A 54,772-nucleotide genomic window follows, 5' to 3' on the forward strand; every position below is an offset into this window, starting at 1 on the left:
CCTTGCCTATGTTTAGTTGAGGGAGGTTGGACTCCAGGCTTTGGGTCAAGTCTGCTTTCCATGTCTTCATCATTCTGGGACAAACTGCCTGCCTGAGACATATTCTTCCCATGGTGGATGTCAGAAGCACAAGAGAGGTGAGAAAGCCCTCTCTTGTTAAGGCCTCAACTCAGGATTGTTATGGTCACTTCTTCTTACATTCCATTTGCCAAAGCTTACCATACTACACCCAGCAGAGAAGTATATACACCAACTGTAGTGGTAGGTTTTGCAGAGTCACATGGTAAAGGACCTGGATGTATAATTTTAATATTTTGATGGAGGCAGTAAACAATAGAGAACAAAGATCTAATATACCATAAAGAAGTGTTGAAGATAGAAAAGTAAGTTAATATATACCAAATATAAAAGCAAAGTTAAGAGCATAGAGAATGAAGAGATGGAGTAAACTTTTAGATAGGGTGGTCAGGGAAGGCTTTTATGAAAAGGTAGCATTTGAGCAAAGTCTGAGAAAAGTGAGGAAGCAAGATTAGTAGATTTCTGGAGTAAGAAGATTCTAAGAAGACACAGAAGTGAATGAAAAGGCCCCAAGATGGTATTATTTGAAGGGATCAAGGAATCGCAAGGATGCCAGATAGTGGAAACAAATGAGCAAGAGGGAAAACAGTAGGAAATGAAACCCATTCTTTTGTTGATGGATATTTGTTTCTCTTTTCACTGTAACATAATGCTATACTGACACTTCTTATCTATGCCTCTTTCGTTATATGATAAAAATTTCTACAGTTATAAATATTAATATCTAGAGTTGTAATTATTAAAACAGAATATATGTTTCATATTACTAATTAATAGCAAGTTATTTTCCAAAGTGCTTTTTAACCAGTTTACACTCCTACCAGCAGTGCATAAAAATTTTATAGTCATTATTTTAGTTAATGATGTCAGACTTTTTTATACAATAGCAATTTATGATAAATTATATTAATATTTTTACCACAGTATGTATTATAACATTTTATTATTACTGTTTTATTTTATATTTCCCTGATTATTAGTAAAGTTGAACATCTTTCTCATGTTATTAGCCACTTGAGTTTCCTTTTTTTTTTTTCCTATGCTAGGGCTCAAATCCAGGAACTCTTTTTTTGCTAGGCAAGTGTTCTACCACAGAGCTACACCCCCAGCCCACTTATGTATTTCCTTTGTTTTCACCTATGGGTTTTTTTTTTTTTTCTTTTTTTGGCTGATGCTGGGGATTGAACCCAGGTCCAAGGCAAGCACTCTACCAACTGAACTATATCCCCAGCCCCGTCATTTAGTTCTAAATCCTTGTTTTAGGACTCATTTTTCCAATGCCAAAAATATAGGGTACCAGGGCTGGGGTTGTGGCTCAGTGTTAGAGCACTTGCCTAACACAAGTGAGACTCTGGGTTCAATCCTCAGCAGCACATAAAAAGTCAATAAATAAAGGTATTTAAAAATATATAGGGTACTTTTTAAAAATCATTCTTGTAATTAAATTGTAACTTAATTTTATTATGTCAGGATACAAAGACTGATTGATAACCTTTAACTTTTAATGCAACTTTATTCCATATAGAATATCTGGTCAATTTTTAGGAATGTTCTAGGAATATCTGAAAATAAACTATTTTCTCTCTCTTTTTTTTTTTGAGTGTGCTATCTAGATTGTATCTTATCCTTTAAACCTTTTATTCTAATGCCTAGTTCTTCATTTCCATGATTTCTAATTGTCCCTTTTTCACATAGTTATTCTTGTCTTATTTCTACCTATTTTTCACATAGTATTTTTTTTAAATCTGTGATTATCATATATCTGTTGGTGTATTCTGATAATACTTAAAATCTTTATTTAGTTTACTATCTCCTCAAATTACTTTAATCAGAAATGAGTATTCTGAATTGTTGAGTCTTAGGGTTTTTTTCTAAACTTTTTTTGTTTTACATGTTTGGAATTCTTATTTACAGACAGAAACATTTTTTGTTTTTCTTTCTTATTTTATGCCCATTCTTTCATACCTGGCTATTTTAGCATTTCCTTACTTACACTGGCCAAAGGTCACACTCTAGAGTCAGATCTTATATTGTGGTACTTTAGATTTCTTCTTCTGTTATACTATCAAGGAATGTCACACATAACAGTTAATGAACCATCAAGCTATTTGGTTTAGCAAAGTTGTACTTGTGTCTTTCTGCTTCTTTAGGTCCACAGTTCCAAATAAATTATAATCCCAATCAGTACTTAGCAACAGCTTGTTCAATCTCTTTACTAGAGTTCCTTTTTTAGTTAGAACTGTGAACCTGGCTCTAATCTGTTTTAAGAACACTTTTGGTCCCTTTCACCCCCCAGCAGCTATCTTCCTGTTCATCTCTACTTATTTTTGGACTTAAGCCAATCAGATCTAGGCCTTGGCTCAAACTGTAGCTTCATGCTTTTTTTTTTTCTGGTGCGTGAAATTGTTCACCTGTTTTGACTGGACTCTGTCTCTCTCCCACTTCATCAAATACATTATGAAATGTATTTGGAGCACAGGGAGTGTATCAAAGGGTAATTTATTGAGCAACCTAACTAGAAATCCACTTGGACTTCTTTAGGAATTCTCTATAAGCAAAGAAAAGAGAGAAGAAAAATAGAGAATACATTCAGTTTTTAAAGGAGGAATGAAAAGTCATCTCAGTTTATAACTCTTAGCTGGAAAAGTGGAAAAGTTATTTATAGGGCCCTGTTGTTCCTTTCTTAGTGTCTAGTTTTTACTATCACTCAGTCCTGCATCCTTTTCCTTACCCATTTAAAACCTCTGTTTCCTCAGGAGTCATCAGTGTTTACCATCCTGTCAATTTAGTCATGTAATTAAATTATTCAAATTAAATTATAAATAAGGATTGTGAACACAATGGATACTTAAGTAGTCAATCTACAGTATAAAGTTTGCATGTGATTGGTAATAAGAAGAGGTCTGCATGTCTACATGTCTTCTTACCACCAAAGGCTCAGGAAGAGACTAAAGAGCCTCTGAAATAAGGTCACTTGAATTAAGGAGGTATCAATAATTCTGCCAAGGGAGAAGTACTGGTTTTATATAATAGACTGTAAGGGTTTAAGTATCAACCCTCAAGGAAGTGGAATCTGTGGATTCTGAGGAATCCACCTAGCACCTTTCAACTCCTTTGGGTAGTTAATATCTCCTTTGGTGTTCACTTTATTTATGGTTGTGATCTTCAGTTCATATTCAGTATTACACTCCACGTGCCTTTCATCCTGAGCATACCCAAAGTCATGTATAATAAAGGAAATTCCCAACAGAATGAGTTGACATTCTTCATCAAGGGCCACTCTGGTTCATGAGATCACTGATGCCCAAAGAGAACTCTGATCCACAGACTGCATCTATCTCTAGTTTCTTTTATTTATAACCTTAAACATTGATTTCTTCTTTTCAAAATTTTCTTAAGTGCATTTTCATTACTTCATTTATGAATATCATTCATATTTTTGATTCAGAGCACACAAAAGACATTTAATTAGCTTTAATGCTATCTCCTTCAATAACATGGACATGATATAAGGGAGGTTTCCTAGAATTTTCACAATCATTCCCAACTTAACTTCTCCCTGTTTTTAGGACGTCATTCCAGTCCTGCATTTGGTAGTTTTCTCTCAGTTAGAGATTTCATGTTAGATCTTGTCATTTCATCTTCAGCAGGCCAAAATGTTGTTGACAGTGGACCAATCCCCAGTCTTGACCTCTCTTTCGGAGTCACAGTGGAACTTATACCAGGGGGAACATATTTGAAAGTTACATAGTTGAGAAAAGAGAGGATCCCTAGGGGAAGAGAAAAATTTGAGGTGAGATTCAATAGACAAATGCTCTTTTACCTTTTAAAATTCTTACTCATTTTTAAATACCTGGTTCAATAGGTTTCTTTTCAGTGAATCCTTCTCTCTTCCCAGCAGGGTTACTTTACCTTCTATGCTCCATTGCATAGTATTTCTCAGACTTGTTAGAGTAAGCTTTGAACCTCTTGGATTCAAGTAATTGTTCTATTCTTTTCTGTGTGATCTTCTAATGTTTTCTGTGTAATCTTATTCAACCTGTCCATTTCTCACTTAGTGAAAGAAGAGGTTATTAATTCTAGGTTTTCACACTTCAAAATCTATTCTTTCTCCACCATCCCACAATGCCCTCTCCCTCTATTTTTCTTAGATTATACCTCCCTTTCTATCATTGATTTCCTTCTCCATCCTTCTAGCACAGAGCAGTGGCTAACTCACCAGCACACACATATAAGAAGTCACACCACCAATTCATATGATAGGTCCACAGGAAAGCTGACTCCATGATATTCCTAGTATGCCAGCGAACCTGTGCCAGAAACAGGTTGAGGCAGAGGAGCAAGAAGACAGCTGTGACCAGAAGAAAAGATGTCACAACCCATCAGCATCTTTAATCTACCTTGACTGCCACCCCCATCTATTCTTCTGCCTCCAGAAGCAAGGATCAAAAGATAAAAACTTGGGGCTTGCCCAAGACGAGAGAGAGAAAGAAGCCTCCACCTGGGCTAATAAGATAGGGCAGTAACTGGCAACTTCATATGTTACCAGGAACAAAGGGACAAGAAAAAGAGTATGAAAGTCCCACAGAGAAACTTTGCCACCTTGACTATTTTACCATGGTATTAACTGCCAGTCTAGGTCTGTACCTGAGATGAAGCTGAGCATGGATACCTTCGGATCCAAGTTGCTGATCATGCTTGCTCTTCCAGGAAGGCAAGAGTTGAAAAGCAAGCCAAGGTTAATAAGCATGATGAGGATAGAGATGATGAAGAATGCCCTGGAATACTGAAGATAATCTGCAAGAAGAAAAGGAAAGGAAAGGCTTGGTTAGTCCAGTGAGAGAAAAGTCTTAGAGTATTTTTTAATACTTGTTTTAGTTGTTGATGGACCTAGTGCCTCCCACATGCTAGGCAAGTGCTCTACCACTGAGCCACAACCGTAGCCCCAGAGAGTCTTGGGGAAGGGGAGTAAGGACAAAGGAGACTGAAGAGGAGCTTGCAGTGTGTCATCTGGGGCACTAATAAGGATCTTCTTTCCTAGTTCTTCATTGTCACTTGGAATTTCTTTACTGTGAAGTTTAACAAAGCCTTCATTGTTAACCTAAGAATAATAAACAAATACTTCTGGGCACATTCACTTAGATGTAAACTAGCTCAAAAGAAGTGTAATATCACAAAACCAATGAAAACTTTTCCTTTTTTCCCCTAATTCTAATTCTAAAAGCAATGCATGTTCAGTCAGGCATGGTGGCACATGCCTTTAATCCCAGTGAGGATCCCAAGTTCAAGGCCAGCCTGGACCTCTTAGTGAGACTCTGTCTCAATATAAAAACTAGAAAGGGCTAAGGATGTAGCTTAGTGGTAGAGCATCCCTGAGTTCAGTTCCAAGTACTGCAAAAATAAATCAGTAAATAAAATAGAAGTAATACATGTTCAATGTGAATATTGGAATGAAAATAAAAGTTCAAAGAAGCAGGAAGAAAATCAGCCACAATTATACTAATTCAAAGCAGTCCTTGTTAACATTTTATTTCTTTCTGTTATTTTTCTACCCTCTTCACATAGTGGATAGGATACTAGATACCATGTGGAGTTTTTGTGGAAGATTATAGAATAGGATTTCCCCCAGGTACCTGTTATAAGCATCATTTTGTAATGGCTGCAAAATAGCTTGTCATATTCACTTCAGTGTTTAATGATTTATCCATTGTTGGATTTGGAGTTTGATTCTATTTGTTTTTTCTTTTCTGATGTATCTGGCATGCACAGGCCTTGTCAGCCTGTGACTACAAAATGAAATCATATTTACTTTAACTCCTATATTGTAATGATTTTAAGCCCCAAGTTACCAGGTTATAGTTTTTAAACACTGCAAAAAGTCTCTTATTTTTTTCTGAGAGTCCCCCAAGTTCTTATCTCACATTTGTTCAAGAAGAGGTCTGCTAGAGTTCTTTTGCTCTGATGCCCTTATCCAAGTGCCACGCCATTTCTTCTACACTTTTTTCTTGACTCCAGGCCTCTGCCCTGTCATTATAGATTAGATGTTGGTAAGTGGCAGGGGTGGGGGGCATCCTAAACCTTACTTTTTACTATTACATCTCCAACATAGAATGGATCTTTCCCTTTGGCTTCCCCATCAATAGTTTACTGAAGATTAAGAAATACGTGGTAATTTACAATTGCAAGTAGTTGTAGCTTTTCTGAGATACCACAGATCCAGTAATCTCTTCAATATCCTTTATAGGGTACCTCCCTATTTAGCTTCTTTTCCTATCTCGTTGTAGCTCATCCCCACCACTGAAAGTTCTCTAAGCACTTCTATGCGCAAGAATCCGAGTAGCCCAGAAAAAAGAAGTTATGAATCAAGTCAATTCCAGTCTAAGATTTATCATAAATTTTCTTTTATCCTCTAGAATATGCTGCTTATGATCAATAACAGTCATTTCCATTGAAAGAAACCATATCCCTATCCATGGAGGCAAGTTGCTCTGAAACCCCCAACAAGTTAGCCAAATTAAAATAATTCAAAAGCGGCACATTTTCACTGAATCAGCACTATATGTAGCCAGTCACAAACATCAGCCTAGATTGAGCACATAAAGCCCAGTGCAATCAGCTTCTTTTGTAATATTTAGCCTACAATCCCCCAGGGGTCCCAGCAAGTCTCTACTATAGCCCTGGACCCTTGCTTATAGTCCCAACTGTAGCTAACTGGACCAAGAAAGGGAACCTGATGCAGGTGGGATCAACGTGATTATTATGCATGGAAATTTATACTTCCTCTTTTGCTTGCTTTAAGAAAATGTAAGGGTAGACTAGTATAACACTTTGGGGGCACTTACTAATAAACAGGAAAAACTGAGCATAAACTAAGGTGAGTGACAGAGTGACTTTTTTTTTTTAATATATTTTTTAGTTGTCAATGGACCTTTACTTTATTTGTTTATATGTGGTGCTGAGGATCGAACCCAGTGCTTCACACATGCTAGGCAAGTGTTCTTCCACTGAGTCACAACCCCAGCCTGACAGAGTGACTTTAAAGAGACTGAGTAACTGGTTGGCTTAGTTTTCTTTGAGATCCCAGTCTGGAATCCCTTCAGGCCCAGAAAATTTCCTGCCATTGTGAATCTATGAGATTCTTCTGAATTCTTTTTTTTTTTTTTTGCGGTGCTGGGGATGGAACCCTGGTTTCTGTGCTTGCAAGGCGAACACTTTACCGACTGAGCTATCTCCCCAGCCCCTGAATTCTTAAATGAATTCTCTCTTTAGCTAGTTCAAATGATTCTGACATTCACTCTTTTGGTGTGGTACTAGGAATCAAACCCAGGGCCTCACATGTGCCAGGCAAGCACTCTACCACTGAGCCACATCCCCCACTGGATTCTGATATTCAAAAAATGAAGGAGTATTGTTTAAGAGTATCTCTTCTCCAATTCTTGCCTAAGATATAAAGTCCAGTTCCTCTTCCACTATGGAGGAACTTCATATGTAACTTCATATCCATTTTAAAATCTTCTCTGGCTTCACTCCTCATCTTCTGGAAAACTACATAAACAAGATCCTCATGGCTTCATAGGAACAACTACAGACTGACAGCATAAAAGAGTCTAATCTCAAAATAACCAAGTCTACTAGTAACCATCATATATAACATTGATAACCAATCAAAACATTTAGCTTAGTCTAAAATATATGCATTTGGTTAATTTTATTTTTTTTAATTCACATAACTCTCTCTCTCTCTCTCTCTCTCTCTCTCTCTCTCTCTCTCTCAGAGAATATTCCAAAGCTGAACTCAAGTCTCCATTTCCTGTAAGACGAAAATTGATTTCAGCATTTAAATGGCAGTTTTTATAGCAACTTACCCATCAAAGTTTCAGAACTCTTAGGATCTAAATTACAAAAGATCCTACTTATGTTTCAATAAGAAACCTTGGTCCAGAAAGAGAAGTGCCCTAAATTAAAGGAGCACCCATGTGGATCACTTGTATCCAAACATTTCTGAAGTTTGCATAGGAACACCTTTTAAATGACTAAAAAGTTCTTTCCAGGGAGTATCAACTCATTATCTGGGACAAGAAACAACCTGGAATAGGAAGAGAGGGTATGCTGAGGACACCAACAGAAAGGGTGACTCTATTCACAATTTGGCTGAGATCCATGTTGGAATGGAGAGGTGAAGGCCAAAAGATCTTGGAGGAAGAAAAATGAAAGGCTAAAATGTAGAACACAGATCTGGAACTGTGGAGACCGTGGCATTTAATTTCATGGCACTCACAGGGTGGCTTGGGTGTGTGGTTCCAGCACAGCTCATGGTTGCATAAGGTCCAGAGTCCTGCGTAGAGTTCAAGGCCACTCTTGGTCACCAGAAACTGCACCCAGTTCAATGGGGACGAAGAAATCAGCATCAGGAAGCTAAAGGTACAGAGGCTGCCACAGAACATTCGAATGTAGGACCGGGTCTGATTCATATGCAGCTGCCGCTTCTGGGAGGAACTCAGATGTTTGTCCGTAGGGAGGGTGGGCTACAAGGATGAGGGAAATATTGCCTACCTGAAAAGATAACTCCTGGTCCCCAAGATCTCCTACTCTTTTCTACCTTGAGTATCCCCATGTGGGTTTGATTTTTGGATATTTTTCACTACCCTTTCTATTAAAAAAAATTATTTCTGTCTTGAGGATGCTCTCCCTAACCCCCGAGTAAGTCTTCTTCCTCTCTCTGATCTGTGATTAGTGTCTCCTCACCCTTTGGTATTGCCGGTCCCCCTTCACTTTGGGGACATTAGGAATGTAGAAGTTCAAGGTTGACTGTTCCCTCCTATCCATCTTGGCAGCCAGTTCATTTTCTAACTGCCACGGAATTTATCTCAACACCTCCTCACACGTGCTGGCAGAACCAAGGGTATAGGACCCATGGCACAGATCCCATTCCTATTTCGTATTTTCCATCTGGTTAAACCAGGAAAAAATCATAACGTTTTATGATGGTCCCCACCCTCCTTCTCCAACTTATTTATTTATTTATTTATTTATTTTGGTGCTGGGGATTGAACCCAGGGCCTTGTGCCTGTGAGACAAGCACTCTACTGAGTTATATCTCCAGCCCCTCCAACTAATTTATTAAATAAATCTGCAAATACCTTTTCAGTTGCCATGAGTCAGGCTTCGTGTTAGGTCCTACCCTCAGACACGAAAGATAAAGAAGACAGTTCCCTTGGAGCAAATAAAGTGTAATTCAAATTTCTCCAGGACTAAATTTCTTGGGGTTATAATTCAAGACTATAAATGTATCAGTAGCCTGTAACCTGGAGTTCAAGGTCTTGCCCCACCTCTAAGGGGAAGGTCCATGTATGTGTCAATAGGCACATGAACCAGTCTGTCAGTCCATTTTTTGTTGTGTGTGTGAGTTTTTTGGGAAAGGGGGGTGGGTCCTGGGGATTGAACCCAGGGGCACTCTACCACTAAGCTACATTGCTAGCCTTTTTTAATTTTTATTTTGAGACAGGGTCTTGCTAAATTTCTGAGATTGGCCTTGAACTTGTGATTCTCCTGCCTCAGCCTCCCAAGTTGCTGGGCTTATAGGCATGTGCCTCTGCACCTGGCTTGTCAGTCAGTTTATTAGGTGGCATTTACCCACTTCTCCCTTTCTTGCTCTAGTTCCCTCTTTTCAATGCCCTCTACTTTCTGTAAGGGTGCTCTACTACTGCCATTGCCACTGCTGCTTGGGCCCACTCTGACAATGCTGGTCTCCATAGCCCTATTCACTGAAAGCTACCACTCCTCAAGCTACTGCTGCTGTGCTGGGTTCTATATGAAATGAGGACAGTGGCCTTTCCCAACTACCCTGACATGTTGGAACCTGTTCTTTATTTCCAGCTGGTGAGAACTACTGGCAGTACCTAGTATATGTCCATGCTTAACTCTGTCTCCCAGGATTTAGCTCAATGCCTGGAAGCATAGTATTTAAGGTTGAATGAGTGAGTAAAGGATATGTTTTATTTATGTATTTAATTTTTATTTATTTATTTATTTATTTATTTATTTATTTATTTATTTATTTAATGCTGGGAGAACCAGGAATGCTTTACCACTGAGCAATATCCCTAGCCCTTTTTATTTTTCATTTGGATACAGGTTCTTGCTAAGTTGCTTAGGGCCTCACTAAGTTGCCCAGTCTAGTCTTGAACGTGTGATCCTTCTGCCTCAGCCTTTTCAGTTGCTGGGATTACAGTCGTGGGCCACCGTGCCTGGATAACAATACATTTGGGGGGGCGGTGCCAGAAATTGAACTCAGGGGTACTAGACCACTGAGATACATCCCCAATCCTATTCTGTATTTTATTTAGAGACAGGGTCCCACTGAGCTGCTTAGCGCTTTGCTTTTCTGAGGCTGGCTTTGAATTCATGATCCTTGATTACAGGCGTGCACCACCGTGCCCAGCAGCAATACATTTTTAAACAAAGTACAGAGGTTGATGCAGAAGACAGAATGGTTAACAATATTAGAAGAAAATTAAGGTAGGTTCACTGTAGAGGTATCTTAGCTGAATTTTAAAATAATTACCCAGGTATCCAGGTAAGGACATTTGAGGCAAAAAGAATAGCATATCCCAATGTAGGAAGTTATGAATGGCATGAGATTCTCAGGACACTAGAAACAGTGTGATTTTGCAAGGTATAAAATAAAAGGTAAGGGTTGAGGGTTGCTGATAAATGCAAGGAATAGTTCACAAGGAGTCTTTTATGCCATGCCATGCAACTATAGTGTGGAATCTCAGTTGCTGGAGTACTCTAGCCTTACTGGCATGACTATAAGGCTCTTCCATCTGCAGCAAACTGGTTTGGACAGCATAACTGTTTGATATACATGTATGGTTAGAGAGCTAGATATAGGATTTGAACAGACAGGTTTGCATTTCAATCTTGGTTCCTACACTTACTTAATTCCCATATTTTCTGATCAGATTCCTTTGTTAAATGTCCTTACCCTCACTGAAGCTTAACTTACTAATCTCTAAAACTGGGGTAATAGTGATTCCTGCTTCATAGAATTATTATAATATTATTACTATTTGTGTATGTATTTCTGTGGTGCTGGGGATCAAATCTGGGGACTTGAACATGATGGGCAAGTGCTCTACCACTGAGTTACACCCCAAACCCTATTATTATTATTATTATTATTATTATTATTATTTCGAAAGAGTTTTGCTATATACACCAGGCTAATCTCCAATTAATTGAATCAAGCATTCCTCTCACCTCATCTTCCCACATAAACGGAACTATAGGCAACTGCTGCTGCATTGACTTTTCATAGAATTATTATGAATATAAAATGAGTTAATACATTAGCACAATGCCTTAATAAATGCTCAATAAATGCCATCTATTATTGATAAATATATTATCTATGATGAGCACTTAATAAGGGTTCAATAAATCATTTATATTAGTTTTCAAGCTGATTATCTCTTCAAGCTGGCTTGAATATGGTCTTGGCACAGGCTACTCTAAGACAGATGAAATAGTAATACTAATGGAAAGGACATGTCACCCCTCATCACTTCTCTACTGGTACTAAACCTGCACATCAACAGATGATAATTTGTGTAAGGTGGAGATAATATTATGTTATCTGGCCATTTGTGAACAGTGTCTAATTTGGTAAACAATGTAACCCTCTAACCATTAAAGGAACAGGTTGGCACCATTCAACTCTCAGGCCTGCTTCAAGGACTGCTTCAGGCCTCCTAAAGGGTAGGATGTTTTGACCAGGTAGGAACTTGCTACAGCCTGTGATGCACATGACAAAACAAGCATATATTATATTGGGTGACTGTGTATATTCTCATTTACCTACTTTAAAAAGCAATTTGGGGGCTGGGGTTGTAGCTCAATGGTAGAGAGCTTGCCTATCATGTGTGAGGCACTGGGTTTGATCCTCAGCACCACATAAAAATAAATAAAAAATAAAATAAAAGTATTGTGAAAAAAAGAAACAATTTTGTTGGAAGAAAAACAGAGTAACATCTTTGTGACTTTGAAGTAAGCGGAGATTTTTATTTAAAGCAGGCAAAAAAAAAAAAAAGAAAGAAGGAAAGGAAGGGAAAAAAGAAAGAAAACAGGTGTGGTGGCATGTGCTTATAATCCAAATTACTTGGGAGATTGAGGCAGGAGGTTCACAAGTTCAAAGCCAGCCTGGCCAACATAGACTCTATCTCAAAATAAAAAATAAAGAGCTGAGGACGAGGCTCAGTGGTAGAATACCCTTAAGTTCAATCCCCAATATTGCAAAAATTTCTGTATTTTTTATTTTAAAATAAAATAAAATAAATTTGTTTAAATTTAAAAAGTAGATTATGAGTTTTAAGGACACCTTTTTAATTTCAAATATACACCAAATTCTCTAGTTTGTTTCCATGGCTGCAAAATATCCACTATATATACACCACTTAAAAATACTTTTTATTTTTGGCCAGGCAATGTGGTGTTTGTCTGTAATTCTAGCTACACAGGAGGCTGAGGCAAGAGGATCTTGAGTTTGAAGCCAGCCTGGGCAACTTAACTAGACCCTGTCTTAAAATGAAAAATAAGAAGTGGTGGGGCTGGGCTCCATGGCATATACCTGTAATCCCAGCAGCTCAGGAGGGTAAGGCAGGAGGACTGCAAGGTCAAAATCAGCCTCAGCAATGGTGAGGTGCTAAGCAGACCTGTCTCCAAATAAAATGCAAAAAAAGGCTGGGGATGTGGCCTAAATGGTTCCCCTAAATTCAATCCCTGGTATATATATAAAAAAAAAAGAACAAAGTGCTTAATTGATACTTCACAAAAGAGGAGACCCAAGTGGCCAACAAATATAGTGAAAGATGTCTAATCTAGTTAGGGTAATGGAAATTAAAATTATAATGAACTTTCACTATACACCCACCAGAATGGCTCAAATGAAAAGAGGTTGGCAAGTATGTGAAACAATTGGAAACCTCATGTACTTCTGTTGAACACGTAAACTGGTATAACTACTTAAAAAGTTGCCTAAAAGTATCTACAGACGTTGAATAAGCACATGCCCTTTTCACTCTAGGTAGATATACAACAGAGAAGGGTTCCATGTGTCCACCAAAAGACATGTGTTAGTATCCTCACGGCAGAACTCTTCATAGTAGTCTCAAACTGGAAATGACCCAAATGCCCAACAGAAGAATGGAAAATTGTAGTACATTCATATAATGAAATACTATACAGCAGTGTGTTCAATCAACAGTCTCATAAGCAAGATGGTGAATATTGTAAACCTAATGCTATGTGAAAGAAGCCAGACACAAAAGAGTCCATGGAAATGATTCTATTCTTATGAAGTATAAAATAGGCAAAACCCATCTGTGTCGTTAGAAGTCAGAAATACTGTTTAGAGGAAAGTGCCTAGGAACTAGAAAGGGATGTGTAAGGGCTTTTTTCCAGTACTGGGGATTGAACTCAGAGTCTCATGCATATTAAGCAAATCCTCTGCCACTGAGTTACATCCCCAGCAAGGGGTTCTTGAGGAGCTGGACATGTTCTATTTCTCTATCTGGGATTGATACTGTGTGTGTGTACACACACATACACACAAATATACTTCAGTGAAAAGTTAAAAGGATAATTTGAATATATGAATCAAGAATTTTACCCAGGCACAGTGGTGCATGACTAATCCCAGCAACTTGGGAAGCTGAGGCAGGAGGATAGCAAGTCAAAGCCAAACTGGACATCTTAGCAAGACCCTATCCTGTTTCAAAACAAAATAAAAAGGGCTGGGGATGTAGCACAGTGGTAGAGTGTCCCTGGTTTCAATCCCCAAAACTGAAAAAAAAAAAACTTAAAAAAATATTTGTCTCTTGTTTCAGTATTTTTATCCCTAGGAATCTATAAAATCATAACTAGTGTTATTACAGATTATTTAAATATCCTCCTCTTTACCTATCCTACCTATCTTTGGTTCTGTCATGTTAATAACACCTTCTTTGTTCTCTTTTTGTTTGCTCTCCTTAAATCATCAATCATTCTTTTACTGTCAACATTTTGGTATTGTTTTAAATCTCTCTCTCTCTCTTTTTTTTTTTTTTTTTTTTTTTTTTGCAGTGCTGGGGATTGAACCCAGGGCCTTGTGCTTGACAGGCAAGCACTCTAGCAACTGAGCTAAATCCCCAGCTCCTTTAAATCTCTCTTGAAAGAACATTTAGACTTTGTTCTTTGCTCAATCCGAAGGTCAAATTTTTAATGGGGAATTTTGACCAATGTGATAGTTTGGATATATTAGTCTTATTTCTGTCATCTTGTCTTTTGTGTTTGCAGTCCCCAGTACTTCCTTCTACTTTCTTATTTTAAATGAATGATCCAGTTTTCTTTGATCTTTTTCTTTATTTGGTACTGGGGATTGAACCCAGGGATGCTTTACCACTGAGTTCTATCTCCAGCTCTTTTTATTTTGAGACAGGGCCTTGCTAAGTTGCTGAGGCTGACCTTGAACTTGGGATCTTCTTACCTTGGCCTCCCCAGTTCCTGGGATGACAGGTGTTTGCCTCCTTACTTGATTGGGCCTTTTCTTTTTTCTTTTTTTGTAATTATGTAGAAGTCATGTATCCTGTTTCTGTCTTGATAGAGTGTATCTAAGAATTTTTTGGATGCGCCTTTTTTTTTTTTATAACGAAAGAGGTATATTTTGGCTCACAGCTCTGGAAGTCTAAAAGCATGGTGCGGGCATTTGCTTGGCATCTGGTGAGGGCCTTCCTGCTGAATTAGAACATGATGTGGATGCATCTTCTAAAAAATGAATTCTAAGACTTCAACAGTAGCAATGAAAAGACAATACCTAATGTTGGAAGATGGCAATAAATGGGCATTTTTATTCATTATTGTTGGGAATGTAAAATTCCACCCCACATTTCCAAGTGTTTATAGCAAGGAGGTGAGAAAAGCAGCTCTGATTACAAGGCTTAACTTAGGGTAGGCCTATAGCTATGGTCAATCCCATTCAAACCACAAAACTCAAAGAGGAATTTCCAAGTGAAAAGTAAGGGATTAATGGTGAGAAAGGATGAATACAGATTCTGGCAATCAATATCCTCTTTAATGGTCATTTTTGTATTATGTATAACTTAAAAAACATGGAAGCAATCTAAATATTTATAATAGGGACTTGGTAAATAAATTATGGAACATCTTCACTATTCTCACTTTCAATGTAATTTTTTTTTTTGGTACCAGGGATTGAACCCAAGGGAGCTTAAGCACTGAGCCACATCCCCAGCCCTTTTTATTTTTTATTTTGAGACGGTCTTGCTAGGTTGCTTAGGGCTTCGCTAAGTTGCAAGGCCCTGTCTCAAAAAAAAAAGAGAGAGAAATGTTGACAGTAAAAGAATGATTGATCCTCTTGCCTCAGCCTCCTAAGCTGCTGGGATTTCAAGTATGCACACTATGTCTGGCTCTATGTAATCCTGACCAAGTTATTTAACCCCTCAGTTCTAAGTTTCTTGTTTCTAAAATGGGAATATGAAGAACACCTACAACAATCATAAAGTTGTTGTGAGGCTTAAACAAGTTGACACATGGATTGACCTTAGATAGTGCCTGGTACATAAGAAGTACACAATAACTTCTAGCTAACATTTTGTTATTATTCATATTATTCAGCTTTTAAAAACAGATTTTTAGCTCTATACTATGCACATGAAGTGTGCCTATAACATATTGTCAACTAAAAAATTTCCAAAATAGGGGTTATAGCATGCTATGATTTTTTATTTTGAAGATTATGAATATGTCTATAGAAAATGACATCATACATACACACACAGAGAAGTAGGTGCTAAAATGCCATTAGTCTCTTTCTTTCTGGGTGTTATGTGACCACCTGGCACTGTAAAAGGCTCAAGGGGTGAAAAAAGCTTAGGGAAGGATATGAACATCAGGAAGGACTATGGTGACGTTATGGAGCAAGAGCTTAGCCAATGCCATGTCACTGGTTTGTGCAAAAAGATAAAGCATTATCATAAGGCTGACCAACAATGAACAGGAGCTATAAGCTCAAATCTCTCTACCTGATTGGTTGATAATGGGGGAATTTATAGGAAGGAGAGGGGAGAAGTTGCTTACTATTGGATAGCATACTTCTTTACAGGTTGCATATTTATTTTTAAGGGGAGTTATTCTCTGTGCAGGGGATTTTGAGTTTGTGACCCATTGACAGATCACCTAGCTGCTGTTGCTTGTGTCCATTCTTGAAATGCAGGTTCCATCCAGGTCCCATGGCACACACCTGTAATCCCAATGACTTGGGAGGCAGGACTGCAAGCTCAAGGTCAGATACAGCAATTTATCAAGAACTTGCCTCAAAATAAAAAGGGTCGGGGATGTAGCTCAGGGATAGAGGGCTCCTGGGTTCAATTCCCAGTACCCCCCCTGAAATGACCTCTCTTCCTAGTGGGGCCAATCAGGAATCATGTTCTTTCTCTTGGAACACTAACACTGGAACACTGAGGAAATGATTAGGAAGAGCAAAAGGATAAAGCAGATGTGAAGTCAGGGCTGAGAGAGAATGGGTCCTGAGACACCAAGGAATAGCCTATGTTCCTAGTAGGCATTCTGGACCATTTGACCATGGCTGTACTTAGTTTTTTAAAAATCTGTAAATGATTAGAAGATAATTCCCCACTGCTGAGCTAGTTGGAGTTCTCTTTCTTGCAACTAAAAGATCTATGACATGAATATCAAATATTTAACCTTCCACCAACCAGAATACAAAGAATATTTTTCATTTATGGGCCATCCTTATATTACATATCATCACTTACAGTAATGGGAAGACTAAGTTTCTTTGACATTGTTTCCATGTTTAGAGTTATAATTACTTCAACACTGCCTGGATGTTTACTTGTTGGCTCAATAATGCTTTATCCTTGCTGGCCTCCTGCCACTGTCTGGCTTATATAGTCTCAAGGAAGTTTAATAGATTTGAATAATTTCCAAAGTAAACTAACTTTGTCTCTTGGCCTCTGTGTGTGTGTGTGTGTGTGTGTGTGTGTGTGTGTGCATGTGCGCGTTAGTTATCGATCCCAGAGGCACTCTACCACTGAGTTATACCTGAGCCCTTTTTATTTTTTTGACAGGATCTTAATACATTGCCTAGGCTGACCTGGAACTTGTGATCCTCCTTTCTTAGTCTCCCAAATAGCTGGGATTACAGTGCCTACCTATCCTCTTCGATGGCAGTAGACTTTCTTTAAAAAAGATAAATCAGGGCTAGGGGTGTAGCTCAGTGATAGAGTGCTTGCCTTGCAAGAGTGGGGCACTGGGCTCAAAGCTCAACACCACATAAAAATAAATAAAGATATTGTGTCCATCTACAACTAAAATTTTTTTTGAAAAGATAAATCAACTACTACACAAAGGGGAAACAGTACTGAACAAACACAGTGGTTCCTAGATTATTTGTATCATTGCTTCTTTCTAGTTCTAGGGTTTATTGAAAGTTGGTTGTGCATATTCAAATTCAGTTATCACTCCTTTCTAGAATAAAGCAGTGGACTAACAGTAGGATGCAGGCACAGTGGACTCCACAGTCAAACTGCACTCAATACCAAGGAGACTAGATATTTGTAGGCATTTCCAGATGCATACTTCCAGGGTGGGTAGAAAGAGTTCCTGTTAGGGAGGCCACACAGTTATGGCCTAATTCCAGCCCTGCCACCATCAGGATGTATGTGACCTTAGTAGAATAATTTCAGTTAAAAAATGTACTGGCCTGTCTACTTCTGGCTAAGCACTGTGCTATGTGCAGCAAGGGATGAATTTACTAATCTGACAAACATTTACTGAGCACAAACATTTACCTGGTACTGTGCTAAGGAATGGAATTATCCCTATGAATAAGATCCTTGTCTTGCTCTTGAGAAATGGCACTTCACCTCTCTTCAAAGAGAGATGTAAATTAGGTATTTTCAAAGATCACATCTAGTTCTAAACATTTAAGTTTTTTTCAAAATTATTCCCTAGACCTCTGTACTTCTTTTGAAAGGGAAGGAGTTTTTTTATTTATACAAGCAGACATATACAACAGGGGATTAAATAAATCCCTTATTTTCAACATATATTGCAAAGAGTATATACTGAGTAGCATAATGATTTTACCTAAATCTTTGTTAGGGCTCAATTCTTTTTCTATGGAATTTTTTGGAGGCATGATCTTCATTCAGGATAGCATGAGGTCAGGAATAGAACCTTCAAACCATGAATTTTGACCAGTTGCCCCATGAGACTATGACTCTACCAGGTTCCTGAGGAAGAGACTCATTAAGGACACTCCAGGCCAAGGAAAACTATAGCTGGGCTCTTGACCCAAATCTCTAATGAATACTCTATACCATTGAACCACCTTATCGCGCTCCCTCTGCCCGCAGAGAGAGACACGACAAATGTCTGAAGCTTTGGAAGTTTATTATGCACAGTCCCTCTCCTACACTTCTCTTACTCCCGGCTTCCGCGCACTTCCAGCTTCTCTTCTCTCGGCTTCTTCTTACTCCCAGCTTCCGCGCACTCCCAGCTTCCCGCTCAGCTTCAGCCTTCGCCTCCGCCGCTTCTTCTGCTTCTGCCTCTCTACTCTCCCACCCACCAGGCTTATATACACTTCAACCAATCAGGGGAGAGTACACGAGGTAAACGCGGACAGCTGCAAGCATAGGATAGGTACACGCTGGGGGCATGCTCTAGTCACATCGTTAACTAGCCAATCATTGGAATTCGCTGGTTGTTTACTGTATAGTTGGCCGCTTTTGGCTCAGCGTCAGGCGCCATCTTGACCATGCCCAAGGCTGGGGGGTCCTGGAAACCCCGACACCACCTATCACTATCAGGGTCTCCTTTGGCCTGCTCAAGGGTTTTCTCCTTAGACACTGTTTGAGTCAGCTTTTTTGCCTCTATGATCAAAAGACCTGACAAGAACAAGTCTAGAGGAGGAAAAGTTTATTTGGAGCTAATGCTTTCAGAGGTCTCAGTCCATACATGGTTGACTCTGTTGCTCTGGACCTGAAGTGAGACAGAAAATCATGATGGAGAGGTGTGGAGGAGGAAAGCAGCTCAGGATGTGGCAATTAGGAAGCAGAGAAAGTCTGCTTAAGTCACACACATTATCTGTTCAAACTATATAAAATTGACTATTTTTTTTTTTGTCTAAAAACCCCAACATCAGACATCCTGGAAAGTTGGTCTAACCCTATATGGAATTTCTGGCATTCTTCCATGAGTTTATCTGACCTACATATAAGGTTACAGGGAGCAAGAGCCTTAATCAAATAGTTTCGGTGGTGTAAGAGATACTAACAATATCTTCCTCTTGGCATTACTGTGAGGATGAGAGGAAATGACAGTTCAATAACAACAATAAAGCCCGAAAACTAAAAAAAATTTATAGGTGGTGCACATTTACATGGGATACACAAAAGATACGAAAGGATATAGAGGGGAAAGTCTCCTCCCATCCTATGCCTTAGCCACCCTATGTCTCTTTTTGGCAACAACCAGTATACATGCTTCAAGACACATTCTATGCATATACTGATAAATAAACACACCATAGTTTCCACCCCCCTTTAGCATTTTCTTTCTTTTAAAGCCTGATAGGAATTTTGTAATTTATTACTGTTAAATTGCCTTGCTCAGCACCATGCCCAATTAGATGCCTACTCAATGCATCCTCATAAAGATGCTGAGGACATCACCCAGTGTGGTCTGATGGCACTTGTAAGGTTTCCAAGCCTTGAATTACTTGTTATTATTTTTCTTCAAAGTGGAGGTTTTTCAAAGGCCAAATGCTCTCTCTGATATATGGATGCTAACACACAGTAAAGGGGAAATAATAGGTCATTGGATTAGACGAAGAGGAATGAAGGGAAGGGAGGAAGGATGGGAATGGGAAAGAAAGTAGAATGAATTGGACATGACTTTCCTGTGTTCATATATGAAACTCCACATCACGTATAACTGTAAGAATAGGATCGTAGTTAGAATAAGTTATACTCCATGCATATCAATATGTCAAAATACACTCTATTATCATGTAGATCTAAAAAGAACAAATTTAAAAAGTGGAGGTTTTTATTACTTTTGATCCACAATGGGTATTATACATTATTTCATGGTCCTAGGTCCCTAGTGGGAGGTTCCCACGTAGTAACTGATAGGTCAACACTGGGGAGGAGACAGAGCATTACAGTTTGTCAAGCCCAGAAGGCCATTTTTACATACTGAGTAGAATTTTGTGTTTCTAAAAACTGGTCCATTCCTGTTGTCCATTGTTTGTAAAAGGTTTAAGATCCTCCAATGGCAGCAGTTTCATACAAACTACTATTATTACTGTTTGTATTCTACTGGTCTGTTATGGAGATGTGAATATAAACATCTCTGAAGTTTTTTTTTTGTTTTTGTTCTTGTTTTTGGTGGGGACAAATGAACCCAGGAGCACTCTACCACTGAGCTACATCCCCAGCCCTTTTTAAACATTTTGAATTGTCCAGACTAGCTTCAAAGTTTTAGCCTTCCATTTTCCCATTTTCCCTTGACTATTTCACATATTTTCATGACTTCAGTTATCATCTCTGGGCAGATGACTTCCAAAGCTCTCTTGTGAGCTCCCAGTCTTGGATCTGCTGGACATCACAACTTTCTGCGTTTCAAATCCCTCAAAAGCAGCATGTCTTGCTGGGCGCAGTGGGGCATGCCTATAATCCCAGTGACTGGGAAGGCTGAGGCAAAAGGATCCCATGTTCAAAGCCAGCCTCAGCAATTTAGCAAGGCCCTCAGCAACTTAGTGACACCATCTCAAAAGCAAAAATAAAAAAGGTTGGGGATGGCTCAGTAGTTGAGAGTACCTGGTTTCAATCCCCAGTCAAAAAAAAAAAAAAAAAATCTTAGAGCTCATCTTTTCCAAAATCTGCTCTTTTGTGTTCAGTCAGTGCTCTATCATTAGTCAGGAAACCAAGCTGATATGCCCTCATATCTTTTTCTTTCTCCTTTTCCTTGTTTCTATCCCTACTCTGATGAGTTCTATCTTTCTGGGTCTGAACTGTTACTGTATTTTGCCAGCCCCCCATATCCTCCTTTCCACTGACACTTCTTTAACACAAATCTACTGAAGGCCCCCCTTGGGGCTCTGGTTTTTCTAGTTTCCTAACCATAAAAAAATCCCTGTGTATATCTGGACCTCTTTGAACTTAAATTTAAGCAGAGAAACTAGGAAAGTTACATTGACTGTAAAGTCAAAGAAGTATTTAAAACAGAGATACCAAAGTGAAATTAAAGTAATTTTGGACCCTTTCTGTGATCAAAGACAATTGTTTCACAGATTTCCTTGTTGAAGTGCATCTCAGTTTGGTATACATGCAAGTGTTTTCCAAGCTACAAACTCTTTGACAGCAGGAATACATTTTCTTTATATCTCCTTGGTCCGATGAGGTTTGGAGAGTGTGAATGACAAGTGTAAATTAAGTTGTATGGATAGTTATTTAATTATTATGTAGTTTCATGCCAGACGTTCAAAAGTTCTGAATAAATGGGCAGGCAAAACACCACGTCTAAAAAAATTATGCCATAAAGAAGTCTATGTGTGGTGCAGGACTGAAAGATATAGGGCAAGGCCAATTATTACAAGGACTATGTGTTTAGATTTGGGAAGGACTGCCAAGAATTATAGAGTAAACCTGAATGAGATAACTGATATGATTATATGACTAGGAAGGAATAGTGAATTGAGCTAAAAAAGGAAAAATGCAACACAGAATACTTTTAGTAACAACACAAAGAAATTGTACATGTTCAGTAGTGGGAAACTGGGTAGGGTTTTGTAAATCTGGTAATAGGAAGGGAGGAGCTTGGAGGTAACAGAGTACTACAGTAGAGGCAGAGATGCTCCCCTGTGAAATGGAATGGGTTTAAAGAAAGTCAGGAAGCAAAGACAATTTTGGCACTCTCTACTTAAATATGATAAAGTTTAAAGTCTTGATCTAGTTGACCAGTGTGATAAAAGAGAAATGAAACCATCAATCCCAAGTGAATTGGCGTCTACAATTTCTGAATCCTATAGCACACAGCGATGTTCAAGTTGTTTAGAAATTTCTTAGCCACCAGGCTCAGAGATAATTATTCTTGAACTTGGCTTTCTCCATTCAATCTACCATATATATGCTAGGCAAAGTTATCTTAGTGAATCTTAGTTCTGGCCTTGTTGCTTCTCCACTAAAGACATTTGTTTTCCCATGGACTCAAGAGTAAAATTTCAATGTAACATGCAGTCCAGCTTTTAAAGAAGTATGATAGACATATAAGGAAACAGACTTTGGAATGAAAGATCTGGGTCCAAATATTGGTTCTGAACTTTCTATGGCAATTTGAGGTCTATGGTCAAGTTATTTTAATTCTGAGAGCTAGTTTCCCCATCTGTAAAAGGTAGATAATACTCAATTTCACCCTGTTGTGAGAAAAAATAATATATGTTTGGTACAAAGCATCTCATTTGATAGTTTTCTACTTCCCTTATTGACTCAGATTCAACCTACTTTCTAAGATTATTTTTGTCAGTATTTCTCTTCATGCACTATTCATTCTAACCAAATAGAGTAGTTTCCTGGAATTCCTCCAGATTTTTCAGTGATCTCCACTTAGGTTTGTTCATCTTATTCATCCAGAACATATTCATCAAATTTCTGCTATGTGCCAGGTGGATCCTAGAATGAACAAGTCAGAGTCCTTTTTCTAGATTATAGTCTTTCTCCATGGACTGCCCTTTTCATCTACATATCAAAATTCTGACTTTAAAAGTTAACACAAATGCTTCCTCATTCATTCATTCAACAAATACTTGTTGAAAATTTCCTATGTGCAGAGTCCTGACTTAAGAAGTAAGGATACTCATTCATATGAGATCTTCAGGGGTCACGAAAAAGTGAAAAGGCTAAAATGAGGGTGCTCTGTAAAAGCCCAAGAGGAGGGGATGCTTTGCAGTTTCTTGCATCACAGCACATATGGAAAGTGTTCTTCACTAGCCACCCCACATGCAAGGGTTAAGGAGATCACTGTCTCAGCACCTATACTCCACTCACAGCATCATTGTTGGTCTGGTGTAGGCTGAGACCTAAAGAATAAGTAGATAATAAAAAGAAGAGATAGTCAGGCTCCTCAGTCATTCATTTAACAAGTTACTTATTGAGCTTGTACTGTGTGCCAGATACGGTGCCAGGGGCTAGAAGAACAACAGGGAACCCAGAACCTACTTTTAAAGAGCATTTCCTCAGGTGGAAGAGATAGACAAATGGACACATGCTTACAATAGTATGAGATCAGTGCTTTGAAGGAGATAAGCTCAGAGAATTATGGGATCTCAGAGGGGGATCTTAGCCAGGTTTGAGAAGTCATGATTTCCAGAGCAGTAAAATGTAAGTTTAGACCTTTGAGTAAGTGGTGGGATGTGGGAGGTAGGAAAGGCATTCCAAGAAGGGAGGGCTAGGAAGTAAGGTAATTAGGGGACATCTTTTCTGTTCCAAAAACCCTATATTCAATATGCTATCTTCTTTTAGACCTCTATGCCTTGCCCATGATCCTCTTCCCTGCTTGGTTAACTCATACTTTAGGAGCCAGTCCAAAGTCACCTTTGTAAAAGACCTTCCCAAACAAAATTAATCATTTTGCTCTCTGTTTCTGCAGTGATGATTCTTAATTTGTGAGTCAAATATCTGTAATATTGTCTGATGGTAAATTCTTTTTCTAATATCTATATTGATTTTATTAGAAGCTATCATTAAAAAATTAGTTTTTATAAATTTTACAAGCTGCCTTCAATAAAAGGAAAAATATGGAAAACAACCAAATATATATTATATTATTAGTGTCATTATTTTTATTATTAATCTACTTTCAAAATCTGTAATTGTACTGACTCAAGTGGCTGAGGCAGGAGGATTGCAAGTTTGAGGCCTGCCTCAGCAATTTAGGGAGACCCAGTCTTGAAATAAAAATTAAAAAGGGTTGGGGTATAGCTCAGTGTTGAGTGTCTCTGGGTTAAATCTACATACACACAAAACAAATTGATGATAACACTGTAAATATGGTAATTTAAAGAATTTATATTATTAAGAACTGCTTACTCATTTAACAGCCTCCCCCCCTTTTTTTTTTTACTGAGGATTAAACCCAGGGGCACTTGACCAATGAGTCACATCCCCAGCCCTTTTTTGTATTTTATTTAGAGATAGTGTCTTACTGAGTTACTTTGAACTCGAAATCCTCCTGCCTCAGCCTCCTGAGATGTACCAGGCTAAATTTTCACTCTTTTATTCTAGGCTCTGAACATTTATTTAGGTTATAACATTTTAGAAAAATTAAGTCATTCATTTACTTTCTGATGTACTGGTGAGAGGATGAAATCTTTGAAATATTGTCTCAAAAAATCTGTAAGTACTTTCACTAGTAGTTTTATAATTTCTTCAAGTCTGGCTCTTTAATCTTGTGTGACTAAGTGATTCCTCTTTCCTGGTATGGTCTGAATATCACAGAAGAGGGTGCTTTGGCACACACTCCTGAAACCTCTTGCTTTCACCTTTGAACCTGCTCTGAATCCTCCTCAATTTTTGATCCTGTGAACCTGATTATAAACTTGGCTCTTCTGACAATAACTCTGGAATTCTCTATGTTGTTAATTTGGGTATGCTCTCTCTTTTGACTGAAGAAGTACCCATTTATTAGTATTGATGAAAATTTAGATTTATGCAGTGGAGAAATTAGTGTTAAGAATGCAAGTATTAGCACTGTGGTATGTCTGTAATCCCAGAGACTTGGGAGGCTGAGGTAAAAGGATCAAAAGTTCAACAGCAGCCTGAGCAATTTAGCAAGAACTTTTCTGAAAATAAAAATATAAAAGGGCTGGAAATGCAGCTCAGCAGTGTGCCTGGGTTTGATTCCCCAATACTGAAAAAATCAATTATTAAAAATTTGTAAACTACTTACCAGTCAAGTGATGGCAAACCATAGCATGGTTTTCATTATCTTTTTAAAAAATATTATTTTTTAGTTGTCAATGGATCTTTTATTTATTTTTATGTGGTACCGAGTATTGAACCCAGTGCCTCACACATGCCAGGCAAGTACTCTACCATTGAGCCACAGTTCCAGCCTCAGCTTCCATTTCCTTTTGCAGTGAGGATTTGACTATGCTGTATGATTAAATTTTTGATATTTCTAAGGTACTGTTAATTTTCAGGGCCTGGATGGACTCTGTTTCAAGTTTTGGAACCCAAAGACTGTAGAGACAATCTTGTATATGACTTGGCAGCACTCAATTATGCTGTAATAATACAGTGGTGAACAAGGAAGACAGGATGTCTGACTTAACCTTTATCTGTGGAATTCTCACTGACCACTCCTCAAGCCTCTATTCTGAATACCTATTTCCTGGACCTACAGCTTTCTTCCTTTCCCACTGCTGTAGTTCAGGCTCTCTTTATTCTCTACCTCCAATAAAAAAGGGTCTCCTAACTGGTTTCTTATCCATCCAACTATTCAGCATACAATTTCTAAAACACAGATCTTTGGGATGGCTTTTAAGGGCCCACAGAATTGAGTTCTGGTTCTTGGACTTTCTATGTTAGTTCCCCCAGCAAGAGGCCTCTATCATTACTTCCGGGCATTCTCCATCCTGCACCCAAAGTCTCAGCAATATCTTGTGGCTTGCAGTAAATACACACTAGGGTGTGTAGAATTTGATCTGGAGGAAGGGGATTTGAGGGCAGTCAACTAGGAGATTCATAATTAACCATGAAGGGAAGATCACCACGTGGGGACAGGCAATAGTTGCCTCAAGTTTGCTCTGAAAATACACATTTTTTCCGGTCATAAGTAAATCACATTGTTGTGACCTTGTGATCCCTTCTCTAGCAGAACACTCCAGACCACCGAATTCCAGCTTCTTGTGGCCACCCAGCATTTTACGGAACGACGTGTGGATTTAATCCTCGGTTCCTCTGCTCGTTAAGTTACCTTGGACTGGAACGCCCCTGAAGCCTGGCACGCGCTTACTATGGTTCAAGACGCGCCTTAGCTGGGCCCTTTCCCTTCCGCCCCCCAGCCTGGGTCCTGCGCTTCCGCAGTCGGGCGCGCTCCGTAATTCCAGTATGGAGGCGCAGCCTCGGTGGCCATTCGCCATTCTCTGCTTCCCCAGGCCGTGAGTCGCCAGGCCCGGGGAGCCGTGGCCGATGTCGCGCACCATCGGTCATAAGCAGTTGGAGCTCCACGACCAAGCCGCGAGTCTGTCCTCCCGCTGTGGGGGGAAGAGCCTTCCCGGTCACGTGACACGCCGATTGTCACGCGGGCGCCGCTCACCTGACCAGGATCTCACGTGGCTCAGTCGGCTGTAGGGAGAGGTCGCCGGCGAGCCATGGCAGGCCCCAGGCTTTGGTTTCCGCTGCTGCTGGCGGCAGCGTTCGCGGCCTGGGCGACGGCCCTATGGCCTTGGCCCCAGTACATCCAAACCTCCCACCGGCACTACAGCCTTTCCCCCTACAAATTCCAATTTCGGTATCATGTCAGGTCCGCCGCGCAGCCGGGCTGCGCTGTCCTGGATGAGGCCTTTCAACGCTACCGTAAAGTGCTCTTCGGTTCCGGGCCTTGGCCCAGTCCTAAATTATCAGGTGAGTCACACCTGCCCCGCCTTGTTTTCCCGCCCTGGAAGAGGTACCTTGGGACAGCCCCAAATCTCTTGGGATATCCACCTTTTGTTTTTGCCCAGCACTCTGAACACACACACTCCATTTCCTCTTGCCCTTCTGCAGCGATCCTCAGGGGCACTCCGGGGTTAGTCCATTCACTCCTTCACTGAGCTGACTTCTAGGGCCAGGCTTGTTGGAATCCTTCCCTTGGCTATGTTAGGTGTTCATCCAAAAAATGCCTACTGTAGAACTGCAGTTCAACAAGGATATCAGATTGTTGAAAATACTGTGCCAGTAGACATCTAAGGTGACCATTCTTACCATGTTCGAGTGACGCTGGGCCCCAATGAAGCTGTGGCCAGTGCTGGGTAGAGGAGACCAGAGAAGACCCTCAAAATTGGTGAGACAAGATTCAAGAACCTCTGCCAAATTACACTAATATATCTGGCACAGCATGTTCCGTAAATGTTTAAACTGAGAGAAATCATAGAACACTTCCACAAGGAAGTGTTTCTGTCAGCCTCTCAAAATGAGGTGGTAGGTGTAATTAGCTGGGATTGAGAGTATTTCAGGCTGGGATAACCCTTGAGCAAAGGGTTATGACTGAGCACAAAGTTCTGGCCTGGTGAATGGGAAAGGATGGGGTTAGGGAAAGTATTCACACATGCATCCCTACCAAAATACTTAGGACATCATTGTTCTTGAACAGAGTAATCCCACCTTTTCTCCCAGGCCTTTTATTTTAAAATGGAAGATTATCATGAGTATCTGGTTCCTTCTGCAGCATTATCAGCATTTGCATTGCTTATCCTTAGGTATTAAATAAGTGACTAAGTTAATAAGTGGCATTTAACCAATCTCCTAAAATACCTCCTTTGGCCATTCCCTCTATAACTGTGCCTGCAACTAGCAGATACTTTGTAATTTTTTATTGGATATATTAACATTAAAGGGCTACTTTGTGTAAAAGTTGTTAAGAGGCCATTAATATTTTTGTTTATTTTTGAGGTCATCAAAAAGAATATGATTTGGGCTGGGGGTGTTGCTCAGTGGTAGAATGCTTCTATAGCACACGCAAGGCCCCAGATTCATTCCCCAGCACTGAAAAAAAAAAAAAAAAAAGACTTATGGGTTTTATTTAGTTTTGCCTCAATTTTCAAATTTGGAGCATTAGCATGTGACTCCAGGAAAAGGAAAATCATGATTCCAACTCATAACCCAAACTCATTCATCACAGAATTGTGGCTGCATTGAGATTGTATCTGGGGGATGCAGGAGAGAAACAGATAAGTTCAGGCATCTGGGCTTGGGAGAAGGAAGAATGCTGGTTAGTTTGCTCCACTCTAATTGGGCTAAGTACACATCAAGTATCCCCTGGCAAAGATAAGACTGCATAAGACTGAGTTGCCAGTAAGTTTATTATTTTAAAAGGAAAAAGGAAGAAAGGTATGTAGTAGAATTATTTTTCTTGTGAAAGGGATATAAAGAGAATTAAAGGAGACCTAGGGAGGAGTCATGAATAGACGGTCTTTGGAAAGGAGGTAAGTAGTAGGAACACAGTTTTTAGCTGAGGGGCAAAATAATTGTTGTATTTCATTTTGAATCCTAGGGCTTGGATTCACTTAGCCAGGAGTCCTCAACTGACCTTTTTTACTTGTAGCCCTGTTTTTTTTTTTTCCTTTATTACCTAAATCATAATACTTTTCCAATAATCCTGGATAATTGGAAGTTGAGCCCAAGAAGCTTAACTTTTAAGGCATGTTTGTGTGTGGGCAGGGGAGGTAATTTGAATCTTGTATATAAGAAAAGCTGAGTCTTACTTCTTTGGGCTCCCCCTGGCTTGGATATTCTGCTCTTAAGACTGTACCTTGGAGGATCCAAGGTCTGAAACATGACTTATTCAGGAGGCAGACAGAGAAGATGTATCACTTGTTTATTTATCATTTGTGTATGTGCTCTCATGCACATTGCCTAATTTCCAAGATTTTGCTGTTGCTACTACTTTTTTTTCATATTTTTTATTGGTGCATTATAATTGTACACAATGATAGGATTATCAGTGTTACATATTTGTGCAGGCACACAACGTAGCAATATAATTTGGCTAATATCGTTCCCCAGTTCCTCCTTTTTTAAAAAATCTGCCTGTAGTCCAGGCATTTCTGGGCATAATAAGAAAATAGTTATGAATGTCATTGCAGTCTTTGAAGTATGTTACAACAGAGAGAACTGGTGATTTTAAAAATAAAACAGGGAGGTAGGGGAATAGCTCAACAACTGAGCACTTGCCTAGCATCTGAGAGACTCCGGGGTTGTTCCCTAGTATCCACAAAAAATAAAAATAAGTAAAAATTAAAACAGTCTGAACCCCAGAGATACCCTTTCTTCCCCACCCCTCTTTCTCACTTCCAAACAGAAGAGTGAAGTAGGGCATTGGTGGGATTTTGCCAGTTAATGTCTTGTTGGGTTTGTTTTTAACAGCAGGTGTGGACATTTGAGCTACAGAGTCTCATGCTAGGGCATGTTGTTGATCTCTTATCCTGTCAAAGGTGTAAATGTCAATCCCCATCATCCTCAAGAAAAGGTCTACTCAAAAAAAAAAAAAAAAAAAAAAAAGGTTTAGCAAGTTCTTAACTTTCCCACTTTTGTGGGGCCACTGACAATAAGAGCAGCCAAAGAGAGAAGGTTGAGTCTGTAGAGGTGAGAAAGGTGTATGTGTGAAGAGTTTTCTCAACCTCAAGGTTTATGGGTCTTTAGTCCATTGTCAAAGAGAAATAGATTTGATTTTATTCCCTCTTTCTATGTTCAGTGCTTCTGTCATAAGCTATGGCATTGCTTAAATTTCAGCAAACGGTGGTGTGCTGGCTTTGTGTCCACCTCTGGATGTTGACTGGGCTTGGGCATGGTTTGAGCTCCTTCCTGCAGAAGTGTGTGCTCAGATGCAGGAAGTGGGGCTGCTTGTTAGTTCAACTGTCAGTGAGCAACTTCCTTTTTTTTTTTTTTTTTAACAGACGGCTTTTTGATTCATTGTACACAAATGGGGTACAACGTTTCATTTCTATGGCTGTACACAATGTAGATTCACACCATTCATGTAATCATACATGAATCGCCTTCTTTTGTAAAGTTTTTGGGGTTGGGGTGAGAAGGATGCTTACAGGTGAAAAGTATAACTACTGTACTGTTCAGCCTGGTAGTAACTGGTGCTAGGGTGTCACAATAGTGACTTTCTTCTTTTGACTGGGGCTGTAGCCCTAGATTGGGGTGGATTTAGAATTCAAGCACATGTTCTTTTATACGTTAGGATGTCAACTTGTTGGTCATATAGGGTGGTATCCCACACCAGTGGAACCTTCAGTCTCCTGTAAGACATTTATGAAAAATTCTTCACGGAAGCTGCTCCTTTGCTGCTCTTATACTGAAAGGCAGCCTGCCCTGGGGCTACTCCAGCTAAGTGATACACAGTGGAGGTTTGCTCTGGAAAAACTTCTCATTAGAAAAAAGGGAAGTAGGGCTGGGGAGATAGCTCAGCTGGTAGAGTACTTGCTCACAAGCACAAGGCCCTGAGTTCTATCCGCAGCACCGCAAAAAAAAAAAAAAAAAAAAAAAAAAAGAAAGAAAAGAAAAAGAAAAAAGGGAAGTAGAAAATGAAAGGGAACTATCATATATTGAATGCCTGGCACTCAATGTTTGTTATGCCCTTTAATTCTCATAACATCTCCTTGAAGTCAGTGTTATCCCCATATGTTAGGACGGGGGGTCTCACAAAGTGACATGCCCAAGGTTACACAGCTAGTAGTGGTGGGGCAGAAATTCCAATCAGAACTGTTTGTCCACAAAGATTTTTGTTCTTTTCGCTGTGCAGTCTTGGGGTAGAATCATAAATATCTTTGTCAAGCCAATTAGTAATTTGGAAAACTACTGGCCTCTGGTAGGGTTAAGCTCTGATCATACCTTAATGCTAATTGCTTCAAATAATAACCTCTAATATCTAATTGCTTCTTAATGCTCAGGTGGTGAGTGTGTTTATCCCTGCCCCATTGTTATCAGATTCCAGTAGCATTTCTGACTTCCTTCCTTTTATTCCTCCTTAGTATAAATAGTATTTATTAACCAACCATAATTTGTCAATAGCACTAGGTCCAAATATATATATATATATATATATATATATATATATGTTTGTGACTACAAAGTTTTTTTTTTTTTTTAAAGGATGTTAGATAACTTAGAAGATTCTTGGGGTTTACATCATCATTTGTAATTATAAGAAAATGAAAATCTTACCCAGTAGGTTTTTTGGCATTGTTCAAGTTTGAGTCCCTGAAAAGTTGGAGCCCAAAAAATATTAATGGAACTAGCCTCATCTTTAAAGAATTCATAGTCCCTGGAAGTAGAGATACAGACATACAATGAAGCGTGATTTTGTTCTGTGACAATTGAAGTACAGGGTGCTTTGAGGGTATAGAAGAGGATACCTGACCCAAGAGAGGGGAGTGTGGGAGGAAGGTGCATTTTGAATGGTTTTCACAAAGTAAGAGTTCACATGGATGGAGGAAGTGTTCTCTATAGACAGAACAACTTATGAAAAGCCTTCAGATGAGAAGCCTTTCAGTATATTCAAGAAACCAAAGGTCAGAGTATAGCTCTAGGGTGGACCAGCAAGTTCTGAAGCTAGAGACGTAATAGATAAAAGACCATGGAAAGGACTAGTCAGTAAAGGCCATTAAATAGGAAAAGTGGTGAGACTAAACTGGTTGCATTGGGGATTTGTGGGAATAGGACTTGAGGAAAGCCCACTAAAGACCTGTTACAGTGACCTGGGTAAGAGGTAGTAGTGACTGGAGTAGGTTGATAGCTGGAGTAGGGACAGAGAAAGATCGAAGTAGTATGCTTGCAAGTGGTGAGTTAGTTTGGAGGGGGAGATGCTGAGGATGAATCCCATATTTCTACTTTAGCAGTTTGAACATTCTCATTCACACGTTGCTGCCTCACAAAGATGGAGGAAGGGATGGAGTCAAAAGAGAAAGATTGATTAAGAGGTTGAGAAGTGGATTGCATATGATAAAAAGTAAGTTGGTTTTGGATGTGTCAAGGGAGGCATATCATAGCAAATATGGTACCAAAGCTTGGGAAATGAGTTAGAACACTTCCAGAGGACAGGTCCAAAGGTGACAATGGAAAGGTGGTTGAGGAGGAATAGGATGTTGTTGGAAAACTGCTAAGCCAGAATGTGGGTTAGTTCTTCCTCCGGGGTTTTGAAGTCATCTAACATGATAGCCTTGGGGTGGAGAGGAAGACTTGGCATCAGAAACCAAACTGTTGAGTAAATAATGAAGTGACAAGGAAGTCACAGAGTGTTGTGATAAGGAGAGGCTCCAGATTCAACAGCTGGATTGCATGAGACACAAAGGAGAGCTTTGTTTTTCACTTGATGGTGGAGGTTGGATGACCTAGAAATAGCACCAAAACTCAGTCCTTCTGTATGAAAAGACGCTGCCTCTCAGAGAAAATTGTAGGGGAAGCAGTGTGTAGTGTCTCGAGAGAGAGCTGGTCTTCAGTTAGGGAGAAAGCAAAAAGGACCGAGAATGGTTGGTAGTTAAATAACCACACATCAAAAGTTCAAGATTTTTCAAGGGCGGGTAGTGTGGTCAGTAAAGAGGAAACATTTTAGGAATGGGAGTATGGGACCAGAAATGAGCAGAGGGACTTATATATTGACCAGAGTAACAAAAGATGTTAGAGATTGGAAATAGATTTCCCTGACTTTAAGACTGCCAAAAAAACTCAGTTCCAGAGACCAATCATGTAAGGGTAGTTATCCATTTGGAAAAAAATTAAATTCTTATATCAAACACAAAGTAAATTCCAAGTAGATTAAAGATCTAAAGATTTAGGATATACCATTAGAAGGAAATCCTAGAAATTATTCTTCTAATCCCAGGAGTAGAAGAGGCCTTTCTAAGCAAGCAAATAAAGAAAGTCATAAAGGAAAAGACAAACATATTTAACTACATAAAAATTAAAGCAAAAGAAACCACAAGATTAAAAAGATAAAGGTCAATATGGGGCAAATAGTTGGAGTCTTAAAAAATGATGCTAAAATCTAGAAGAACTCCACAAATCAGTAAAAGAAAATTAACCCCAAAAAAGTACAAAAAATTTAGTTAGTAATTGAAAAACAATGCATAAATTCAGTCATTATTAAATGAAAGCTAATTAAATCCATGTTCTTGTTTTGTTTTTTAGCCAGGCTGGCAAAGATGAAAAAGAATTGAGATGATTAGAAGGATGTGGAGAAATGGGCTCAGATATGTAGGTTTGGGTAAAAATTAGCACAATAATTTGAAGAGTAATTTGGCAGTGTCATGACCAAACTTTTCACATCTTTGGCCTAGTATTTCTATCCCTAAGAATTTGTCCTGTGGAAATCTTTCATAACTGCACATACACACGGATATGTGTTTATTAGAACATTGCTTGTAATATTAAAAATTCAGAAACCTTACCAGATGTTCACAAATCAGAGAGAAGTTAGTTAAGGACTTTTCATCAATAGAATTTTATTTAGTATTTATAAATAATGATGTGAATCTCTAGATATTGGCATTGAAAGATCTACAAATCATTTTGGTAAATGGAAAAAAAGTTATAAGCTAGTATGTATTTGAATTCCATTTTTGTTCCAAAAATTAATATCAATGTATTTAAAAAATTGGAAGACTTCAAAATAATAACTGAAGTTACCTCCTGGGATCTAGAATTATAGGGAGATTTTCTAATAGGAGTAGGGTAAGGAGGGACAGATCAGATTTTTTAAGTAGGGAGGGAAAGGGGCTGAAAATGTAGCTCAGTGGTGAAGTACTTGCCTAGTAAGTATGAGGCCCTGTGTTCAATATGGGGGTGGTGACATAGAGAAAGTTGGGGGGGGAAATGTCTTTTTGAAGGGGGTACTGGGGATGAACCTAGGGGCATTTAACCACATTTCCAGCCCTCTTTTTTATTTTATATAGATACAGGGTCTCACTGAGTTGCTTCAAGTCTTGCTAAGTTGCTGAGACTGACTTTGAATGGAAATAGGTCTAAATTACAACTTTTACTTAAAAAAATAAAAGGGCAAGATGGGAATGAGAGGAAGGGGGACATTCAGCATTCACCTGTGGACTGGAGAGAGTGGCACTTTGAGTAGCTGTTGGTCTCTGAAAAGTGAAGAATCTTAGGACTCATGGGCAACTGCACCATGGTCTAGATTGAATTCAGCAGCACGAAGGAGAAGACACAGGCTCAGGACAGTCATCTCATCTCCCACTTTACTGGATAAGTTTCACAGGGATGGCTTTGCCTCCAACCCTAGCCACACTGATGTGTTTCCCATGCTTAGAATATATTTTCCCCTATTGGTGCTTAGCAAACACAACACAGGGTTCAGGATCTTACTCAGGTTAAGCTTTCTTTCCTTCTGGGAGGAAGCTACAGTATCTACCACAGCCCTCATCCCGCTGTTTAGTAATTGTTGTTTGTATTTGTCTCTCCCACTAGACTGTGAGCTCCTCAAGGGCAGGGACCAGGGCTTGTTTTTCTTTTTAACTGCCCCAGCACCTAGCACAGTTCCTGATGCACAGTAAGTGCTCAACATATCTTGGTTGGAATGAAGAAATGAGTGGGCATGCATGATTTCCAGGGCTCTCATTTGGCTGAGTGTGGGGAGGTAAAGCCTGCTTGGGTGTATGAAGCTCTGTGTGTGTGGAGGTGGGGAGACAGCTAAGTGGGTTTGGGAACAAACTTCTGCATAGCCTAGGAGAAGACCAGGTCTATTGGGACAGGGAAGGCATTAGAGTGGTAAGGTGTCAGTGGTTGAGTTGACTTTCCTAGTGTTCAGTCCAGAAGCCAAGCCAAATGCCAGTTTATAACCAAATCCAACGTGTTTTCTCCAATCGGCTAGGCCTCTGTGAGTTAAGTGCATTAATAAAGTGGTAGTGTTTTGATTCAAGGAGGAACAGGGCTGGTGGAGGGAGAGGCTATTGTACATTTGGCACATGAGGTAAAGATATATAGTTTCCAGATACCCTAATGCAGCAAAGAATTCTCCCTTCCATAGAAGTGGAGATACCCAAATCTTTGGATTTATGGACTCAGAGGTCTTTAGAACAGTGTTTGAAAAGCCTGGGTTTCTTTTTAGCATCCCCTACCCTAATCATAAGACTTCAGAAAAGTTCTAGGTTTGGGTGTATAAAAGTGATCTTTATGTTAACCATGTTTGCCATTTATGCCTGATTATTATGTAGCATAATCATTATGCATATGTAGCATTAAATGCTCTTTTTTAATTCTAGCATCATTCATTTTTTCAGCAAACATTTATTGAATGACTACCGTGTGTCAGGCACTGGGAATACAGAGACACTGAGATTGGTCCCTGCTGTTGAGGAACTCACAGCCTAGGTGAGGAGATAGACAAATAGCATATATTAAAATACGTGTTATGAAAAATGTATATGTACATTGCTTCATGATCACATAGAAAGGTTTCTTAGGAAAAGGTGGGGAATGACAGAAAAGTTTTACAGAAGGAAAGCCAGAGTTACTTCTTAATGAGGAGTGGTATGGAGAGAATGCAAAGTTTGTTTCAATAGGAGGAAGCAATATATGGAAAGAAAAGTATAGAGAGAACGCGGCATCCTCAAGGGTCTGAAAGAGCTCATTGTGTTGTAGTGAGAGTTTCTGTACAGGAGCAGGGAAAGACAAAAGTCTTTTCTGATGACTATCAGTGGCTTCTGGACTTCACCTCCGGAAAGCCATTTGTTTTTGTGGTACTGGGAATTGAACCCAGGCGCTTTACTGCTGAGCCATATCCCCAACCCTTTTTTATATTTTATTTAGAAACAGGGTCTTGCCAAGTTGCTTAGGGCCTTGCTAAGTTACTGAGGCTGACTTTAAACTCGAGTTCTTCCTGCCCCATCCTCCAGAACCACTGGGACTACAACCATATGCCTCTGCTCCCCACACCTCATGCTTGCTAGGGAAGTGTTGTACCACTGAGCTATACCCCCAGTCCTTTTCGTTTTATTTGGAGACAGGGTCTTCCCAGTCTAATCTGGAACTTGTGATCCTCCTGCCTCTGTCTCCCAAGTCCCTGGGATTATAGGCATGTGCTGCTGTGCCTGGCTCATTGGAGGGTTTAAGCAGAGGTTGTCATAATCTGATGTTCATATTGAAACACCCCAGAGAACAGTAGAGTGAATTGGGGTATAGATGGAGACAGAGAGAGATCACCTGGGATTGTTTTATGGTCATACAGGTGAGAAATTACAAGCAAGATGCCGAATTAAGGCTTTGACCCAGAAGGGGTGGGTAAGTGGGTTGTGCTGAGAAAATAAGGATTTGGTCTGAGCTATAGCTCAGTGGTAGAGTGCTTGGCTTGGCTAGCATGTGTGAGCCCTGGGTTCAATCCCTAGAACCACCAAAAAAAAAAAAAAAAAAGCAAATGAAAACAGATATAATAAGTATTTTGTAAACATGATTTGAGTCTTTTTTTACTATTGAAATCTTAGTGCTCAACAGAGTTTGAAACATTAGAAGACAGTCTGTAAATCCTATTTTGAGTGAATGAATTTGTGATCTACTTAGGTGGGAAGTGTGGTAAGAGGAGGAGGTTTCTTGTTTGGGTAAATAGATAATGCTGTTATCAAAGCAAGAGAGGAGATCAGCCAGGAAGAGGAAGAAAAGAAGAGTTTTGTATTTGTATTTAAGATTCAGGGTGCATTTAAGATATCTGAGCAGAAGCATACAAGAGCTCCAGAAAAACTGGCTAGAAAAGATAGACTTGAGTCTCTTGAGTTACTGTGGAAGTGGATGACAATGTCCAGGAAAGTGTAAGTAAGGAGAAAAAGAAATCTGGAACCCTAGAGACCCTGGAGAACACCAGCATAGTGGGGTTGGTAAAGGAAAAAGAGAATGAGGAAGCATATTCAAAGAGGTAGAAGGAAAACCAAGAGAGAACAGTGTTCCCTAGGGAAGTGAGTTTAGTTTCAATGTCAATAACTTGTCTGATGCTGCCAAGAGATCCCAGAAGAAGTGAGTGGTTTCTAAAATATTAGCTCTTTCACAGCAGAGATTTTTGTCTGTTTTAATTACTGCTGTATCCCCAGCACTTAAAAATAAGCTTGACACATAGTAAGCATTCAATAAATAGCTGTTGAGTGAATGACTGGATGAATTGGAAAGATCCCACAGAACCTTAGTGAAGCTATTTTCAGAGGAATGGTGGCAAGGGAAGTCAGGTTTTAACAGATTGAGGAGTACATAGGATGTGAAGAAATGACTATGAAGAGAGAATAAAGAATGGCCAAGTCCATGAGCACTTACCTTGTGCCTAACGCTGAACTAAGCACTTTACATATATTAACTCATCTAATCTCCCCAGCAACCTGGTAAGGTAGGTAAAAGTCCCATTTTACAGATGAGGAAACTGCAGCTCAGAGAGAGTAAATAACCTCTCCAGGGTTTCACAACCAGAAGTGTTAGGATCAAGATTTGATTCCAGATATGTGTCTCTTTGAAGTTCAGCTTCCAACAGCCCAGGCTACATTTCCTCTAGAGTTTCTTTGTGACTGGAAGGTGAGAGGAAGGATGGGTGTTTGAGATGACCGCAGTTGAGACCAGGAAGACTGCAAAGATTTTAATGCTGATGGGAAAGAATTGGTAGAAAGAAATAATTCAAAGACTTTGAGAAAAATAGAAATAATTTATACAAGAGGAACCTGAGGAGAGGTCCAGAGCAGAGATAAAAGGAAACCTCTTTCATCAAGATGGGGAGGAAAAGGTAAAGACGGTGTGTGTTGCAGATATTTGGGGGAAGAGAGAAGGTAAGCTGGATGGGAGTTCTCTTTTGATTATCTGCTAAGAGTAGGGAAATTTGTGATCAATTTATAGACTTGAGGAAAGTGGTACAAGCTTAAAATAGCTATTGTGGAGCCAAGATGGGAGACCATGATTTTACAGTGACCCAATCCTGTTCTGTTTTTTCCCTTCCCTCTAGTAGGGCATATGGTAGCAAGGATTGGGGGCACAGAAGGCAGATGTTAGATTGATCCAGGGTTGAGGGTTTTGCCCACTGGATGTGACTGAAACTCAGAGACAGGTTATTGATAGTATCGTCTAGATTGTATCAGAGGTGATAGATCTCCACATCTAGTCCAGCAGGAAGTGATGTGAGGCTGGGAGAGGACTGAAGACAGAAAGGACTTGGAGAGTCCTAGAACTACAGTTTGGAGAAAGTTCAGTAGGAATTTTAATAGTAAGAGGGTCCTTGTTCTCAGAATTCCATGTGTAGAGATGACCTGTCTATGATGAGGAAGGCAGAATTATGCCAAAAATGGAGAACAGACATAGAACAAACAGCATGTTATCTCTACCCTGAGAAGACTAATGAAGGGTGACAGAGAACTTTTATTTTATTGTAAATGCTTCTGAAGTGTTTTTCAACTGAGTACTGCCTTTTATAATTAAAAAAATACAAACTTTTCAATGTAAACTCTGCCTCTCCCCTCCCCGCAAAGAGAATAAGTTTAGATGAAAGCAGGGAGATGAGTGAGCTGCAGAGGTAGGAGGCTTTGATCATGAAATGGAACCTGGAGTCACGAGGTTTTTAGGATGGAATCTGGTCCCACCCTGCCATTGTTGATAGAACAGGAAATGGGAGCCCCGAGACTTGAGACTCGCTTAGCTTGGCAGTAGCAGAACCAGAACTTGACAACCTTTCCTAATTTTCCAGCCCACTAGTCTGTGTTCCTGAGCACGCAAGGCTTCAGAATTCCGTGCTGTCTCAGTGGGACCCATGGTGCACGTGCGCACATGATTGCCAGCTGAGCAGCCTGTTTGCCATACCTTGCTTCCCACATTTGAGTTCTTAGTGTAGAGGTGTGGGTGTGGGTGTGGGTGTGCAGAGAGGCAGCTGTACTGGCCCCTGCCTGTTTCCTGCTCTCTTCAGAGCTGCGCACAGTGGCATTGTGGAGGTGGAAAACCACAGTGATGATACTCTATTTACTTCCTTTCAGATGACCTAGTGTCCCTCCTGTTTTGCCACCTCCCCCAGATGTTCCCTCTCAGAGCTTGTTTGAGCATTTGTCCAGCCTCCAAACATGCTTCTTTAACAGCCAGATGAGTCACTGAGAGCATTTAGGACAAGATTCTTTACCATGAGATTGGTGGCAGTCCTTTGAGGGATTAAGAACTCTTAAGTTAGTGGCATAATTCTGGAAAAGAGTGTTTCATGTCCTTCAGATCTTCAAAGGAATCTGTAATCTAAGACTGTAGACTTAAGGAATGGAGTGCAGGTGTGTTTTAGAAAAAAATAAAAAAGATAATAACACAAAAATAAGTATTTTCCTGTCTTCGAAGTAATGGTTCAAATAATCCTGGTTTGTGCAGCCTCTCCTGTTTTGTCCTCAGGACAGTGACCATGGTAGTTGGATGTGGATGAGTTGTGATTTCTCTTCATTTGGCAGACAGCAGCCCAGAGGATTAACAGGAAAGCTCAGGACTTTTGCCCTCTTTGGGTGACTGTGAGGATAGATGTGCAGTTGAGTGCTCCACACAGTGATATTGGGGCAGTTGCAGCGGGGCCAAGAAGGCAGGGGGTACACTATAATTTAAGGAGAAGGATTCTTTTATAGTTTTCTTTACCCCTGCCTCTAGATTAATTCCTCTCCCGTTTTGAGAATGTATAGCAATGGATTTGGAGAGGTTGCCTGTCTGATTGGGGTGGTTAAGATGAACCTATGTATTCTGCCTTGGGAGCAGTCTCTGAGGCCTGAAAGCCTGGTTGTCCTTATATGTTGAGGGGATGTGTTTTTAGGATTAGAATGTAGATGAAAGTTGACCAGACCCATAGTTGCCTCAAATTCCTGTCTCCCTGCAGGGTTTAGGCAGGCATTGTTGTGGGGATCAGTGTTTTTAGTATAAGGGGAGAATCTATTCATTCATCATGGTAGGGAAGAATCTCTTATTGGCTTGATTCTTGGCAGATGTGAGAGCTGAGTTGAAGCCATGTGGTAATGCTTAGGAGCTTTAAGCCGGCTTCCTTGAGATGGTCTGAGGCTCTTGGGTTTCTTCTGCTTGAAGATGGGTAACATTGGGATTCTGGTTTGGTTCTGAAGTCTCTCTCCCTGCTTTCTGCCAACCATCTATCCCTTACTTTCCAGAGAAAGTCATGGATATTGTGCTACCAGTGGCGTACATATGACTTCAGGAAAGAATAGGGAGGGGACCTATTAAATTCAGTCTTGGGACAATAAAATCAGAAACACCCTGAAAGCCACAGAAAACTGGTAGGAGGGTAGAAAGAGATGCGCATTTTGACTTTGGCATTTTTTTTCTGCATAAACTGGGGTCTGTAGAGCTATGGTGTGTTGGTTCATGGGTGGCTTTCCTCTGTTGAGCAGAAGTCTGCCTTGGGTCGAGAACCAGTTTGGGAAGAGGAGGGAAGGAAGCAGGATGGGCTGGTGATCATGGGCCTTCCCTGAGGCATCAGCTGCGTTGTCTCTGTGCCCTCTGCATGGGAGGTCCTTCTGCGCCAATGTGAAGACCAATCGTTGAGTAGCGATTCCCTAGAGCTGTCTCTCAATGAGAAGCAGTTCTTGAGGTCTTGGAATTGTGTGCTTGCTAGGAGAAGCTAGAACGGCCACCTAAATCATTCCTATGTGGGTCAGGGTGGGTTACTGTGGAGGAAAGAAGCACAACCAGAAGGAAAGTTGAACATGACCAGGCAGGGCCAACACCAAGGGTAAACACCACATCTTCCCTTCCTTGTTGTCACGGCATGTGAGCTGAGGGACTAGAGCTAGGCACCCTTCTTCAGGGTCTTAGTTTTACCCGTTGTTTCTGCTAGCAAGTCAACCACACTGTTTACCCTGTTCTTGCAGGAAAAAAGCACAAAATGAAGAAGAACAAGTTGGTTGTCTCTGTGGTCACAGCAGGATGTAACCATTTTCCCACTTTGGAGTCGCTGGAGAACTGTAAGTACCACACTGCTCCCTGTCCTAAAGAGCAGGCACTAGTCTAGAGATGTCATTCCAGATATCCTGACCTAAGCTTCCATGACCAGAAGTGCCAAAAGCCATAGAAGATGAGTTTTTCCGATGCAGAAGCTCCAACCAGTACTTAAAGGTTGGCTATAGAACCTCACACTAGCTCTTTGCTGAGTCCCAGAGGACACTTACCTTTTGGACTGGGTACATTACTTTTTGAGGAATGTGCACACTTTTCCTATTTTCTCTTAAAAGACTTTACATTGGAGGACTGGGGTTGTGGCTCAGTATTAGAGTGCTTGCTTCGCCTGTGTGAGGCACTGAATTTGATCTTGAGCACCACATAAATAAATAAAGGTATTGTGTCCATCTACAACTAAAAATTTAAAAAAAAATCTTACATTGGAGAAAGAATTTTGGGTTGTTCATATTTAAACAGAGCTAAATCATTAATCCTATGACTGCCTCCTATCTTCCCTGAGCAGCAGATTTGGGGACCTCTCAGCCTCCAAAGTGAATATTTGAGTTTTTGCTTCTTTCTCACATTATTGGATGAAGTGGCTAAAGCTTAGAGAAAAAGGGAAAGAAAGGTAATTACAAAGACTTTGGGAGTGTTGGATGCTAGACTTGCCCCTCAAATAGTCCTATCCCCTTTGCTGATAGGAGATACCACACCTTCAGCTGGAAGATGATAGGACCTCATGTTTTTGGTAGGGGAAACTGACCTACAACCTCGGTGTGCTTGTAGAGGACTCTGCTCCAGGCTGACTGTCTTCATGCATCATCTGCCAGGACCTGCAGAGCCACTATAGTGACCAGTCTTTAATGACCCTGCCTGGGGCATTAGCACCTCTTTGCACGATTAAAAAAAGTGATCTTGCTGTTTTTGTTTGTCTTATCCAAGGATTTATATAGACCATCTTGTCTATAGTCTGACTAAACTTTAACCAAAGGAATCATTTTTGTCATTTCAGACACACTGACCGTAAATGATAAGCGGTTTTTACTCGTCTCTCAGAATGTCTGGGGAGCTCTCCGAGGTAACAAGGTGGGGCTGATGAGGAGGGAGAGAGTGATGTGGGAATACTGATATTGATGGGGTGGGAAGATAGGACTAGGGCCCACTGAACACTCCCAGTGTGACTTTCTTTATGGAAACAATTGGAATGTTTCCCCATCTTCTTGCTGCTGTGTCCAGAAGCTAATAGGCTTCATCCTGTGTGGCATAGTATAGTGGAGAATGTAGGGGACAGGTAGCTGCGGGAGCAGGCAATAGTACCACAAACTCTGCCTGTCCAGCTCTCACTCCAGGCATATGACTGGAAGAGGTCTTTAAAAAGGAAAACTAAGCCAGGTGCAGTGGCATGGGCCCATAATCCCAATGCTCAGGTGGCTGAGGTGGGAGGATCACTTGAGCCCAGGAGTTCTGGGCCAGCCTGTGCAACCTAGCCAGACCCCTTCTCTTAAAAAAAAAAAAAAAAGGAGGGGAGGGGGAAACTATAAGAAAAGAAGTAGATAGATACATACATATATTATTTTATATATATATATATATATATATATATATATATATATATATATATATTGCAAAAGGTTGTAGTAAAATATGTAGAACTATATTATTTCTGGAGAAAATGGAAAGCTTACCAGTCTACAGGTGATAGGCCCCTGCCCTTTCTCTAGATTTACTGAGGTGGTGTTTGGTCCCTAGATAAGACCTAGCCTGGTTCTTCTACTTTTGGTAAAGTCTCTACCAGGGAAGATGAGGTAATTTTCACTCAACTCTTTGTTTCGGTTTGCCTTTATCCACTGCCTTTTCTCTGTTCTTTGGAGAAGCAGCACACTGACTCCCTTCTCTTCCCTCTCCTACCTTTTTTACAGGTGCTCATTAGTCAGGTTGGGGAAGGGGCATGTGGGATTCTAGATTGCTAAGTGTCAGAGTCAGAGTAGGGAGGGGTCCACTTCTTAGACTCCAGAGAGCTTCACATTAGGTCCACTAAGGTCTCATAGATTCTTTCATTTCAAAATTTTGGGTCCCTGGAGATCCTTCCTAGGGCTTCTGGTGAGTTTATGGGTGGGGCCCTAGCTATTGAGAACATGTGCTTGCACCTTGATGGGCTCTAAGAGACTGTGTCAGGGCAATCCTTTGGGGGCAGTTGCCACCCACCTCACCTCAGCTGGTCTGCTCTCAAGTGCTAAAGAGTAGTGATTCCTTGTGTTCCAGATCCAGCCTCAGTCTCCTTAGAAGCTCAATCTTATGATTACTTTTTCATAATTCAATCTGAGAGAAGGCCTGTGGACCTTCCTAGGTCCCCCTTTCTTTACTCTCTTAGCTCCCAATGGGCTTTATCCATGGAAAGCCTTAATCCCTTGCAGTCTAGCTTGGCCATAAGTTAGCTATCTTACATTTTATTGTAACTTCAAGGCTCAGGAAACATGGATAAGAGATGGTGTGTGGGTTTTGACAGTTAGTATTGCATGGAAGGGCACTGAAACCCCTTATATTGCTACCTCCCAAAATAAAATACAGAAGCAAAATGGAAACTGGCTTCTTGGTATTTCCTTTTCATAAGTGTTGAGAATCATCAAATCTACGCTATATCCATTTTCACCCTGTGCCCATACATCATGTTCTACCTCATTTAGATCTTTCCAAGATTCCCCAAATTTTCATTCTGTTTCTCCATTTCTCCAGGCTTGGAGACTTTTAGCCAGCTGGTTTGGAAATCATCTGAGGGCACAGTGAGTATGGCCCTCAAAAGGGCTCCTTTATAAATTCTGAGGTTTTCTCAAAAATCCTTGAAAATAATGAGAGTCCTGGGAAAATCTTGTTTTGCTTTAGGTGGGGTCCTGCTGTTTTTTTTTTTTGTTTTTTTGTTTTTTTGTTTTTTTTTTTAATATTTTTAGTTGTAGATGGATACAATACCTTTATTTATTTATTTTTATGTGATGCTGAGGATTGAACCCAGTGCCTCACACATGCTAGGCAAGTGCTTTACCACTGAGTTACAACTCCAGCCTGATCCGGTGGTTTTTGATAATCCCTATAAGAGTATAGGAAGAGATGTGGATAGAGAACTTGTTTGGTAGATTTGGTCTGTTTAGAGTCACTATAATGTGGCTATTCTGAGTCATTTAGTAGTGACCTTGATACCACATTACTTTAAGAAAATAAACATGTAACAGTCAGGAAAATCCAGTCTGTATGGGACAGTTTTATTTGGCCAGGCAAGATGTTTGCCCTCTGGGAAGGTGGTATAGAGGTTGGTGGAGGGTAGTGTTTAGGGACAGAGTTATCCTGCAGAACATTCACAATTTGACTTTTAGGGATTTTGGAGTAATCCCTTTGAATTCTGACATGTTCTATGCTTGGTCTGCACAGTTCTTTATCAACAAGACGAAGATTGAGGACTTCCCTCGCTTCCCTCACCGGGGTTTGCTGTTGGATACTTCTCGACATTACCTGCCACTGTTTAGCATACTGGACACACTGGTACCCAGGCCTTAAGGCCTTTTTCATGCATAGAGTTCTGGGGCCATGGGGCAAGGGATATATGTAATTCTCCAAGCCCCTGGGGAAAATGTAGAAGATGACCTGCTCCAAGACTCAAAAAATAACCCGAGTGGTTTAAATCTATGCCACTGATTACTGTGGACCTATGTCAGGCTGTTTCCAGGGGTACAGTGAGGGTTTTGGGGAATTGGCTCCTCAGCCAGGCCCAGCTTACTTTAATTAGGGTGAGGTCATAGGAAAGATGTGTTTGAAGTCTCATCCGAGGAAGTTCTTAACTCTCTTCAGTTTAAGGTGGAGTCTTAGACAACAGTTACTCATCCAGCTTGTGGGTCTACCTTTTCCTTTGCTCCTCTGGTAGAACCCCAGGAGTTTACACGTAGTTCAGAAGCCTCAACCTCGAAACTCAACCTGAGTTTGAGGGCAACTAAATTCCTAGCAGCTCTCATGATTTGATAAACATTGGTCAGATAACCCAGTGCATATGGTAGGAAGAAGTGTAGATCTTAAGACTATTTGGTGACTTTTGGAAGATAACAGGCTACCATAGTAGTTACAGTGTTCTTCTCTATGTGGCCAGAATTTTTCTCTTTTGGCTGTCTTTGGATGTGTCCTGGGAAAAGAAGAAATGTGCTGGCCTTCTCTGCCAGGCCCCCTCTGATGGGGAGGTTTGATAAGCTATATAAGTCCTTCACTGCAAGCTGGGGCTGGTTGAGCCTTGTTGGGGTGTGTGGAGCAGCCTGCCAACTTGCCCAGTTTGAGGCTGAAATTGGAGAGGCTATGATGGATTCATGGTGTGTGCTCTGACCTACAGGATGTCATGGCATACAATAAATTCAATGTGTTCCACTGGCATATTGTAGATGACTCTTCCTTCCCATATGAGAGCATCACTTTTCCAGAGCTCACCAGAAAGGTATGTCTTGTCTCACTCACCTAAGCTTATAATAGGTTCCTGTCTGAGCCTGGCTGGAACCCCTGCTGGCAAGGACAATAGCTCTTTTCCTAACCAGCCACACCGACAGAGGAAAAGGACTGTAGCTTTGGAATCAGGACACTTGGATTCAAGTGCAGACTTTGCCATTAATTTGCTCCATGACCTTCAGGATCAAAATAATCTCCTGTCCTCATTTTCTTTTATTTATATTTATTCTGTTAAGTGGAAATAATCTCTACTTTGTTTATCTCACTGGCATTATGATGCTCAGATAAAACAGTACATGTGGTAATGTGGGAGATTATTATAAAGATACTTGAAGATAGTCTCTGATACCCAAGGGTTATGGCAAGTGTTCTGATATTTGGGGAGTACTAGAAGCATTTTGAGTATCTTCTACTCTGATAGCCTTCAGAAAATGAGATCTGAAGGGTACCTTGTATCTTCCAGGGGTCCTACAACCCTGTCACCCACATCTACACAGCACAGGATGTGAAGGAGGTAATTGAATATGCTCGGCTTCGGGGTATCCGTGTGCTGGTAGAATTTGACACTCCTGGCCACACTTTGTCCTGGGGACCAGGTAAGAATAATGTCTGGGATTGGAGGGAGTCTTCTGATGGTTCTTAGAGTAGGGATTCAGGGTGTTGGCTCTAGGATGTAGCATGTTCCACCTATGTACCTTGGAAGAATGTTTTCCAGAAACTTTTCCTACCTGGGAATTTAGATGAGAAGAACTTATTTTTGGACAAAGGAAGCCACTTTTTACTCTTAAAATACTGGCAGATTCATCTTAGATGCCCATGCAGATTTTTGTGAGGAATCTGATCCACAGGGTAGAATCTGATAGAAAGAAGCTTGGGGTGGCCTCCAGAGGTCAATCAGACAGCCACTACTCCTGCTTACCCTCTTTCTTCTATATACCTCCAGACCCTATTGAGAGTGCCCCAAACTAAAACCCAGAACTAGTTAAAGGAAGATTGAAAGAGGCTGCCACCTGGTCTCAACCACAGGTGGGGAAGCCTCTGGGCCAAGAGAAATGCCCCTTAGGAAGTATAGAATTCTGGGCGATGGCTGATCCCACAAAGAGGAGGAGATAGGAAAGATTGTGCCAAATTGGCTACATCAGGTTCTCTGTCCTTTACCGCTTAAGGCTACTTGAGGAGAGGGTCCTTTTGGAGCAAGGGTGAATTCTGCTGGAAGCAATGTGTCAGGGCAAGAGTGTATCCATTGACAGTTGGCTGGTTGTAACCCAGCCTGTCTCTGATTGTGGACATACTTATATTTCTTTGATTGTGACTGAAGAGGTGGTTACAGTTCCTGTGAATGCCTGTGTGTGATGTTTATGAACATGGGTGTCTCAGTTTATGAGACTTAATGTCCTTACATGTAGGACTGTACATGGGTCTTTTTCTTTTCTTTTGAGGCAGGGTCTCACTAAGTTGCCCAGGCCATTCTCAAACTTGTGATCCTCCTGCCTCAGTCTCCCAAGTATCTGAGATTATAAGCATGTGCCACTGTGCCTGGATGGGTCTGACATTTATGTGGGGTTCTCTGTTGACTTAGGTATCCCTGGGTTATTGACTCCTTGCTACTCTGAGTCTCAGCCCTCTGGCACCTTTGGACCAGTGAACCCCAGTCTCAACAATACCTATGAGTTCATGAGCTCATTCTTCCTGGAGATCAGCTCTGTCTTCCCAGATTTTTATCTTCACCTTGGAGGAGATGAGGTTGATTTCACCTGCTGGTATGAGCCCTTTGATCTTCGCACCCCGCCTGATGAATTGTTTACTCAGAGTAGAGGTCGGCCCTGCATAGCTGCCTGGGTCAGCTGCTGCTGCTCAGAGCCTAACCTCCAGGACAGCAGTCTGTCTCATCCGAGAGGCCCTACCTGACTTTGGCAGGGCTGTCAATGTGAACCGCTCTCTTCCTCTTTTTTTTTTCAGATCCTTGAGATATTTGTGGAATAAGTAGCTCCAAACTCAGAATTATCCTGGAAGAATCTAGTATAGAGAAAAATAATCCCCATTTACATAGGCTTGAAATAGTCTGATTGAAGAATAAAGAAACAGAATTCAAGATTAATAGATGACAGTGTCCAATTGATATTAAATCATAAAGTCCAAACCCTCAGATCTTGTGAGCTTAAAAGAGGCTGTGGGAGCTTCATCCAGAATTAGGCACTAGAGTTGGATCCAGGGAAATAGTTTGGCTTTGGGGGACATGAGGAATGGAAAATATTCCTGCAGAAGAACAATGTGAGCAAGCAGATGTTATGGGGCAAGGGATCTGCAGCAGGTGACAGACAGCAAGTCTTGGCTCCTGCTGGAACAGTAGCAGATAGGGAAGTCAGAATCCAGTGTGCTGGAGCTCCCAGCTGAGCCTTGGACCCTGAGTATGAATATGAATTCTGTTTGGGAGTTTGGATTTTTTAGACTCTTTAAGGTCCAAATTCATCCTTTATCAGTCTGTGTCAGCATCCCCTTCTCATAGCTTTGCTTGGTCACACTTTGCACATTTAGGACTTTTGAGATCCTCAGTGGTTTGGTTTTTTTAAAAGTGAAAAAAGGTAGTTGTAAGAGGCCAGGTCACTAATTGCCAGGCTGTAGGCTTTCAGGGTGGTGAAAGAATTAACTTTTTATTTTCTCTTGGGATTCAGGAAGTCCAACCCAGATATCCAAGCCTTCATGAAGAAGAAGGGCTTTGGCGATGACTTCAAGCAACTGGAGTCTTTCTACATCCAGACGTGAGGAAGGAAGGAGGGTGGGGTGTGTTTGGGGGTTACTGCGTATGGGGCCTCCACTTTCCACATAAGAGCTGGGCCCTGCTTGACAACTCTCTGGGCACCTGAAGGTTCACCATGTCCTATCTTCTGGTTTGGAGTGATTGGGAACCAGTCTTGGGGAAGATACCTTCCAGTCAGGGATGGGCCCCCTGGCTAGGCTCAAGCCCCAGAGTGTTGGCACACAGCTGAGCAGATATTTCTTGACACTTCTCTCATTCCCAGGCTGCTGGACATCGTCTCTGCTTATGGCAAGGGCTATGTGGTGTGGCAGGAGGTGTTTGATAATAAAGTAAAGGTGAGCCAGGGGCAGAGAAGAAAAGGAGCCTCTAATGACATCTCCCTCTGGTCTCCCTACTCCTCCCTTGCCTCTGCAGGGACTGATCCTCCAGTTTGGACAAAATTTTTAAAGTTCCAAGCACATGGGCCATCTCTCCTTCCTCCTCTAGAAAGACCTCACAGGTGTAAGCCCCAGGTTTAGGTGTCAGAATCATTGTCTTCCTGCACTGTAGACTAATCACTGGTTACTTAGGATTCCTGACTTGATGGGCTGGATTTTCCTTCCTGAATCAGAGACTAGGGTCTGGCATAGAGAACAGGACTGCTTTCTCCTTCATTATTGATCAGTAAGATCTCAGCCCTTGTCCTACCCCCAGAAACATCTGGAGACTCTTGGACATGGTGTCTCCTGAGCTCCACTGCTTGCCTCCCTCTGTGGCCAGACAGTATTACTATCTCTATATTGGGGAGGAGAGCAGCGGGGAGCTGTCTTAGGGTGCGTGGACTCCTTGGCTCTGCAGTGGGGTGTGAGCTCAGAAATATCCTTTGCTGCTGGGAAACAGAAGGCATACACATACATCCTTAGGCCTGGGTTGCTCGCCTAAGAAAGAGTTCAATGAAACTTCTTGGTTCTATGCCATTAATGCCCTTTGATCTTTTGCAACAGGTTCGGCCAGACACTATCATACAGGTATGGCAAGAAGAGTTACCAGTAGACTACATGAAGGAGATGGAACTGATCACTAAGGCTGGCTTCAGGGCCCTGCTTTCTGCCCCCTGGTACCTTAACCGTATAACCTATGGCCCTGACTGGAAGGACTTCTATAAAGTGGAGCCCCTGGGCTTTAAAGGTGAAAGCAGGGCATTATCCTTGATGACCAAAGAAGACTGGTCTGGGACTCAGGAGGGAGGCAGGAGCATCTGGGCTAGATATTTCAGGTTAAGAAATGAAATGGCCTGTTTGGGGAGAGGGCCACATTGGGACAGTGGTGGAAAAGGAAACCTAGAGTTATACCTCTCACTGGCTCTTTGTGGTTTCCCCTCAGGTACCCCTGAGCAGAAGGCTCTGGTGATTGGTGGAGAGGCCTGTATGTGGGGAGAGTATGTGGACAGTACAAACCTAGTCCCCAGGCTCTGGTAAGGGCTTTCTGGGAGATAATGGAAGGTTGGGCTTGAGGGCAGGGGCCCTCCTTTTCAGATTCAATTCCATTCCAGCCACTTCCACACTAATAACCCCCTGAGAGAGTGAGGGCATTGCATTATATTCTGTTTGCATGTAATACTTCCCACATATGACTTCCATATATGTCCCTCTAGCAACCCATTAGGTAATCACTACCCCTATCACCACTTCCCAAATACAGAGATAGGGATGCATGGAGAACATAGGTGAGTTGCTCAGGTTCCAAAATTGAGGGTCCATGATACCTATAAGATTCCCCTCTGCTATTTCCTCAGTAGCCTTACCAAGCATGGTCAGGTGTACTGAGTTTACATTTTCAGACCATCTGCTGTTGTCAGTACCAACTAATGATGCCTTTAAGGTTTACTCTTGTTTCCAATTCTTTGGGAGAGGGGGAACGCTGAATCACTATCCACATTTTAACAAAAAATGGAGCTGAGCCCTAGAACTTCCTTGGAGCCAGTCAGCCAGGCTCTCACTTGAAACAAGTTGTCTGTCACATTCTTTGGTCCTGAACTACTCTGTGACCTGAACAAAAGTTAGTAGGCTGTGTATCCAGCACGTTTCCAGGGAACACAGGTCTAATCTGCTACACGCCATCTTTCCTCCAGGCCCAGAGCAGGGGCTGTTGCCGAGAGGCTATGGAGCAAGAATTCGCTGACTGATGTGAAGTTTGCCTATCAACGTTTATCACACTTCCGCTGTGAATTGCTGAGGTAAGCAGGCTGTGGGTCCTTCCCAAAGTGGGTGAGGCAGATTCAGAGCTTGGAATCTCTTACTGAGAAGAACATAATGATAATAGCTAACACTTGTAGAGGCTTACTTTGTGGCAAGACAGTGTACCCTGACTCACTGGGTTTTTACCATTGTCCCTAAGATAGATAATTTTTTACCTCCATTTCAAAAATATATGATTGAGGGACTGAAGGTATAGTGTAGATCAGTGGCAGAGTGTTCACCTAGCATGCACAAGGCCCTGGGTTCCATCCCCAACACTGCAAAAATAAAGCAAGTAAATAAATAAAAATAGACAACTAAAGCACAGAGAAGTTAAGTACCTTGCCCATAGTCACTCAGAAGCAGGATTTGAACCAAATTGGCTTTTATGAGCTCTCATGATACCCATGTCTTGGGCCTTGTGAGAGTCATTTCTTGTCAGTCACTGACAAGTTTTGAGAACTGAGGGGACATAGCCTAGTGTAGAGCCAACTTTTGGGCTGAGAGTCAAACATCCTAGGATCTAAGACTCAACTGTCTGTAATATACTGGGTGACTTTGAGCAGGTTCCTTGCCATCTGTGAGCACGTTGTCCCTGAAAGAGATTGTCAGGGCTTCAAACTAGTGAGTCTAAAACCTAAGGACAGGAGTTCATGCCCAGTACCTGGACTGGACAGCACCTCAGGCCCCACCACCACTGCTTTAAGCATATTAGAATAGAACCAAGAATGGATGGTTAACCAAGAACATTGAGCACCTCTTAAGCATCTACCTTTTCCAAAGGGACTAAGTTATCTAGGACTGAGGTGCAAATACAGGCTGACTAGAAATAGGTGTTTACCAAATCACCAGGGTACCTATTCAGAATGCAGATTCTTGCCAACACTTTGTCCCACTCCAAGTGAGAATTTCTGGAAGTGAGATCCACAAGTAATTTTGGTATACAGCGACCATTTGAGATTCACTGAAATGGGGGGAAAAGAGGCTGTTGACTGTGGTGGAGGTGTTACTGGGGTCTAAGACTATGGGGCTCACCTTGTCATTTCTTCATGTCCTCTTGCAGGCGAGGTGTCCAGGCCCAGCCCCTCAACATAGGCTACTGTGAACAGGAGTTTGAGTAGACCTCAGCCAGCAGCCCCAGGCACCACGGAGGGTGCTGGCCCTAGGAGAGCAGTAGTGGGCCCGGCTTCCACTGCATCCTGGCCGGGGGAAAGAGCCCCTTGCCCACGTGCCCCTGTGCCTGGAGAGAAGGGGGCCAGTGCTGGCACTGGTGTTCAATAAAGAGTGATGTGGCATTTTTCTATATGGAATTTGGATTTCCTGTGTATAAATAAAAGAAAAAATGTGAATGACTCAAGGGTAAGGGAGCATCTAGGACTGGCCTCTTGAGAGCAATAGAGTTCAGCAGGTTGGGGTCAAGACCTGCCCTTGAAGGGTCCTATGGGTTGAGGGCTGGGAATGAAATCTGTGCCTTTCTACTGATCTGCTTAACCTGTGAGTTGTCACTGCACCCCCATCCTTAGCCTGGTCACTTCACTTCTGTGTCACACCTCCAAGATTGTAATATATGGGGCCTGAAGGAGATGTGGGCAGAAGCAAGGGCTCCAACCCTAGCCATACCCCTGGCTGACTCACACTTCCCTCTCCTGGAGCTGCTACTCTCCCTTGGGTTTCTTGCTACTTCAGTTTCATTTAACCACTATTTAATATTACGGAGCCCATATCGTAGTCCAAACACTTAGAAAAGTTACTGAATTTGAAGGATTTGTTCCTCAGAGGCCCTCATCAACTCTGAAATGATGTAGTTTCCAACTCCCTCCTTCCTATTTTTAGCCCATAGTACAGCCAATGCCACGAGAGCAAAGCCCCTGACCCTAAGAGGCAAGAAGATGGGCATGTGGCTCTGGAAGAAGGTCTTTGCACATGTGACCTGTTTTTCCTCTAGTTGTCTCACTATGGACCAGACTGCCCACTGGTTGTTTCATGTACAGAATGACAATGTAACCTGAAGGCTGGGGCAATGATGGGCAGAAATCCTTGAGATTTCTTTGGACGTATTAACTTCTTTTGCCTGGTCCTGGGCTGGGAAGACAATGGAGAAGTCCCAGGCATTTCTCTCAGAAAGCTTCCAGTGTGGTGGATACAGAAGCTCAGGGAAGGCTGAACTAAGAAGGAATCTGAGCACCACCCTTTAATTCCTCAGTCATGTTCTTTGTGGGGGGACCTGGTTGGAGGTAAGCTAGTTCTGACTCTTGTGCTGTTTCTGTAGGGACAGGGTGAGCAAGTTCTACTAACATAATTCTCTTGGGATTTTCACAGTTCAGCCTAGCCAAGTCCAGGTTCTAGCCTAGAGATCCTAAAGGAGCATCCTTACTGCTAATATTCAGAAAACTGTGGGGTGGTCCCAGACAAGGACCCTGTAGAAATGCTGCTACCCTTCAAGTGCCCCTGCTTCTCTCCTGGTTATAACTTTAGTGCTCCTGTTATTTGGAATAATGTTCAATAAAGTGAGCAGATACTATTTTGTCAGTTGTAAGTGAAGAAAGAAACAATGAAAATACTTGAGCTACAGCACAAAGTTTCTGGGCTTTCTTATTCTAATTATAAACATTTTCTTTATTGTTATATTTACTATTAAAAAAAATGTGTCATGGTCAAGATTGTCAGTGGGGGCAGGGGGCTGCTATTCCCCAACCTCCACTCATTGCTTCCATGAAGGTGTTTACCTGAAGATCATCGTCAGACCTTGAACTTTCCACATGTCAAAAACAGTGGTCCACAGAGAGCATCCAGTATGTTCAATGGCACAAAAATCAGTGTTTCCCCACCTCAACCTCTCTTCACCTGGGTTCATTTAATCACCCATCTGCACAGACCTAGAGTACTTGGGCCAGCTAGTGTTCTCTCTGCACCACCAGGGGGCAGGAAGTGCTCAGATGGTTCCTTGACTTTGGTCATCCTAGGAAGTATCCTCACCCAGCCGGCTGCTGCTCTCCTGACTCTACTAAGGAGACAGAGTGGGCCTAGAAGAACAAAGGAAGGGAGCAGATGGGAGACCATTTGGCCTCCCCTCTCCTTGGTAGGAGTTGAGGCTGTGTGCCATGTATCGTCCTTTCCAGGACTGATAGAGTGGTGTCACTGATGTCTTCAGGGGTATGTCAGTGGATTCCTGTAGGGATGGGTTATCAGAGTATCAGAATTTAGGGAGCACAGGTGTCACTGTAGCATTAGTGATACTCTGTCATTGCCCCCAGACTTCTAGGTCTGCAGGGGTATGAGGAAAACTGCAATGATACTGGGAAAGGGTGAAATGAAGGATTTACACTGAATTTATGTTTTATTAATGTAGAGGCACATTTCTGTGGCAACATTCCTAGCACTTTTAATGTTTAAAGAGTTTTAATAGCTTTGGCATGATTAATACAGGACATAAGTATGTGTCATTTTCTTACACTAAGAAGTAAGAATTAGGTGCTTTGTTTATTAAAATAATTCTGTATTTTTCTTATTAATAAATAAACTCTGAAAGGTTGAAAATTAGTATCCTATACTGTTATACAGTATAACATAAGTACATGTAAATGCATATTAACTCATTTCAATGAAATGTGTATTTGTTGAATTTCTTCATTACTATTCACTCTAAATGAATTTATATACATATGCTATATATATGTGTGTATACCTATATGTACATACATATAGGATATACATAACGCATACACATACCTTTTCATAATTGTCTTAGTTGTTTCTAAAAATCCTTTTTGAAGGGCTGGAGTTGGGGCTTAGTGGTGTAGAGTGCTTGCCTGGCATGTGTGAAGCCCTATGTTTGATCTTAGCACCACATATAAATAAGTAAACAAATACATAAAATAAAAGACATATTACAACTAAAAAAAAAATTTTAAAAAATCCTTTTTGAAGCAGTCCATGGGTATGTTTCTGATTTTTCAATCAAAATGTAAATAAATGACTTTTTTCCACAGTAATTACTGAGCTCTAATCACATCCCTGTTATGTCTTTCTTAATCCTGTAAATAGTCTTATTTTTAAATTATTTTAAAAGGCACAAACAGAAAAGTGTAAAGGATAAAATAATACATAGTATAACCACTGAACTCTCTCATATCTCAGTATCTTGTTTCTGGATTGTATTTTTAAAGAGATGAAGCCTACATATGTCCCCCTTCTCAGTCCTATTTCCTTCTTCCAAAATAACTCCTTTTCAGAATTAAATCTCATTTTCTCTAGAGTATCTGATACTTAGGTGTGATTTTTCTTCATTGTTAACAAATTCTTTATGGCTCACTTTATAGCAAATCAGAAAGGGAGGTTTGAAAGTCACTCAAAAAAGGATGTGTGAGAGAGGAGTCAGCTGCTGCCAGGCAGATGTGGGTGGGAAAGGGGTTCTCTGCTCTGCTGTGCTGGAGTATGTGAGTGAGAGAGCATGTGGCCAGGTATCTGGATGATTGTTATGAAAGAGGATCTTTGTACGAATTCAGAGAAAACTCTGCTTATGTTTATTCTGA

The 54,772-nt window shown here is 40.9% G+C and overlaps 2 protein-coding genes and 1 long non-coding RNA gene across 9 annotated transcripts; 2 read left to right on the forward strand and 1 right to left on the reverse strand.

Annotated features, from left to right (window-relative positions):
• Positions 1 to 3,427: 3,427 nt before the first annotated feature.
• Tmem202 (transmembrane protein 202) lies at positions 3,428 to 26,780 on the reverse strand. Of its 6 annotated transcripts, none has more exons than XM_047541168.1 (5): positions 26,479 to 26,780; positions 8,357 to 8,508; positions 4,726 to 4,875; positions 4,298 to 4,429; positions 3,428 to 3,848 (listed from the first exon to the last, which is right to left on the reverse strand). In XM_047541168.1, exons 2-5 carry the CDS (start codon positions 8,484 to 8,486, stop codon positions 3,652 to 3,654), a joined length of 609 nt encoding a protein of 202 aa, XP_047397124.1. In that variant the 5' UTR covers positions 8,487 to 8,508; positions 26,479 to 26,780; the 3' UTR covers positions 3,428 to 3,651. The 6 variants fall into 6 exon arrangements, 5 of the variants coding, with proteins under 5 accessions (XP_047397124.1, XP_047397123.1, XP_047397122.1 ...); XM_047541167.1 differs by having other exon boundaries at positions 8,357 to 8,603; XM_047541166.1 differs by lacking the exon at positions 26,479 to 26,780 and adding an exon at positions 9,219 to 9,350 and having other exon boundaries at positions 4,298 to 4,388; positions 4,751 to 4,875; positions 8,357 to 8,603.
• Hexa (hexosaminidase subunit alpha) lies at positions 26,482 to 51,550 on the forward strand. Of its 2 annotated transcripts, none has more exons than XM_047541163.1 (14): positions 26,482 to 26,786; positions 40,727 to 40,819; positions 41,806 to 41,871; positions 43,527 to 43,573; positions 44,214 to 44,324; positions 45,157 to 45,258; positions 45,730 to 45,862; positions 46,846 to 47,026; positions 47,939 to 48,025; positions 48,287 to 48,359; positions 49,008 to 49,191; positions 49,387 to 49,477; positions 50,135 to 50,239; positions 51,304 to 51,550. In XM_047541163.1, the coding sequence occupies exons 1-14, from the start codon at positions 26,534 to 26,536 to the stop codon at positions 51,359 to 51,361; spliced, it is 1,584 nt and encodes a 527-aa protein (XP_047397119.1). In that variant the 5' UTR covers positions 26,482 to 26,533; the 3' UTR covers positions 51,362 to 51,550. The 2 variants fall into 2 exon arrangements, with proteins under 2 accessions (XP_047397119.1, XP_047397120.1); XM_047541164.1 differs by lacking the exon at positions 26,482 to 26,786 and adding an exon at positions 35,228 to 35,246.
• Positions 34,342 to 35,247, forward strand: LOC124977553 (uncharacterized). Its single transcript, XR_007107212.1, has 2 exons — positions 34,342 to 34,425; positions 35,156 to 35,247. It is a non-coding gene; the product is annotated as an uncharacterized LOC124977553 (long non-coding RNA).
• Positions 51,551 to 54,772: the final 3,222 nt, after the last annotated feature.

The sequence above is a fragment of the Sciurus carolinensis genome, chromosome 2 (assembly GCF_902686445.1).
Source record: "Sciurus carolinensis chromosome 2, mSciCar1.2, whole genome shotgun sequence".
In the NCBI taxonomy this organism is placed as follows: domain Eukaryota; kingdom Metazoa; phylum Chordata; class Mammalia; order Rodentia; family Sciuridae; genus Sciurus; species Sciurus carolinensis.

Bases quoted from the DNA above. Each gene is read 5' to 3' on its own strand.
- Hexa (XM_047541163.1), top strand. From the start codon at position 26,534: ATGGCAGGCCCCAGGCTTTGGTTTCCGCTGCTGCTGGCGGCAGCGTTC. The intron at 40,820-41,805 runs GTAAGTACCACA...TTGTCATTTCAG, and splicing joins TTTGGAGTCGCTGGAGAACT to ACACACTGACCGTAAATGAT. The intron at 48,360-49,007 runs GTGAGCCAGGGG...CTTTTGCAACAG, and splicing joins TGTTTGATAATAAAGTAAAG to GTTCGGCCAGACACTATCAT.
- Tmem202 (XM_047541165.1), bottom strand. The intron at 4,876-8,356 runs GTGAGTGCCATG...TTCTTCTTGCAG, and splicing joins CCACACACCCAAGCCACCCT to ATTATCTTCAGTATTCCAGG. The intron at 4,430-4,725 runs GTACAGACCTAG...TTCTGGTCACAG, and splicing joins CATGCTCAGCTTCATCTCAG to CTGTCTTCTTGCTCCTCTGC.